Source organism: Camellia sinensis, chromosome 10, assembly GCF_055761805.1.
Source record: "Camellia sinensis isolate YWXY chromosome 10, ASM5576180v1, whole genome shotgun sequence".
NCBI lineage: Eukaryota > Viridiplantae > Streptophyta > Magnoliopsida > Ericales > Theaceae > Camellia > Camellia sinensis.
In genome coordinates this window covers 89,960,699-90,032,787 of record NC_138970.1, presented here as the reverse complement: position 1 = coordinate 90,032,787, position 72,089 = coordinate 89,960,699, and the positions used below count along the sequence as shown (strand labels likewise).

General features: G+C 34.6%; 3 protein-coding genes and 2 long non-coding RNA genes across 7 annotated transcripts; 2 read left to right on the top strand and 3 right to left on the bottom strand.

Annotated features, from left to right (window-relative positions):
• Nucleotides 1–6,438: 6,438 nt before the first annotated feature.
• LOC114263439 (uncharacterized) lies at nucleotides 6,439–12,081 on the bottom strand. The gene is made up of 4 exons (XM_082890235.1): nucleotides 11,988–12,081; nucleotides 9,965–10,327; nucleotides 9,614–9,830; nucleotides 6,439–6,907 (listed from the first exon to the last, which is right to left on the bottom strand). The coding sequence occupies exons 1-4, from the start codon at nucleotides 12,079–12,081 to the stop codon at nucleotides 6,439–6,441; spliced, it is 1,143 nt and encodes a 380-aa protein (XP_082746361.1).
• Nucleotides 12,082–13,992: 1,911 nt separating this feature from the next.
• On the top strand, nucleotides 13,993–14,638 carry LOC145800543 (uncharacterized). Its single transcript, XM_082890234.1, has 2 exons — nucleotides 13,993–14,372; nucleotides 14,437–14,638. Exons 1-2 carry the CDS (start codon nucleotides 13,993–13,995, stop codon nucleotides 14,636–14,638), a joined length of 582 nt encoding a protein of 193 aa, XP_082746360.1.
• Nucleotides 14,639–40,503: 25,865 nt separating this feature from the next.
• Nucleotides 40,504–47,077, bottom strand: LOC114257151 (UPF0481 protein At3g47200-like). Its single transcript, XM_082891784.1, has 2 exons — nucleotides 47,001–47,077; nucleotides 40,504–42,191 (listed from the first exon to the last, which is right to left on the bottom strand). The coding sequence occupies exon 2, from the start codon at nucleotides 42,168–42,170 to the stop codon at nucleotides 40,728–40,730; it is 1,443 nt and encodes a 480-aa protein (XP_082747910.1). The 5' UTR covers nucleotides 42,171–42,191; nucleotides 47,001–47,077; the 3' UTR covers nucleotides 40,504–40,727.
• Nucleotides 47,078–47,258: 181 nt separating this feature from the next.
• Nucleotides 47,259–49,512, top strand: LOC114259247 (uncharacterized). The gene is made up of 2 exons (XR_014342295.1): nucleotides 47,259–47,526; nucleotides 49,179–49,512. It is a non-coding gene; the product is annotated as an uncharacterized LOC114259247 (long non-coding RNA).
• Nucleotides 49,513–49,960: 448 nt separating this feature from the next.
• LOC114280267 (uncharacterized) lies at nucleotides 49,961–52,458 on the bottom strand. 3 transcript variants are annotated; one of them, XR_014342292.1, is made up of 3 exons: nucleotides 52,176–52,458; nucleotides 51,732–51,864; nucleotides 49,961–50,453 (listed from the first exon to the last, which is right to left on the bottom strand). It is a non-coding gene; the product is annotated as an uncharacterized LOC114280267 (long non-coding RNA). The 3 variants fall into 3 exon arrangements; XR_014342293.1 differs by having other exon boundaries at nucleotides 52,233–52,374; XR_014342294.1 differs by having other exon boundaries at nucleotides 52,217–52,343.
• Nucleotides 52,459–72,089: the final 19,631 nt, after the last annotated feature.

Sequence of the window (72,089 nt, the reverse complement as noted above, 5' to 3'; positions counted from 1 at the left end):
ATTGGTTTCTTTTTCAATTATTTTTCATTTAATATAGGTAATTTTAATAATTTTAATAATTTTTTTTTTAATTTTTTTTTTGAGACGGCACCACATTGCCGTCTCAAATAATCTTTTAGGGACGGCGCATCATGCTGTCTCAAATATTTTTTTAGTGACGGTATTATCCCGTCGCAATAAAAGTTCTTTGGCGATAGTATTTTTTGCCGTCGCAAATAACACCTTTAGCGACGGCAACATGGTGTCGTCTCAAAAAATTTCAGATTTTTTCATATTAATGGCGACGGAAAAATGCCGTCGCAAAAAGGCAACTTTGCCGTCGCAAAAAAAAGGCGACAGCAACGTGCCGTTGCTAAAACCTTTTTGTGACCCCCTTTGTTGCGACTCCCCACTTGTCGTCGCTAAAAGTCATCTGCTGTCGCAAAAAACCTTTTGAGACGGCATTTTGAGTATTCGCGACGGTATTTTACCGTCGCAAAAAGTCAAATTTTTTGTAGTGAAAAAAAATTAAGGAATGCCCAAACTAACTTAAAATAAATTGACCCATTAAAAAATTGAAAGGCCCATTTAAAATAATTAGCATTGTTATCCATTAAAAATGCTTTTGCAAAAAACTAGATTATGCAAGTATAATCGATTTATTTGTTTCTAAAAGTACAAGAAGAGTGAGGATCAAACGACACTTATTAGTTGTTGTAATATAATATTAAGTATTTTTTGTGATTTTGAGACAAATCTTTTGTCTTTTACCTTCATTTTTTTTTCATTTTTTTTTCATTCAATGAAAAAAAAAATGTGAAGGGTCCCGAAAATTTATTAATTGATTATCGACTTTGGACCCCGGAAATCTCAGCCCCGGGCCTGCTTGTCAACTTGCTTTAGTTGAGATATGCATAAATTGTCTCGAATATCTGATTTTACTAAAAGTAAAAAAATAAAAAATAAAACCTTGCTACATTGTACACAGCAATTTCAACTTCATTGAAGACTTTTCCGAGGTGCTGGTGTTGGGAACACATACATACCCACCACAGAAATTGGAACGAAAGGTGCTGATGTGAACACGTACATGCTGGTGTGAACACGTACATACCCATCATTAGGAACACATACATACATATCACAAAAATTGGATAGAAAATGTATATGATAAGTTTTTTTCAAAGTGAATTCCACCGACGGATTCTATAGGATTTTGTCAATCCATGTATCTATCTTCTGTGTTTATTATTTTTTTATTGTAAGAATGGTTTGGGAAAAAATAGATTTTTTTAAAATTTTGATCTAATTTTTAGGTGAGACTCATGCATTAAAGTTGGCGGGTCCATGTGGCAACACGTTCTTTGTCGCGTAATGATTCATGTCGTATATTTGGTTGCTCAAAACCATAATCGGGTGAATGAAAAATTGATGCCAAATTGAGCTCCATGAAAATGGTGTGTTTTGTGAAGTTTCCACAAAGAATGGGTTAAGGTTTGTTGTAGATCATTTCATCATGGGAGATAGACGTCCATAATCTGTTAGCACCCAAGAGAGGATGAATCTGTCTTAAGGAAATAGTGTTTAACACTGGACTTGATCTAAATATCTGACAAAATAATACTGTAAGTAATTCGATTACTTTTCTGTTTTTTATTATTTTTCCTTTTCAGATTTTGGTTTTGTTTTTGTAACAAAATACGAATATGTTTTTCTTAATTTATATATATATATACTGTTTTGATTTTTGTAACCAAATAGTCTCTCTACATTCTTTAATCCATTCTTCAAATACAGTAAAGATTGTCCAACAATCTTAAGATAGAAGATTTTTTTTTTTTTTTTTTTTTGTGTCTTCATTGTATTAATAAAATTCGTTTTATAATTTTTTTTATTTGAATCCAATAAAATAATTTTCTAATTTTTGTAACAAAAAAATTATTGTGTTGTGTTTTAATTTTTTGGTTTTGATAACTAGAAAAAATAAAATTATTTTGTGTTATAATTTATTTTCTGGTTTTTATAACTAGAAAATTAATTTGTGTTTTGGTTTTAGTTTTTTTGATTTTTATAATCAGATATTATGGCTACTGCAACTGAAGTGGTACTCCAATTCCGATTGTTACAACAACTTCGGTCTTTATCCAAAACCATGTTCAAGTTCCAATAAAACATGGAGAAAAAGGAAAAAAATTTAATGGCACCGAGTTTAAGAGATGGCAGCAGAAAATGCTGCTCTATCTTACAACTCTTAATCTTGCTTGGTTTTTCCGTTCAGAGGCCCCAGTGCTTAAAAAGAATGAAAGTGATCGGCAAGTTGTTGTCGCTGTAGACGCTTGGAAACATTCTAATTTTCTGTGCAGAAACTACATCCTCAATGGCCTAGACAACATGTTGTATAATGTTTACAGCCCTCTGAAAATAGCAAAAGAATTGTGGGATTCTTTGGAGAAAAAAATACAAAACAAAGGATGTCGATACAAAGAAATTTGTTGTTGGTAAAGTTCTGGACTTTATTATCGCAAACTCCCAAACGGTAATTTCTCAAGTTTAAAGTTTTCAATTAATTTTGCATGATATTCTCTGAGCGAGTCTTTCCAAGTCGCTGCGTTAGTCAAAAAATTACCACCGGCTAGGAAAGATATCAAAAATTATTTAAAACATAAACGCAAAGAGATGACCATGGATGAACTTATTGTAAGACTAAGAATTGAGGAAGATAACCGTAAGGCCGAAAAGAGGAATGGTAAAAATCCCATTGAGTCCAAGGCTAATGTAGTGAAACAAGTGTCCAAACCACATAACAAAACGTTTGCTGGAGATGGTCCTAAATAAGACGACAGCAATGGCAATAAAAAATTCAAAGGAAAATGCTATAATTGTGGCAAGACGGGACATCATGCCTTTGATTGCTACCGCCCTAAGAAGGATTGCGGAAGTACAAGCAAAAAGATCACCAATCAAACCAATGTGACAAAATTAGATTACATTTCTGATGGGGTAAATGACATCAATCTTTCTGCTGCAGTGTCTGAGGCTAACTTGGTTGGAAATCGCAAAGAGTGGTGGGTTGACACTAGAGCAACTCGACACATTTAAGTTTACAAAAGGATGTTCACTACTTAAAATGAGATTGCAAATAGTGAACAACTATTCATGAGAAATTCATCTACTTCTGTTGTGGCTGGACAAGGAAAAGTAACCTTGAAGATGACATCAGGAAAAGAACTAACGCTCAACAACGTATGAACAGTAAGCACCATGACAAGTACAAAAAACTTCTGAATTTAATTCCTTTTTCCAATTTGTATTAATTCCTCTTTCCAATTTGAATTTAACCTAAAGGTCATGGAATTAATTTTAATGTATCAGCAGTAAACACCATGACAAGTACAACAAACTTCTGGTTGCCCTTGTACTACCATCCAGATCTCTGTTAAGAGAAATTCAGAAGTCTATTTGATGACTTAGAATAAGTGAAGGCTGGAGAAATTTGAACTCAAAGGCTAGAAAAATTCTGATCCTTAGGCAGTTTTAAGGTTTAAAATTGGTTTCTCAAACTATATGTTTCAACTACATTTGTTAGGCATTCTGATAACTCAACCTTAGATTCCTTCTAGTTTTCTGCAAAAGTTAAAAAATTTGGTGTCAGATATTATACAAAGAATATATAGTGCATTAAAGGCATGGAGTGTATCAATTGGTTCCAGATTATGCTGCAGTAGTAAAATATATTCTGTTTTGATTCCATGTTCTAATAAATTTTTGTTCCATGCCTTCCTTAGGGCTTAGTCCCAAGAAGGTCATAGGTTCAATTCCCCTTAGAGAGGTTGAATTAAGGGAGTGCAAGCACTTAGGTGCTTTGCCAGGGGTGGGAAGATTTTCTCCCACAGGTGCTAATCTAACAACTAACATTTGCCGATAAAAAAAAAAATGTTCCAAATTTTCTATGATAGTACAATTATGGTGGAATCCAAGCTAGAATCAATAGTGAAACATTAGAAGATATTTCTGAATCAGAAAATGGAGTTGTGTATGATGAATCTCAAGTGGATATTGTTTCAAGTTGGAATATTGCTGAAAACTTACCTAAGGCAACTTAGGTAGTCACCTAACTATTTTTTTTTTCTATATTGAAAAATCTAGAAATCCGCTAGATATTGATTTGTGATTATGTATCAATTTAAAGCAATAAAACAATCCCAATCAAACAATCAAGACAAATCGACACAACGATTTTAACATGGAAAAATCACAATTGGACACCTCCAATTGTGATAAAAAAAACCATGGGCAACAGCCACAAAATAATCCACTAAGAAGATATAAAGGAATTACACAGGTATACTCTCAATTACCTAGAGAATCCACGCCCAAATTGAACCAACCTCTATGTGCCTCTTCCAACCCCGTCTTCACCTCGGAATTGTCTTGACGATGAGCCACTCCGAAATCCACCAAAGTTTCAGGCTCGAATTCTTCAGAATCCACCGAAGAACAACTCTCTCTTTTGTGTAAAACAAGCAAATAATCCTTTGACGTATACTCTTTAATCCATGAGTTGAATATTCAATCAAAACATCAAAGAAAACTAGTAAAATATCCCCAATTATAAACCCTAGAACCTAAGAAGAAGATCTGGAGAAGTTATTCTAGATTTGGACTGAAACACGTATTTATAGAAAACTGTCCCGCAATCTCCGCTCGAGCGTCGGATTGGCCGCTCGAGCGTGAAAAGTTCTGCTCGAGCGGGAAAAAACAACATCCAGTATTTTTGCAACTCGATCCCCGTCATAATCAGCGAAGTGGCAATTTTGAAAGCATTAACATCACAAACTTCTTTGGAAGGCACAATTCGGGTTGGATTCGCATCTAAACACTCATAGCCTCACTGAAATAAAAAAGTGCGAAAATAAGTACAACTAAAAGGAGTTTTGACAAACAGGGTTGCCAAGAATAAAAACCTAACATATATTACTAGTACTTCTAAGATAAAAGTGATATTGAAACATTAGTTTATGCAATTTAATATGACATAGTTAAATTGATTCATTTAATCACAAGCTTCATTAGCTACTATGTATTATTTTATAGGATCTTCTTTCTTCATATTCTGATTGATATCACTATCTTTTGGGTTGTTATACAGGATCACTTCATTTTGATTATCTCTGAATTTATGTATATTCATGGAAATATGCACGAGAACAAGCTGCAATTAGAGCATCTTTGAGGGATGGCAACTTATGCACTCCATCAATAACTGCTGTAGCTATAGAAACTTTCGAGCCACACTAGAATATCTCAGGAAGCAAGTATGATAGGATTTAGTCGCCAAGGCTTGTATAAGTTCTTGATTCCTCATGATGCTTATATTTTGTTAATTGTAAATTGTATTTTGCAAATCAGTTCTTTCTTTGCAGATAAATTTCTAAGGATTGTTCGTGATACCATTCTTCATATGACAAGACATTAAATTAAATCAAAATTCATGGGGTTTGTCTTGATGTTTTTACCTATTATTTTTGGCGAATGTTAAAATATAATTTGTGAATATGTTATTTTGTGGTTAATGGTGATTGGGTATTAAATTGAATGGGAAAGTGAATTAATGTTGTATTTGTTACTTGACAGCTTTTCATATAATCGACTTACCTTTTGACCAATGTTCATTTGAATGGGAATGGGAGTTATTGTTGCATATTAGTGTTATTTTTCCACTTTATTACAATTATTGTTTTAGTTCAACCAAATAGAATTAGCACAATTTCAAAAAAATAATTAAAAAAATAAAGATATAATGGCGTTTTTCAAAACGCCACAATATGCCAATGGTTGGATTTTTTTTCTTTTTTTTTTAAAAAAAAAGAAAAAGAAAGAAGCTACGACGATGTTTTTGAAACGTCGCTAAAAATTATCGTGACGTCACTTTATCGTTATGTACCACATTTAGCGGCGCTTTTTAAAGCATCACATTACACTTTTTAAACACCTATAATAATTTAACAACGTTTCTAAAGTGCCATAATGCTACCATGGCTGTCGCGTCTTTGGCGTTTGATGCTAAGCGTCACAAAAATAATTGGCGGCGTTTTGGGCACCAATAACGGCATTTTTTAAATGCTGCTAAAAGTGAAATTTCTTGCCGTGTAGGTACCATACTCATTGCGACGAGCTACAAAGATATAACTACATGCAAACTCTAGAATAGAGATAGCAAAAATAAAAAATAAAAATTATAAAAGAAGGACCAAATACATAGTGACTATTTCTTGCAATTTGCTAAAACAAACACAGAACTACATAGAAAAATAAACGAAAAGCATCATGAAGCTTTTCTCTTCTAAGCAAATGCATAAATTGCATGGCCTAGCTCATTGTGCATAAAAAGAAATTGGCTGAGGTAAACATTCATCTTTGACACAGTTAAATTTGACCAAGTTTGATGGTTTAGAAGTATTAATAACGATGGACCTCATAGCTCAAAATGTTCATAATCGCTTGTATCTCCACCAGCAACAGTAGAACAGAGGCTGTGACAACTGAGATAGATCTCCACAGATTGCTAAAATATTTACGCCTCAAAGATGCCCAATGGCTTCTATAGTAGGCCTCCGCATCTCTGAATTTCTTAGAGAGGTAAAGATCTCTAATATTGAACTCAACATTTTCTCCTAATTTTTTGAAAAGATGAGCAACACGTAGATCATTGTAGGAGGAAATGGCGCTAATTCCATCATCACAAAGAAGTGTAACGTCTCCAGCTGAGTTGATGAGACAACTCATGAAGGCAATATATGCAGAAAAGCATGTATGGGTATGTTGGAGGCATTGTTTTAAGGCGGCACAATTGATGAAGGCAGTACTAGTGATGTGACAACCCTCACCACAATTTACTGATAAACCACTGATTACTGTTAAACTGAGACTGATTATGATAATTGATTGAATTAACTGAAATCACTAAACTGATCGATTGATTGTGCTAGTTTGAATGCATATCTATCTGTTGATTGTTAAATTATCTGTTTATGTTTTATGCTTTAAACTACAAATTGAAGGCCTTATCGGCGGCTGAATCTGAAATTGAATAGTGATATGTGTTAATCATAATTTATGTGATTTTATGATGTATTTAATTGAAATGTGATTTGGTATGATTTAATTAGATTAAATAAGGATAAATTGCAATTGTTAGCTTTATTACCAACATGCCATCCTAGTGGGCCACTACACCAAACATATTGAGACTTGATTACACTTAGACACACATTTGCTCAGCCATTTGTTTTCCTTGCTATAGCTGACTAGAGAGAGTGATAGGAGAGAGAGCTTGATTTCATCTCATATTTGCTTGGAGACTTGGAGAAATTGTAGGAAGATTGCAAGAATAGAACTTCCATACCTTAAATTGAAGACTTAGGTAAGGAATTCAACCTCTTAATTGTGTCTTTAAGTTGGTTCTTGCATGGTTCATGTCATATTGAAGAGCTAAGTCATGAATTGGTTCTAGCATGTTGAATTGTAGCTCAAATCATGCATGCATGTCTAAATTGTTGCATTTTGAGGTTGATTACATGGAATTTGGTACATGCATGTTCATATTATTGTTATAGTCCATGTTTTCATCTTGTTTTTGGAAGTTGAGACTCATTTGAGCAAGTAATTGAAGCTTTGAATTGGTTTAAACTCATGCATGTCATGTTTGAACTATGTTCATAAAAATTGGTTTGAAATTGGATTTAATTGAACTACCTTTGGGCTTTGATTTCTCAAATTGATCTTTGAAACATGTTATATTATGAGTTTTGAAGTGTTTTCCAGAAAATTAGCCCGAAAGGATCGAATTTGGTACATTAAAAGTTGATTTTGAGCTTGAGGTTCAAATATGGGAATTCCAGATTTTGGACTCACGCTCGAGCTGGGTGACTGGCGCTCGAGCATGAAATTCGTGCATCCAGCACTTAGTTGTGTTTGCAATCCGCTCGAGCGGGGTATTGGACGCTCGAGCGGGATCTTGTGTCTCACGTTCGAGCGGGTATAGAGCGCCTATCGAGCATGTTTTTCACACATCCAGCACTTTTGACTGTTTACAGTCTGCTCGAGCGGGGAAGTATACGCTCGAGCGGAACCCTTTTGTTGCATGTCCGCTCGAGCGGAGATAATCACGCTCGAGCGGGACCTCTGTTTTTTGAAAATTCCGAAAATGTTTTTAAAGCGCATCTTTTCATCCTCATTTCATTTTAGGCATTCCTAGGCCTAGTTTAAGGCATCTTAATGAGGATATTGATGTAGAACCACACCGAGGCAAATTAGGGATTAAGTTATTATTTTTCCCAATTGTGTAGCTTAGTGTGTGTTCAATCTGTAACTGTGTAGGGTTGGCATTCCGGAGACGCTCTAGCTTATCTGTAGCCCAGAACTCTGTGAGTAACAATGTTGTAAAGATATGTTCAATAATGATTATCTTCTGAACAACTGAACTGTACTGTTTTCTGAAATGATACTGTTACTGAATGAATGATGTCTTATTTGTGAACTATATTCGTGGCATCCATAGCAACCTACTGTTACTGTATTATACTGCTATTGTCACAGAGATCTCTATCGGTTTCCATGTTGGAACCACTACTGTTTACCGATATGATGGCCATCAACTGACTGTTTGGTCTATAAGGCCTACTGTACTGTTTTGCTATTGGATATACCACATATGACTATTATGGTTTCTGAATGACTGTTGGCATGAAATATGAGCCATAAACTGAATGACTGATATATTATTTAATTGACTGTTTCAAATATTGAAAGGACATTCATTCTTAACCTCTTTACACATATGTTATTCACTGGGCTTTAGCTCACTGCTCATATATCTATGTAGGTGTTCAGGCACCGGACCGTTGCTAGGGGCGTCAGGCAGGCTCTTGTTTTGTCAGCCAACCATTGTGCCTCACTGCGAGGTTCCAAGTGTGATCAAGCTTAGGTTGCATTAGGGGTGTCTTAGTTTCACCCAACTGTCACTGTTTTGTAATACTGTATAGACTGAATGTTACTGTACTGTACTGTTCTAATAGGGATTAAGTCCCTATCTTGAATGATTGTATATATTGTACATACTGTTTTGTTTCTGAATGTGAATCTATATGGAAAGTCTTTTTGTATACAGACTGTCACAGCTCAGTGGACATTGTCTATTTACTGTATTGGCTTTCGCCAGCCCCTGTACTCTGTATTACTGCATTACTGTGAAGCAGGGCTTCGGTAATCTCGGATTACTGGCCGGTTACAGTACTAAACCCATAGGGGCGGGTTTGGGTCGTGACAGGTGAAATCATTGATGGTTATAGGTTTGATTTCTAGCATCCCTTGGTTGAAATTTATCTCCAAGAAGCTATCAGTAGTGCTTTTGGCAGGGCTGAACTTGATCCCAGTAAGTCGGAGTTGTGTCACACATGGCATTGACCGATTACACAATGGGCTACTATATTCTTGTGATCCATGTGATGTGGAAGGAGAGTAAATAGATCCCAACATTGCTTTAAAATATCTTGAGGGTTGGTAGCTTTCATGAAACAAGTCGAGTAGATGATAGCGTTTCAAAATTTTTGCTCTTTCGAGTGAACTAAGAGACATTGGGAGGGCAACACGAAAGAATTTTAAAGCAAGCAAAGTAATATTGGTGGGGTTCTCATCTGAACGAAATTTTCTATGGGGGTCTTGATCACCATTGCCAATGGAGAAATCATATAGCTTCTGAAGAACGAATAAAGAAAGTTGGTTTTCAAGCTTAAGGAGGTCTCTCTTGAAGATTGGGATGTTGTCATTTTCACAACCTTGACTCTCGCAAACTTGATGTAAGAGCTCAACAATAAAGCAACCATCAAGTACCATCATATCAATGAAATCTTTGCTTGACATTGGAATGGGCTCTGAGTAACAACTTCTTGCCTCGCTCTCTAATCCTTTCATGGCCTTCATTAACTGGCGTAAATCGACCTCCATTGCCTCCGTTCGAGAAAGCAGGGAACAAAGATACTGGCATTTGAACTTTCAAATCTTTGGACTTGATTTTTGCCATGGTGATAAGGGCCTATTGACACCATTTCTGGGTCAATAGCAGCCTTGCTATTGATTTCTCTAAAGCTTTGAGGGGCTCTGAATATGCAAACAGAGCTCCTAGTTTCCGAGATTTGGATTCTGCTTCCACCAAAATCTTCCAGGCGCTTTTGCATGAGAGCAACAAATGCATCATTAATGGATTCCTCTGTTTCATTACTAGATCGAATTGACGATTCATTGTCCCTATCTAATTCTTGTATTGGAATGCAATGATGTTCTCCTCTTACTATAACACTAATCAAAAACAATAAAGTAAAATAAAATTGTTAATTTCATACGGTATCTTCAACTTGCGTGTAGCAAAAATAATAATAATAATAAAACATGTCACTGATGTGAAGGCTATAATTTTTGTTTAGAAAAAGGGATTGGATTGTCTCCAATTGGGCAGTCCAATTAGACCATCCACTCTGGCCCATTTAGGGCCCATTTTGGGTTCATATCGATAATCTAAACCATTCAATGTGTAGAACTCGTCGAGTATTTCATCCTTGCAAAAAATCACATTGATCGGATATCGATAGCCACTTGATCAGATTACACTTCTATCAACAAAATTTTTTTTTTTTTAAATCCTATATACCATTCATAGAAATGTGAACTGATCAAGTGGCTGTGGATATCTGATCAACGTGATTTTTTGATGGATGAAATACTTGACAAGTTCTACACATTAAACAGTTCGAATCGTCGATTTGGGCTCCGTGGTGGACCCATGAAGGTCCAATAGTACGGTTTAGTCTAATTAGGACCGGAGGCAAGCCTAGGCTCACAAAAAAATATAACTTTTATTACAAAGTGACATAACTTCGTTATTTGTAACTTTAAGACACCTTAACTTCATCATCCATTATTTTTACAACAAAATGACATAACATACTATAAATTCATAATTTTCATAATAAAATCATTACTTTTCTTACGATGTACACTTTTAAAATGCACACAAAGTTGGCTCTGAGTTATTCGGGACTCAAGGTGAAGTCTTGAAACTGGGCAATAAGTTAAGGTGCACACCTTGACTTCGTCACTCATAATTTTTACAACAAAATGAGATAATACACTACAAATATTTAAAACTTTTCTTATGATGTACGCTTTTAAAGTGCACATAAGGCTCGCCTTGAGTTATTCAGGACCGAAGGTGAAATCTTGAAATTTGACCCTTTGTACATAATTATAAATAAAATAAAAAGTGTTTAGACAAAATGATAACTATTTATGATTTTTTTTATATTTGTTAATATCCACACAAATTTTGCTTGCATATATATATGATCACCATAATTATATGAAAAAAGATTGGGAGTTCTAGAGGAAGAGCTCCAGAGAGTTCTAATGCTGTGTGGGTCTCACAATGATGTGATGTTTGTGGGGTAATGCTAGGGATATCAAATTTTTTACCAAATAAAAGACCAAATGTCTCACATGGGTGTGGGGTCCGCAATTTTGTAGACCCGACACCCATATGAGATATTTGATCATTTATTTGGTAAAAAATTTGGGGCCTAAATCATTTTCCGATGTTTGTATCTTGTTTTCTTTTTTTTTTTCATTGTCATGTCATTAGAGCTCTGTTCAAAGCTTCAAAATTAGGGAACGTATCATTTTTTATATACTAAATTTAGTTACGTTGATCAATGCATGAATAAATCATTACAATAACTAAAAAATATGGTTTTGTTTGAGGTAGGGGAAAAATATTGTCTTCTTGATATTGAATATTATAATTAAATATATCAAATAAAATTTGAACAACCACAACAAATTATTAATTAAATATTATTCATATCGTATTTTTAGATGCAAACTAATTAAGCATTCATAATTTTTAAAGGCCTCTTAGCTATCATATTTTCTTGCCCGGTGCAAGTTCTCTCTCTTGCCCTGTGCAAGTTTCTTTGCTCTTCTCGAGTAGAAGTCGGTGAGTTGTATGCGGTATGCAGAATCTTTCTCTGTGTCGCACCGATATGGAGGCATCGCTGGATGATCTGATTACCAAGATGGCTTTGACTGAAGATAAGGAGGAAGCGGTCGTGGTGGGCGATGACCATCTTAAACTAGTCGAAGAGAAATCCTGGCTCTGTTTGGTGGGAAAAGTCCTTACTACGAGACCGTTTAATTCAGATGCTTTGCGTACAACTATGGAATCCGTCGAAAGGGATGCGGACGAAGGTTATTAATAAGAACTTGTTCCTTTTTCAATTTAATCATATTATTGATAAACAGAGGGTGCTGCACAATGGTCCTTGGAGTTTTGACAAACATCTTATTCTACTCAAAGAAGTTATAGACTCGTGGCAACCGTCGCATATTGCTTTTTCAACAGCGGCATTTTGGGTGCAAGTGTATGATCTACCGCTTATTAGTATGACGAGAGAAGTTGGACAACTTATGGGGAATAGACTTGGGCAGTTCGTAGACATGGATTTTGAAGAGGGGGGAGTGGCATGGGTTCAAGCGCTTCGTATTCGTGTTGAAATCGATATCACAAAACCCTTCCGTCGAGGGATGACGGTGGCATTCCATGATCGGGACCCCGTGTGGGTGACGTTCAAATACAAGTCTCTCTAATTTCTGTTATTTTTGTGGCCGCTTGGGACATGGAGATAGGGAGTGTCCTGCTCGGATGCTTGGATGTGCAGGGGTTGAGGGGCTTGGAGATCAATACGGCGCGTGGCTATGAGCCAGCCCTCTTCACATGCATGCTAAACCCATGAAGGGCACTGGGGGTAGCACTGTGACTATTCCATTGGTAAAAAAAATTGGGGGTAGTTCATATTCTCTGGTGATGGGAGGGACGGCGCCGCGAAATGCTACTGTTGAGGCTCAATCGGAGTCTGAGCCAATGAGACCATTTGGAGAGATTTTGGGCAACATTCACGCCGATTTTAGAGAGGATACCTCTCCCAGTATGGATATTGTAACCCCTCCGGATTTAATGTCTTTCAAATGACCATTTACGTGGGAGATATCAGTGGTGAATGAAGCACGTGAGGGTGGTGTGTTGGGAGCGGTTTTGCACGATATGTGGGGTCCCAGTGCTCTCGAGGTGGCCTATCATCCAGTTGCAATGGATTGCTCTGTATTGGGTCTTTCTGGTGGCCCTATTCAGGAGACGTTGAACCAAACACAGAGTGGGCCTACACTAATATTGGGCCAAGATGGACTGAGGGTAGATAGGCCGGCCCAGGCTCTAATAAAGGCAACGAGTTCAGGCAATAAGGAGGGAAAAAAATGAAAGAAGATGGCTAGGGCTCTTGATCTAGTTCCTTTGAGCCCAGTTCTGCATTGGGGGGAGAAACGGCAGAGGGAGGAGACCAGAACGTGTGATGTTCATAACGGAAAACGTGTTGCGCTCACGGTTGATGACGATGACACTCCAACGGCGGTGGCTGCTGTGCAGCCCCGCAGAGCATCATGAGTTGCTTAGTGTGGAACTGCCGTGGGCTTGGGAACCCTCGGATAGTTCAAAATCTTCAGCTGTTGTTGAAGAATGAAGCTCCCAATTTGGTTTTTTTGATTGAGACCAAGTGTGTTAAGAGTCAGTTGGAAAAGCTTCGATGTCGGTTTGGTTTTGCTAGGGGGTTTTATGTGGATCGTAGGGGTTTTGCGGGTGGTCTGGCGTTATTTTGGCCCAAGGAACTTACGGTTACTATTCAGAGTTTTTCTCCTGGGCATATCGATTCGTTGGTATCTGGTATGGGATTGTTGGATTGGAGGTTCACGGGGTTCTATGGTAATCTGGTGTCGTCGTAGCGTACTGATTCATGGACCTTATTACGGCATCTATCGGCTCTTGGTCATGGTCCCTGGATGATCGCAGGGGATTTTAATAAGATTTTGTTTCAGCATGAGAAAGATGGGGTGAGCGCGCGTTGTCGTGTGTAAATGGAAGCTTTTAGATCGGCGGTGCAGGATTGTGAGTTGGTGGATTTGGGATTTTCGGGTCCCCAGTTTACATGGAGCAATAATCAAGCTTCTGGGCTCATACGGGAAAGGTTAGATAGGGCTTTCGGCAATTGTGATTGGGTCAATGGTTTTCCTACTGCAAGAGTGTTTTACTTGGTTGGGGCAAGTTCTGATCATGCTCCCATTTTGGTTGATGTTTTGGGCCAGCGAGCTCGGCAACGGTTCCAAGGGGGCCGGTCTCACATCTATCAGTTTGAAGCTATGTGGCTTTGGGATAGTCAGTGTGAAGCTAATATTTCGGAATGGTGGAGCCGATCTGGTAGGGATACGGTGGAGGCCTTGCGATCTTCCATTGATGGGTTAGGCTCACAGCTTATGAGCTAGAGTAAATCAGCTTTCAACAAAATTCCCAAACTAATACAGGATAAGGAGAAAGCTACAGAGGCTAGCTAATTTACCACACATGGATGCTTCAGAGGTATTGGAGAATGTAATGTTACGTCGAGATATTAATGAGCTCCTTGAGCGGGAGGAAATTTTCTGGTTCCAAAGAGCTCGTATAAATTGGATCAAGGATGGCGACCGCAATACTTCATTTTTCCATGCGAAAGCATCTCAGCGGTAGTCTAAAAAGCGAATAGATGGGATGGAAAACCCGGATGGGGTTTGGTGTTCAGAGCCTGCACAGGTGGAACAAATTGTGGTGGATTACTTTGAACAGTTGTTTACGGCGTCACAGCCTCGGGAGATGGACACTGTTTTAAACTCTCTTGACAGCCGGGTGTTGCCGGCCCATAATGAAGTTCTTTCCCAAATGTTTATGGCGGCGAAGGTTACTATGGCACTCAATCAGATGCATCCGACTAAAGCTCCGAGGCCTGATGGCAAACCGACTTTATTTTTTCAGCGTTTCTGGGATGTCGTAGGATCTCAAGTTACTCGCACAGTCCTTGCTATTCTGAATGGGGCTTAATCGGTAGGTGGTTTCAATGACACTTTTACTGTTCTTATTCCGAAGGTCAAGAGTCCTAAGAATATGACGGAATTTAGGCCTATTAGTTTGTGCAATGTGGTGTATAAGATTGTGAGTAATGTTTTGGCGAATAGATTAAAAAGGTTATTACCACTGATCATCTCTCCAACCCAAAGTGCTTTTGTGGGCAGACGCCTAATCACAGATAATGTATTGACTGCCTTTGAGTTATTCCATTATATGAAGAATAAACGACAAGGAAACAGGGGGCATTTTGCGCTGAAACTTGATATGAGTAAGGCTTACGACCGTTTTGAGTGTGACTTCTTAGCATGGATTCTGCAAACTATGGGTTTTGCTCCACATTTTCGGAGATTGATTATGGACTGTGTGCAGACGGTGTCATTTTTGGTTCTTCTGAATGGGAAGCCCACAAGATCTTTTCGTCCAAGTAGAGGTTTGCGACAAGGGTGCCCGTTGTCACCATATTTATTTGTGCTTTGTGCAGAGGGACTGTCATCACTTATAAGGCGGATGGAATTGAATGGGGCTCTCACTGGTATTTCGGTGTGTCGTGGTAGCCCGGTGGTCTCTCATTTGTTTTTTGCTGATGATAGCCTGCTTTTTGGCTCAGCCACTCATGCCGACGCAAACGTGGTGAAGAATATTCTTCAAGTTTATGAGCAGGCATCGGGCTAGAAAATTAATCTCATAAAATCGGCTATTACATTTAGTTCAAACGTTTCGGACGAGTTGTGGGATGAAATTCGTGGCATCTTGGGAGTTGGCATATTGGCCACATCTGGAAGTATTTGGGGTTGCCTTTTCTAGTCGGTAAATCTAAAAGAGATGTTTTCAATTTTGTGAAGGATCGGGTTTGGAAGCGAATTAATGGCTGGAAGGAGAAATTCCTTTTAGCAGCTGGGAGAGAGGTGTTGATTAAAGCAGTTGCCCAGGCTATCCCAACATATGTTATGGGTTGTTTTCAATTACCCGTTGGTTTGTGTATTGAACTTAATTCAATGATTAGTAATTTTTTGTGGGGTCAACGGGAGGACTCCCATAAGATCCATTGGAAGAACTGGAAATTTATGTGTGGGTCTAAGGGCCAAGGGGGAATGGGCTTCAGTAGTTTGCAAGCGTTTAATAAGGCTTTACTCGCCAAACAAGGATGGCGCATTGTGAAATATCCAGAGTCTATCATTGCGAGAATTTATAAGGCGAAGTAGTTTCCCAGGTCAAGTTTCTTGGGGGCTGCTCTTGGGACTAATCCTTCGTTTACATAGCGAAGTATTTGGCAGTCAAGGGAGTTGCTTAATACTGGGCTGAGATGACGGATAGGGGATGGTAGGAGGGTCAAAATCTGGGGGGATCAATGGCTTCCTCGGCTATATTCTTTTCGAGTGGTTTCTCCTCCGCCAACTGCAAAGCCATCCTTGACGATCAATACCTTGATTAATTGTGATCTGAAATGTTGGGATTTGGCTGGTGTAGGTCAGAGTTTGCTTCCATTGGATGCTGAGGTTATAGCAAGCATACCTATTTGTCCAAGTTTGCCGCCAGATGTGCAGGTCTGGCATTTTACTAAATTGGGAAATTTTTCGGTCAAATCTGCGTATCACCTTCAGATGGAGCTGGATTCAATACGAATTCAAGTGGGGAGTTCGGATAGTGGAGCATCAGGAGGGGGTGTGTGGTAGGGTATATGGAAGTTGAGGTTACCGAATAAAATTAAGATCTTTGCTTGGAAAGCTTGCAATAACATTTTGCCTGTTTGTGTGGTATTGAAAAATCGTAAGCTTTCTATTTCTAAGATCTGCAATTTGTGTGGACACACCGCAGAAGCTTTGATGCATTGTCTATGTTATTGTGAGGTCACAATAGAAGTGTGGCGAACAAGTTCGTTGGGATTTATTACTCAGCTGGGCAGATTTTCTTCTTTTCTGGATTGGCTGGTTGCGGTTAGGGTCCATGGTGATGAGGAAGTGTTTTGTTTGTTTGTTGCACTCTGTTGGGGTATCTGGACATCTCGGAATCAAGCAATATTTGCCGAAAAGGTTTCTAATGCAATGGCTATAGTTGGTTTTGTCTCGGAGCTAGTGGCAGAGTTTGGTACGTCACAAGGCTTGGTTCATGGTGCTAGACAGAGGCCTGCCGCAGGTTTATGGAAGGCTCCTTGCTCGGGATGGTGTAAAGTTAATTTCGATGGGGCGCGGTTTCGAGAGCTCCAATGTCTTGGGGTTGGGGTGATCGTCCGGGATGACCAAGGGAAGGTTATTGCTGCATGTTCGAAGCGTGTTCCAAGCTGGGCAAATGCTGATGCCGCGGAGGCATACGCCGCTTTATCGGCAGTGCAATTTGTGCGGGAGTTGGGTCTGATAGCTATTCATTTCGAAAAGGACTCTAGTTTGATTATCAAGGAGCTACAATCGGGGGTTGCTCCTTTATCACCTTTTGGGCACTTGATTTCAGAAATAACTAATGAGTTAAGCTCCTTTTCTCAGTATAAGCTTTCCCATGTTCGACGTGAGGGTAATTCCGCAGCGCACCGTCTTGCTCGCATGGCTATGCACTCTGCTGTTGCTCGAATTTTGATAGAGGCTTGTCTTCCTGCTATTGCTATGTTAGTTGCCAAGGAGGCCGCTGGCCCTTCTTAGTTTGTTTGGAGTTTTACTCCCTTCTAAAAAAATAAAATAAAATAAAAAAAAGGCCTCTTAGCTTAGATTGTGAATTTAACTTAGTTAAATGAAAGCCTTATTTTTTGGCCCACAAATACTATAAAAGGTAAATTATACTTTGCCCCCTTTATGCTTGGTTATTTTTTCACTTTAACCCTTCAAGTTTATTTTTTCTCACTTTAGCTCTTCATTTTTCAAATCTTCCAATTTATTTCAAAAGCTAATTTGTGTCCAAAGTTAAATAGAAAATGACAAGTTGACAACCACGTGACATATGAATATTCTATATAACTTACACCTCTGACACAAACTCAAATTCTAATATAATAATATATTTTTTAAGTTATGTGATAGTTAACATGGCATTTTCTGTCTAATTTTGAACAAAAATTAATTTTAGGAGTAAATTAAAAAAAATTAAAACATGAAGGACTAAAGTGGAAAAAAAAATTCAAGGGTTAAAGTGGGAAAATAACCAAACATAAAAGAGGTAAAGTATAATTTACCCATACTGTGTTAAAATTAGTTGGGGTTAAGGGTTACTCGAACCATACACGAAATTAGCAGATTAATATTGATCATTTTTCGACATGAATTCAATAATATGAATAATTAATTATACATTTTAATTTTATTTCTATTAAAAGGTGCTATGATATTTTTAGAATTTTTTATGTAACTCTATCTAACTAAATAAAAAAGTAGATAAAATATGAATTTTAGGGTAATAATTTTTTCATTTCAGATACATATTTTTTCTGGCAAAATCCACTTTACCCCTTGTGGCTTAGGCCATTTACACTTTACATTCCTATTATTTGGAAATAGTCACTTACCCTCCTTGTGGTTTTGAACTAAAGTACAACACTAATACTGTTAACGAAAAATGTAAAATGACCTTAATACCCTTCTACTTTTTTTTTCAATTTCCTTTCTATTTTCTCATTCCATCTCTTCTATTATTCAATTAATTTAATTTGATCAAATAATTTTTCTAATTTCTTAACTCCATTTCTAATTTAATCTCATATTACATTATAACAAAAATATAATGCATAAAATCATATAATAAAAAATATATACTATAAATATAAATATATTTTATATAGGGCAAACTTCATTTTAGCCCCTTGTGGTTTGGGCCATGTGCAGTTTACCCCCTAACTTTTGAAAATGAACACATAACCCCCACGTGGTTTGTGGACCAAAGTGCACCATCCACTTTTCCATCCAAATTAACTGACTGTGTAGTTCAAACACCCATGAAGAGAGTAAGCTACATTTTAAGACCAAAACACCCCTTGGACATCTTTAAATTTGCAAAGGCATGCCATGCTTCTTTCTCCTTCTCTCTCTACTATTTCTCTTTCTATTTCTTAACTCCAACTCACTGTACCACAACAACTTCTTCTCCCCTCACCAATCTTCCCTCTCTGCACCACCACGTACCTCATTTCCCTTCCAGTCACATGGCTATACCCACATCCCTCTTTATAACTCCATGGCCACTTCAAGGTAATAAGAAAAACAATAAAGCTTGGAAGAAAATGTTGGGTTTGCATCAATCAAAATTTTTAAAAGCTAAAAATTAATTTCCACGAACGAACGAGATCTATCTTTAGAAGAGACCTTAGGTTCTGTGTATATATTTACATTATATATGCATATATGAATGAAATTTGGTTTGTTGAGTGGTGATGGAAGGGAGAAAAAGTCTTCTACGTTGAAAAAGAATATATTCATATTCTGAGTTATTACATAGTCAATTTTCAATTAATGGATAAGCAAATTGTGCCAATATAATTTGATGCCCAGTGACGAAGTTTCTCTGTATTTTTTTTTTTTTTTGAGGAATAGTGACAGACCTCAGCTTACTGTGAATGATTTGAGGAATTTAGTATTTGGATTTAATTTGATTTGTAAAATATCGAATGATGGGATAATATATATGCATTTGCAGATTATACACATACATATATAGACAGATTATATATATATATATATATGCATTTACTGTTGATGAGTTGTGAGATAAGTGATTGCTTTTTGGTGTGGAGATGTGTGTGCCGCTTGGATTTCTTGTACAAGTTGGAATGAAATTTGTTAGAGTTGGTAGCATGGAAGGAAGAAGAAAGAAAATAGGTGTGTGTGTATGTATGTGTGTGTGTGTGTATTTGTAGGTTTAATTAAAAGAGAGAAGAAAGAAGATGGGGGCATAAAGGTCAATTTACACATTCTGTTAACAGAAGTTAGCGTGCATTTCGGTCCATAAACCACATTGGAGTGATGTGCTCATTTCTAAAGGTGAGGAAGGTAAACTGCATATAGCCCAAACCATAGGAGGCTAAAGTGAAGTTTGCTTTTTTATATACGTATATATATTTTGAAGCAAGTAAATAGTATATATATATATATAATAGCAATTTGGATTGGTCATGAGAAGAGGATTTGGAGAGGATAAGAAGGATGCGATTGTAAATGAAGGAGTTGTGGTAGAATTTAGGGATAGATGAGGGGCAAAATTGGAAGAATTCAAGGGCAAAGGTCGAGGAATTAAAGGATTTGAGGATTTCAGAGGCTTCAGAGAGGGATAGGGTTAGGGTTTGGAGGTAGTTGGAGAGTTCAAAGAAGGAGTCGAAGGTAGTGGTGGTGGTGATGGTGCTAGTGAAGGAGAGGATTTTGGTGATTTGCAGATGAGGTCGCGGCAGGGGAGAGTGTAGCATCTAGTGTCGATTTAGAGGTTGGGGAAGTCAACTTTGACGACGAAGGAGTGGCCGTTGTCTGCTTCGACGACGACGACGACTCTGCTACTGTATTTGGTGGCGAAGTGGCAATGGCGGCAGTGGCGATGGTGGTAGTGGCAACAGCAGTGGAGAGAAAGACGAAGGAGGTAGTGATGGTGGAGCTTAATTGTTGGTTTCTTCTGTGGTCTGGTGTATTTAAGTTGTAGGGGAGGTGACTGGTGGCAACGGGTAGTGGTACAGAGGTGGCTGGAGGTGGGAGAAGGTGGTTAGGGTTAGGATTTTCAGAGTTAGGGTTAGATTTTAGGAGAGAAGATGAAATTTTGGACAAATGTATCTTTTTACATTATATTTAAACTTCTAAATTAATTTTTGTCAATACTTACTCTATGTTAATTTAGATGACATAAATAATGACAGGGAGGTAAATTACAAAATAACTAAAATCACAAGGGGTAAGTAGTTATTTCCAAATAATAGGGGATAAAATGCAAATGGCCTAAACCACAGGAAAGTGAAGTAGATTTTGCTCCTTTTTTTTTTTTTTTTTTTGGTTACCTATTTTAGAGTCAATCTAGTTAAAAAGTATAATAATATGCTATAATTTTTTTTTTAAATTAAGACAATGCAATTGAATGAAATCAAATATTTTATGAATAATTTTGACATGAATCTGAATTAACATGACACAATTCCCAACCTTGGCCTCTAAATTTTGTTAAAATTTAAAGGTTCAAGGTGACCACGTTAATCGCCTCAACTCAGGACCGACTCTAAGTGCACATTATAGCATTAATCTTCTATGCATAACAAATTACATCAATTCTAATTAAATAACAAACGGGCGCTCATAGGCCACCAAATTTTTCTTAAGGGAAGGTTTTGAGTTACATTCTTAAGAATGAAATGGGAGACACTAGTTAAATAATTACAAGGATATGATAGAAATTCAACTCTACATATGTTAATCTAACGACTGAACATTGATTTTTCCTCACAAAAAAATATAAAAAAATAATATTAAATAATAATGAAAAAGGTGCCGATTAGAGAGAAGCAAATATTACCTCAATTTTCTTTTCCCTCTCCACTATCACTTCATGCATGAAACTCAAAGGTAGAGATGAGTGAGACCCCTCTTTCATGTTCATTGTTCAACTAGAAAAGCTTGTTATATAAAGGTTTTTTTTTTTTTCCCCTTCGCGTGCAAGTTGCCCCGATATTCACATAGAAGCTGAAAAGAAGTCATCGAGAAATCTCTTCATCACTCTTTGGAAATTATTTGATGAAATAAAGTATTTGAACCACTACAAGAAATGTCACTTTTGGCTACCAAAATATTAGTCGCCAAAAGTCAGAAATTTGGTCGCTGAAACAATTTAGCGACTAAAAGGTTTTGTTGCCAAGTTCGTCGCCTATACCCTGTCGGCGATAGTATTGGCAACTAAACTTTATTTGGTCGCCGAAAGTGTAACATTTGCCTACTAAACTTCTTTTGGTTGGAAAATGTTAGCTTTTCGCCCCTAAAACCAGTAGTCGCCGAATGTGACTTTTGGCTAACATTCGTGTGGTCGGGGAAGGTGTTACTTTTTGCTACGAAAGAATTAGTCACCGAAAGTTAACATTTGGCTACAAATCCGTACTTAGTCGGCAAACGTGACATTTCGGCCACTAATTTTTTAGTCACTAAAAGTTCTACATGAAAATTTTAACCAACTATTAGAGACTAAATATTTTGGTCACCAATAGAATACATTACTTTTTGCCACCAAATGTTTTAGTTGCCAAATGATACCCTTTTTTGTCCGTGACTAAAAAATTTAGTAGCCAATAGTTTCTTGCTCTCATTCTCAATTGTTTTAGCTACTAACTATTTAGTCACAAAAAAAAAATTTGGTTATGTTTTTGCTACTAAATTATTAGTCGCCAAAACATTTGATTACGTATTTGGCTACCAAAATATTTGGTGGCCAAATACTTTTTGTTTTGTTTTTTTTTTTAAAAAAAATTCTAAACAACCTGTATCTATTTTTAGTATAACCCGTATCCTGTATAACTAATATAATCCATCAACGCTAAATATATTATCAACCATTCAAACATTCAACAATGTGCACACATTTTAGCTCCAACCATCCAAAACATTAATATTGAATGTCCAATTCAATATATAATACAAATTCCATACGAACCACGTCTAATCCAACGTTAATAATTTCATTTCATACATAATACAGGACTAACCAAATTAATTAAGAAAAAGGACATATGTACCACAACCTAAATTAGCATATATGCTAATTTCTACCATGCCAAATTAGCTTATATTTACCACACCAAAAAAAGTAATTTGTACAAACCACTATATATACGGGCAAACGTATAAAAACAATGCCCTTCCGTACTTGTCAAAAAAAATCATATCCACATTTGTATGTCTAAAACCATCTACAAATAAAAAAAAAAAGTCAAAAGTTATGTTTATGGCAATTAAAGGGGCCACAGTCAACAAAAGCAGTAAACAATTTTCCCAAAATATAACCGTGCATAAACTAATAAGGAAAGAGTTAAATAAACTATAGTTTAAGATGGTAGTACCAAAATAGTTGCCCACGACATGGGCATTTCATGTTCTACCACATATAGATGAGAATTCTTTCCTGGATTTGATTGAAAAAAAATTCAAAAATATATAGATGATAATATAAAAAATTTCAAAAATATAAAAATTTCAAAGGTAATATTAGGGCATATACAATGTACTTATATATATATATATATGTATTTATATATAGATGATAATATTTTAATTTCAAAAATGCTTAATATCTCTCAAGTTGAACATAAGCAAATTTTGCTGCTATTTGTAACAAATCATTGCCAAAGAGATTGATGGCATGAACCATTAGCATAAAATTTAAAGGACTTTTTTCTTAATAAATCAAAGGAGTGATTTCTTAAGATTAATTACATACCATAGTGGAGCAAATGTAGCTGACAAATCAAGAAAAGGGTATGGCCACCTGTTGCAAATAGTTACAATTATAGGAAATTACAAGTGAGATTTTTGTAATAAAAAGAAAAGAGTGTTAAAAGGGAGACGAGTTTACAAAAGCGAAACGCAGGCATGGACGATCCATTTTAAAATGTACATAAACAGCAGTCCACAGGAAAAAGTATGCAATTTGAAACCAAGGAAACCGCTGGAAGAGAAAGACAAGTCTAAAAGATTAAATTGTGAAGCAAAATAGGAATTGAAATCCAGATAAAAGAACTGCAACATACCAAGCAATTCAAAGCAGTGTCACCGAGCAGAACAACAGCATTGATGGTATGCATATTTATAATCAACTGCCACATCAAAGATTAAGCACACTGTTTAGAAGACAAACAGAAGTTTTGATGATGAATCTTATGGATTTGCATGATATCAACTTTGCACCATATGGGTTTTACTCAAGGAAGCTAAATAATTTAGAAATTAACACATAAGAGGTTGATTTCATGTAGTTATATATATATATATATCTAATGATATTAAAAGTTTTATGTTATTGAAACAGAAAATACCCTGCATCTATGTGCAACAAGGCTATTATGTTCCTTATTTTGTGCTTAATTAATTAATTTATTATTTTTCTCTTTCAATACTGAGCCCAATGGAACCTTATCCAACCACTTGGGATTATCTAGATGAATCATATTTTTCCATTTCATGCAATTCTGAATTAAATCACTAGCTGATGCATCTTTTTCTTTTTAACACATTATAATCTCAGTAAATCAATATCTTCATTCTGAAATAGGAAAAAACTATGATACAAGCTTCATTAATACCAAACAGTATCTTTGGGCAACAAAAAGGCTAAAGGATTAAGAAGGGATATTAAATCGTGATTCACAACTCTTCAATTGCAATTACTGGCTTTTAGGGGTTTACCTAGAAAACAATTTGAAAGATATAACCCCAAAATCCTGCAGTATGTTCTTGATTGGATTCCAAGTGCTTTTCCCCATTGGATTCATTTGAATTAGTGCCTTGCTCGACATCAAAATCCTCGGTTCTATCGCCACCAACTTTATTATGATATTGGTAGCATCCATACATGGAAAGCAATGATCCAAGCTACAAGTGCAGTTATGCAAGTGAAGTCCATGAGCAATGACATATAAAAAGAAATCGATTCAAGCATAAATCTAGAGTGATATGTGTCGTATAAATTTAGGGGGGGGGGGGGGAAGAATCACATAGAAGGATGTATAACATACCCCAAAATAAATGGCTATCAGTGAAAAAGTCCACCTGTCCAGTATCCAATTTCACCAATTAAATCCTATGATAAACAATGATGAAATTGAACCACATGTAATAAACTTAATACTGGCATTAAAAATAAATAAATAAAAACTACCTTGATGTGATGGATATTCTAATATTTAACCTATTTTATGCTATCATTCTACTCAAGTATTCTTTCGACTCTTTCTTAGTAAAGAAAAAGAAAAGAGATAGAAAAAGAGAGAAATCTCCTTTTAACCTTTTTTTTTTTCCTTTTCTTTTCTTTAATTCGCTGAAACAAACTCATAGTGAATCCATAGCACAATTTTGTAGTATATCAAAATTGTTCTATAAATTCTTTAATTAGCAAAAGCTGTCATCTCTGTTATGTGAAAATCTGCATGTTGATTTCATTTCCAATGATGCTAAAATAAAAATACCCTTTAGAAGAAATGCTATTGGTTAAATGTATATGTCACGACCCCAAACCGCCCCAAGTAGGATGGTGCCGTGATGGCCAGTAATCCGAGATTACCGAAGGCCAACTTTCAAAATTCACACACAATCAGAGTATAAATATATGGGGCTCACAAGTGCGGAAGCAATATATACAAATCTAATTAGTCCATAAGAGCTGTGCATAAGTCAAATGGAATGGCATACAACTTTACATAGCTTTACAACTTAAATACAAATAAAATGAAGTACAAAAATACATATTACATCTTGATAAAAGGCTTCTCGAGCCGACGTGTTCAAAATACATAAGCTTCAAGATTGCCGACATCCTCACTGCCGACATAACATGCATACAAAACACACATCTCGGCGTAGCCGGCTTCTTGCTTGTTACCTACATATATACATAGGGAGGGTGAGTTTGGATACTCAGTGAATGGTACAAGTAATAAAGGGGTTAAATGAATGATACCCGAGATCTTTTCAAAACAATACATAGTATATCTTTATCAAAACCATACATAACATAGCTTAGCTTGGCTTGAAATAAAACATCAATCAAACCTCAGTCTCTCAAAACTTACTTACTTAACATACGTCAACTTAAAACATGGGGTGATGACATTCCGGGCAAAACAAAAGCATAACCTCGGCATCGAGCATACCCGTTCATAGCCCGTCGGTGGCCGATATCTTAACAAGGGTGCTACTTAGGCTTAACGTCCCCTAGCACGAAAGGACGGTGCTACCTAGGCTTAAAGTCCCCTAGCATGGGAGGACTATGCTACTTAGGCTTAAAGTCCCCTAGTACGGAAGGACTTGTGCCACAAATGCTTAAAGTCCCCTGGCACGTACGGACTTGTGCCACAAATGCTTAGAGTCCCCTGGCACGTACGGACTATGTTACCTAGGCTTAACGTCCCCTAACACAAAAGAACGGTGTTACTTAGGCTTAACGTCCCCTAACACGAAAGGACGGTTCCAAAAATGTCATCCAAACAAAGCTTATACTTGATACATAAAATAGGGATATCATTCATGCTTAACAAATACTTTTATCAAAACAAGGCAAAGCTTTATCAAAACCTTATAACATAGCTTTATTAAAAATACCACTCACATAGTTCTTGGGACGTCGGGATCAAGGCAAAGGTCCAAGTCCTGCAAACACATGGCAAAGTATACTGAATGCACTTCACAAAACAAGTCTTACATGCATGCAAATGATCTCGGGAAAACATACTGGAAGTCAAAACACTGTTTTACATGTCAGGAAGACATGCTGGGTACCAACCAGGTCTTTGCCGAGGTCCCACACCTCCTGGCCGAGGTGTGGTTACCTAGGCTTCAGCGTGCAGTTGCATGCCGAGGTGCGCACAAGACAAACTAAAGGTGTAAGTGATCATGCAAGGTAGGCCAAGGTGAGATACTGTAACAACCCTCGTCACTGTTTACCGATTAACCACTGATTACTGCTAAACTGAGACTGATTATGATTGGTAACTGAATTGATTAAAGTACTGAACTGACTGATTAAAATCTAGAACTAAATTGATTAAGTATATCTGTTTAATTGTATGTCTATCTGTTGACTGTTTGCTTATCTGTTCATGCCTTTGTGTTTAACTACAAATTGAAGGCCTTATCGGCGGCCGAACTAGAAATTGATTACTGTTTCATGATCAGTAGAATTTATGTGATTTAATGGTGTAATTATCTGAAAATCGATTCGGTATGATTAAGTTAGGCTAAATGAGTTAAATTACATATATTGGCTTAATTACCAACATACCACTTAGTGGGCCAAGTCTTAAGCCTTTAGTTGATTCACATATGTGAGCCTTAACACAATTCATTAGCCATTGAGAGACACAAAACCGACTGAGAGAGAGAGGTAGAGGAACTTAGCTTCATCTTGAATTTTTGCTTGGAAATCGAAGGATTGAGTGCATATTTGAGCTTGTATATCTTGCATCTTAGACCTAAGGTAAGAACTCATCTTCTTGATTGCTAAATTAAGTCTTATGTTGCATGGATCATGGTAGTTTAAAGAGCTAAGTCAAGAATTGGTTCATTAATGTTGAATTGGAGCTCATTCCATGCATGCATGTTTGAATTGTTGAATTTTGAGTTGATTCCATGGAGAATTGTTACATGCATGCTCATAGTTATGTTAAGTCCATGTTTTCATCTTGTCCTTGGAAGAATTGGCTCATTAGAGCATGAAATTGAAGCTTTGAAATGGTTTCAATTCATGCATGTTTGCATGTTCTTCATATTCATGAAAATTGGTTTGAATTGAGTTGTTTGAAACACCCTTGGGCTTTGATTTTACAATTGAGCTTTGGAATCATGTTAAAGTATGAGTTTTGGGATGTTTTCTGGAAAATTGGCCCAAGAGGATCGAAATTTTTGTTTTAAAACTTGGTTTTGAGCTTGAGGTTCAAATCTAGAATTTCTAGAATTTGGACTCACGCTCGAGCGGGGTGACTGGCGCTCGAGCGTGAAAATCGTGCTCCTAGCATTTTGTTCTGTTTTGAAGTCCGCTCGACCGGAATAATTGACGCTCGAGCGGGACATTGTGTCTTATGCTCGAGCGGGTGTCGAGCGCCCAATCGAGCATGATTTTCACCTATCCAGCACTTTTGACTGTTTTGCAGAACGCTCGAGCGGGTAATTCTACGCTCGAGCGGAAACCTTTTTCTGCATGTCCGCTCGAGCGGAGAAACCTATGCTCGAACGTGACCCCTGTTTTTTGAAAATTCTGAAAATGCTTTTAAAGTGCATCTTTGCATCCTCTTCTCATCCTAGGCATTCTTAGGCCTAGTTTAAGACATCTTAATGAGGATATAGATGTAGAACCACACCGAGGCAAATTAGGGATTAAGTTATTATCTTTCCCAACTGTGTAGCTTAGTGTGTGTTCAATCTGTAAACTGTGTAAGGTTGGCGACTGGGGACGCGCTCTAGCTTTACTGTGGCCCAGAACTCTGTGAGTAACAACTGTGTAAAGATATGTTCAAAATGATTATCTTCTGAACAATCAAACTGTACTGCTTTCTGAACTGATACTGTTAATTGAATGAATGTGTGTCCTATATTCTGAACTGTATTGTGGCATCCTTAGCAACTACTGTTTACTGTTACTGTTACAGAGATCTCTGTCGGTTCCCTTGTTGGAACCACTACTGTTACTGATTGATGGCCATCATTTACTGTTCGGTCTTTTAAGACCTACTGTTTACTGTACTGTTATGCCAATGGATGTACCACATATGACTGTACTGACTGAACGACTGGAATACTAATTTAATGAACTGTTTTCAATACTGAAAGGACATTCATTCTTAACCCCTTTACGCATTGTGTTATTCACTGGGCTTTAGCTCTCTACTCATATATATATGTAGGTGTACAGGCACCAGACCGTGGTTAGAAGCGTCGGGGTAAGCTCCAGTTTTGTCAAGCCAACCACTGTGCCTCACTGGGAGGTTCCGAGCTCGTCAAGTTATGGCTTAGGGGTGTTTTAGTTCTCCCTTCTGTCTCTGTAACTGTTTTGTTTACTGTACTGTACTGTTTAATAGGGATTAGGTCCCTGAGCTGAATGATTGTATATATGTACATACTGTTTTGTCCGACTGTATATATTTGAATGAAAAGTCTTTTTGGCATACAAACTGTCACAGCTCATTGGACATTGTTTAATTACTGTATTGGCTTTCGCCAGCCCCTGTACTCTGTATTATTGTATTACTGTTAAGCAGGCCATCGGTAATCTTGGATTACTGGCCGGTTATGGTGCTAAACCCATAGGGGCAGGTTTGGATCGTGACAGATACGATGCTTGGCCTAAGTGTGAGGTCTAGGTAAGAATGATCTCGGCAACTACACTTAGGGAAGTGAGGTCTGAAGATCTGGGTTTCCACCCGTGAAGAACATGAAGAACATAAGGAACATGAATGCTAAAATCTTAACTTCTTTATTACAAATCTGGGATGTCATGCTATGAGTTCGAAAACATGGACCTTGGTACCCATACTTGAAGATCATATGAAAACAAACACAAAAACATGGATCTTGGCATGAACTTTCGGATCAAAACATGACTGTTCTTCAAGAACACATGAATACTATTTTCTCTTTCTAAAACCGAACTTCAAAGCAATGCATGGCTTACAAATCATATTCAATCATGCAATGCAATAACATGAACATAAAGAACAACATGAGCAAGTCAAGAATCTAACCTTAAAACACGGATCTAACGGTTCGATCTCTAGGGATCAAGCTTGGAAATCTACTCTCTCTCAAGAACTCTTCTTCCTCTCCTAGAGCTTCTCTCTCCTCTTCAAAAACAAGGATATAGAAATGATAGGTTTTCTCTCTTTATCGGCTGACTTAACACTCAGCTCGGACACGTGGCAACAGCTGGTTGGTTCTCCTAAAAAAGGTGATAGATTGACAAGACAAGACTATGACAAAGTGTATCTAACAAGCTTCCCAGCAAGGCACTCCGGCAAGTGATAACATCGGCTAAGGACAAAGCTTCGGCAACTAAGGTGACAATGACCTCGGCTAGGAAGGACAACACTTGACTAAGCTATGCCACACCTTGGCCTAGATGTGCCACACCTCGGTCTAGGTCGTACCACTCCCGGACAAGATCACTTAGGTGCAAAGGTAACATCTCGGCCTAGATAATACACATCTCGGCCTTGGTGATGAACACCTCGGCCTAGATAATGACATCTCGGCCAATATGTCAGGGCGAAGGGGGAGGTCAAACAAAGTGGTTCCAAGACAATTCTAGACTGAAGATGACCTCGGCTTGGAATGCTCTAGGCTTAACATAACTTAGGCTCGAGACACCAAGGAAGGAACAAAGCATGTACACAACACTTAGGCAAATCACATAAACACAAAACAAGACATGGACCTTACTTAGGCAAAACATGTCACAAACATACAAATGCAAGCTTAACGAGTCATAACCATACAAATGCTCATGAACATGACTAAGACATAAATGTGGGTTGTTACAGTATAAGAGAGAGTTTGATAAAAGTAGGATATGTCTATACTTTTGACAATCATGTTAAACCAATCAATCAATTTCAATCTCCCCTTCAACTATTTGCAAGACTTTGTAATGAATGAGATAAAAACCAATAAAAAGGGACTACTTACTGAGTATAGAAGTAAAATATTTCACCACCATCAACAGCCACATTTGTAATCAGTAGAAACAAAAGAACGAAGAACTCGGAATGCCAGCAACCAAGCAGGATGTATTCCTTTTAGACACGGTTTCCAAACCTCATCCTCGTACAGTAGTCCTGCCGGCTCTTCCTGGGATTCTCTATTTCTGTGTCTCAATTTGCGTGGTCCTTTGTATTTTGAAATAAGAAGGGATGTAATAATCAATGACAACAACACCCAAATGATACAAAGCATGACCCTCCAGTTTAGCCAGTAACTTATCGACCTCTCAAGTCGAGTTTAAGCTGAGTTGAATAAAACAAGCATAAAAATATGGTTGAACTATTCAATAAGGGATATTTTATATCTTTTTAATTCCTATTTACCTACAATTTCTCTTACCCAATCAGATTTAAAGGGCAATTTGCTATAGTTCACAAATTCAAGAATTGAAGTTCTAGTTCACATAATTAATCTCATATAAGATCATCACAAATTCACTCGCGGTAAATAAAATGACACTATCATGAATCCAATGCACACATGAAAACAATATCTCTTGGAGAACGCAAGAGGAAGGGCTGAGTCGATCTAGAGATAATTTCAGAGAGATCAAAGAAAACTAAAGAGAAAGGAAATTGTGGAATCGCATACGCAGATCCTTGGTCATAGATGTCGATGGAATCGAAGACACGTTCGACACCGGACTAGAGCTTGGTGAGAGTGGCCTTCTTGTGGGCGATGATGAAAGGGGCGTCCGAGCTCGCCAGTGTCAAGAATAGAGCTGCTATTAGAACAGAGATGCAAATGGAAGAAGAAAACCCTAGCGGCTGAAATTAGGGGAAGAGAGACTGAAAGATAGAGAGAGGGAAAAATAGATAGAGGACATACCTAGGGCAATGCTCCAATGGTGGATTGACGGTGGTGCTCGTGTGCGATGGCAGTGATGCTCCTGTACCCGACGACGACGGAGACAAAGGCAAAAGAGAGAGCTGGAGGAGGGCAGAGGCGTGAGAGAGTGAGAAAGAGAGAGAGAGAGTCACAGAGTGAGAGACAGACAAACGTATGAGAGTCTGAGCATGTGGAATTGTATTTTTTAAACCTAGTTTATTTTCTTTCCTGACCAATTTTTGTAGTCGCCAATAATAAATAAAGATGTTTTTCCTACTAACGACTTTAGTAGCCAATTAATTTTTCCTCTAAAATCTAAAGTCCAATTTTTAAAATTTTCAATTATAATCGCTGACTAAAATTTAGTCGCTAAAAGTAAATTAAAACCAACTAAATTATTTTTAGTAGCTAAAGATTATACATTAGGGACCAAAATTTTTTTAGTCGCCTATAGGGTAATTTTTTCACGACTAAGTCATTTTTAGTTGCCGATTGAGTAACGTTTTAGCTACTAATTGTATTTTAGTTGCCTATTGTGCTATTTTTAGCGACTAACTATTTTTAAGTCGCTGATTGGGTCACTTTTTAGCTACTAATGGTATTTTAGTCGCCTATTGTGCTATTTTTAGTGACTAACTATTTTTTAGTGGCTGATTGTGTCACTTTTTAGCTACTAATTGTGTTTTAGTCGCCTATTGGGCTATTTTTAGCGACTAACTATTTTTTAGTCGCTGATTGGGTCATTTTTTAGCTACTAATTATGTTTTAGTCGCCAATAAGTAATATACGGCTACTAAAAAATTTGTGTAGCTAAAATATGAAACATTGCCGACCAATTCAAATTTTAGTCGCCAAAGGGCTGACTTTTGGAGACTAAATTAATTTTAGTAGCCAAGTTTGATCGCCAAAAGTATAATTTCTTGTAGTGAACCAATGCTGTTACATCAAAGAATTAGTGTACCATGGATCTCCACGAAACTTCTTCCCGTTAAACCATTGATAATGGATTAATTACTTAAAAGTCCTATTGATAAGGTTGGTATTTCATTAAGTCTTGCTTTATTATTTTTAACCCATAAAATCTTATTTTCAAAATATTTATGTATGTATATGACTATTTTACCCTTATTAAAAGGCGAAAGAAATTGAGAAGCGTTATTCATTGAGTACTAATAAAAAATTATTAGATATTACAAGTGCACCACATGATAACGTTATCTACCAATCACCAACCATTATGCCTCATGTCCCAATATAAAATTGTGAGTCACACCTTTTTCACCAATCACAAATATTTTGATAACCACCTAACCATACCTCAAAAGTAATACATAATTTCTCTTATTCAAGTGGGTATTGCTAAGGTGGCATTTATTTTTATTTTGTTGTTTCAAAACTTAAAAAATCCATCACTTTTATTATACATATTTTTTTTTAATAAAAAAATTATATTTTTTGAGCTTACACAATGAGATCTATCAAACAAGACCAATATTGAATATAAAATTTTATAAAAATAAAATATTTTTTTTTTAGCTATACAAAACTAAGAATTTCTTAGTTTGCAAAACTATTCAATAAAATTGAGAAATTTCTCAGTTTTTTCAATATATTAACTTCTTAGTTTTTTTCAATATTAACTAAAAATATTATCAGTATTAAAATTGGAAAAAACTCAATTTTAAAACTGAAAAAAAATTGAAAAATTTCTCAGTTAACTAGAAAAAAAGAACTCTCAATTTAAGAAATGGAAAAAATTGAGAAATTTTTCAAAAACTGATAATATTCTCAATTTCAAAACTAGAAAAAAAAAAAAACTAAAAACTTTCTCAGTTTTGCACAAAAATGTTCCATATAATTATTTCGTCAAATAAATTTTTTTTCAATTGTCTTAGTTTCGTAATTGAGATATTTCTCAATTTGTTTATATATGTTTATCTGTGAAAGAGATACTTTATTTGTTTAAAATTTTAATTTATGATTAAAAAATTAAGAAAATTGTAAATAAAAAATTAATATCATTGTGTTGATTCTATAAATATAAATTTTATCAAAAATAAATGTCGATTGTAAAAATTTTGACATTTTGAAATTTTGAAAATCAAAATAAATGTCATATTACCATACCCTTGTATAAACATTTATAAATGATGAATAATCATTATTTAAAAAGAAATTCCATCTTTTAAAAATTAATGATTTTGAAATAACAACAAATCTTATCTAAGACTTAATGTAGTACTAGTTCATAAAATGGGACTTTTGTTCCTTATGCAAGTTGTCCACTTGTCAACTTGCTTTAGTCGAGATATGCATAAATTGTCTCGAATATCCGATTTTACTAAAAATAAAAAAAAATTAAAAAAAGCTTGCTACATTGCACCCAACACTTTCAAAATTCCGAGATGTTGGTATTAGGAACACATACATACCCATCACAGAAATTGGAACGAAAGGTGCTGGTGTGAACACGTACATACCCATCATTAGGAACACATACATACCCATCACAGAAATTGGATAGAAAATGTAAATGATAAGTTTTTTTCAAAGTGAATTCCACCGACGGATTCTATAGAATTTTGTCAATCCATGTATCTATCTTCTGTGTTTATTTCTTTATTGTAAGAAATGGTTTGGGAAAAAATAGATTTTTTTTTTAAAATTTTGGTCTAATTTTTAGGTGGAACTCATGCGCTAAAGTTAGCGGGTCCATGTGGCAACACGTTCTTTGCCGTGCAATGATTCACGTCGTATATTCAGGTGCTCAAAACCATTATTGGATGAATGGGAAATTGATGTCAAAGTGAGCTCCATGAAAATGGTGTGTTTGGTGAAGTTTCCATAAAGAATGGGTTAAGGTTTGTTGTAGAACATTTCATCTTAGGAGATAGACGTCCATAATCTGTTAGCCCCCGAGAGAAGATGAATCTGTCTTAAGGAGACAGTGTTCAACACTGGACTTGATCTAAATATCTGACAAAATAATACTATAAGTAATTCGATTACTTTTTTGTTTTTTATTATTTTCCCTTTTCAGATTCTGGTTTTGTTTTTGTAACAAAATACAAATCTGTTTTTCTTAATATATATACATATATATGCTGATTTGATTTTTGTAATCAAACAGTCTCTTTCCATTCTTTAATCCATTCTTCGAATACAGTGACGATTGTCCAACTATCTTAAGAGAGAACATTTTTTTTTGTCTTCATTGTATTAATAAAATTCGTTTTATAATTTTTTTTTATTTGAATACAATAAAATAATTTTCTAGTTTTTGTAACAAGAAAATTATTGTGTTGTGTTTTATTTTTCTGGCTTTAATAACTAGGAAAAATAAAATTATTTTGTGTTATAATTTATTTTTTGGTTTTAGTAACTAAAAAATTAATTTGTGTTTTGGCTTGGTTTTTCTGATTTTTTTAATAAGGTATTATGGCTACTGCAACTGAAAGTGGTACTCCAATTCCGATTGTTACAACGACTCCAGTCCCTATCTAGAACCATGTTCAAGTTCTAATAAATCATGGAGAAAAACATGAAAAATTTAATGGGACCGAGTTTAAGAGATGGCAGCAGAAAATACTGTTCTATCATACAACTCTTAATCTTGCTTGGTTTTTCTGTGAAGAGGCTCCAGTGCTTAAAGAGGATGAAAGTGAATGGCAAGTTGTTGCCGCTGTAGATGCTTGGAAACATTCTGATTTTCTGTGCAGAAACTACATCCTCAATGACCTAGACAACATGTTGTATAATGTTTACAACCCTCTGAAAATAGTAAAAGAATTGTGGGATTCTTTGGAGAAAAAATACAAGACAGAGGATGCTGGCACAAAGAAATTTGTTGTCGGTAAATTTATGGAATTTATTATGGTAGACTCCCAAACAGTAATTTCTTAAGTTCAAAGTTTTCAATTAATTTTGGATGATATTCATGCTAAGGGTATGTCTCTGAGCGAGTCTTTCCAAGTCGCTACATTAGTGGAAAAATTACCACCGTCTTGGAAAGATTTCAAAAATTATTTAAAACATAAACACAAAGAGATGACCATGGATGAACTTATTGTAAGACTAAAAATTGAGGAAGATAACCGTAAGGCTGAAAAGAGGAATGATAAAAATCCCATTGAGTCCAAGGCTAATGTAGTGGAACAAGTGTCCAAACCACATAACAAGAAGAAGAAGTCTGCTGACAGCAATGGTAATAAAAAGTTCAAAGGAAAATGTTATAATTGTGGCAAGACGGGACATTGTGCCTCTAATTACCGCCGCCCTAAGAAGGATCGTGGAAGTACAAGCAAAAAGACCATCAATCAAGCCAATGTGAAAGAATTAGATTACATTTCTGATGGGGTAAATGACATCAGTCTCTCTGCTGTGGTGTCTGAGGCTAACTTGGTTGAAAATCCCTAAGAGTGGTGGGTTGACACTAGAGCAACTCGACACATTTGAGTCAACAAAAAGATGTTCACTACTTATAATGAAGCTATAAATGGTGAACAACTATTAATGGGAAATTCATCTACTTCTGTTGTGGCTGGACAAGGGAAAGTAATCTTGAAGATGACATCGGGGAAGGAACTGACCCTCAACAACGTATGAGCAGTAAGCACCATGACAAGTACAGCAAGCTTCTGAATTTAATTCCTCTTTCTAATTTGAATTAATTCCTTTTTCCAATTTGAATTTAACCTAAAGGTCATGGAATTAATTTTAATATATCAGCAGTAAGCACCATGACAAGTACAGCAAACTTCTGGTTGCCCTTATACTACTATCCAGATCTCTGTTAAGAGAAATTCTGAAGTCTATTTGATGACTCAGAATATAGCGATCCCGGTTTTCCCTTCATTGTTTAATTGTATTTCAGACTCGGTTCCGTGGATGTATTGTTGTCTTTTTCCTGTTTCCATCCTTTACTCTTTGTATATGAGTCTTTGGTCGTGTTGGGTAGGTTTAAAACAGGTTAGTTGTGTTTGGAAACCAAGGGTTGATGTCCATTTAATTCCAACTAGTGTCTATTAAATTTTCATAATGGTTCATTCAATTCGAATTAGTGATCCATTCATATTCCATTAGTGGGATTTTATGACAAACTTGTCCATTCATATTTCTAACTAGTGTTCATTTAATTCTAGTTAGTGTTCATTTAATGCTAGTTAGTGTTCATTTAATTCTAACTTGTCCTTTCATTTTCCAATTAATGGGCTTTAATAACAACCTTTCAATATCACTTGTTCATCTCCCTTTTGATTTCAAAACCCTAGAACCATCTTCTCTCTCTCCCTACACACCTTCTCTCTAGGTTTTCATCTCCCTCTAGTGTAAATCTATACTAAGTCCTTTGTAAGAAAGGTAGAGTGGGTTGAGGGCTTCATTTTTAATCTGAAAGTTTAGCGATTTGGAGCACTTTGGTTTTTAGCCTTCATCTTCTCCATTTGGTCTCTCCATTTGAGGTAGGGATTTCTTTGTTCCTTTTCAATACTCCGTCTATAGATAGACATGTGGTAGTTTTGTATTGCATGAAAATCATATCCGTGTTGGATTTGTTTGAAAATCATGAGGGGAACTTAGGGTTGGTTGTTTGAGAATGGTTTTGTTATCATTGACTATGGTTTGGACTAATTAGAGAGTAAAATTAGCATGTTATTGTTGAAAGAAGAGAAAGCCCTAAATTATATTTTGATTTGGTAAAATAAAAAGGATTTACGGTTGAATAATGTTGGTAAATTTCTATTGTTAATATGAGTTGTGTAGAAGGTGTTAACAGTTAAGGGATTAATTATGGTATTGGGATTATTTTGAAATGAACGTATTGAATCAAGTTGGGTTATGGCTTATTATCCATGGAATTGATTTTGTAAAATGAAGAGAATGTAATTGGTTTTGTGAAAAGGGAAAAGTGTTTTTGGAATAAGTGATGGAACATGTTGACTTAAGAAAATTATGAAGTTGATCTTGAAAATGGTAAATGAAATGTTAACTCTATGTGAGTCTCGGAAAATAAATTTGAGAATTAAACTATTGTATCACAAGTGTCGAATACACATATTTGGGGGTTTTATCCTTACCTATCGTACTAGTGTCGTTGTTGGGTTTAAGGTTTGCTTGAGAGTTGAGTCTCTTTTATTAGGTGTACTGAATACATGCATCTAGAGGTTTTGTCCTTGGTCATCGGTGGAGGATGACATTGGTGTGTTGAATTGTGATGTATGCGTTACACTTGTGTTGGTTAAACATTATTGAATAGTTTATGTGTATGTATTACACTTGTTATTGATGCTTTGTTGTATTGAGGAATTTGTATATGATAATTGTTTATATACATTGTGTTGTGTGGGAGGAGATAGGGGATGTACTCCACGGTTTAGGGGAAGATAGGGGATGGACCTCTAAACTGGAAACTGTTTGACATTGATACAGCACTACAATGTGTATCATTTGTGAAGTATAGAAGTGTTTTCGTTTGATATTGATACAACACCAAAATGTGTATCATTTGTGAAGTATGGAAGTGTTTTTGTCTGAGATTGATACAGGACTAAAATGTGTATCTATTATGAGGTATGAAATGTTTAAAATGAGTTATTATCTCGCTTATCGCTTTGGCATATCCTTAGCTACTGTGCATATAGCCGGTAGAGCAGAGTTTTAATTGTTATCGTCAGTGTATCTGAGTATGTTATGGGTTGCAATGGTTACAGTTTTGAAAGGCTGAGCTGCCTCATTTGTGGATTATATACATGTTGATGATTTGTTATTTCCCTTTTATTTAAGGCATGCATGTATTGATATGAATGTATTAGGAACAAACCAAAATGCCATTTTGAGATTTTGGAAAGTGTGAAGGAAAGTGGGGTATTTGTGAACATGTTTTCAAAAAAGGTCATTTTGTTGTAAGTACGGAAAATGGGGGAAGAGTAATAGGCTTGGTGAAATTATTAATTTTTTTAAAAAAAAAACTGTTATAGTCATGAAAGTTTGGAAAAATGGGTAATTAAAAGGAAAGAAGGTGAACCGCTTATAGCGTTGAATGAAATGGCTGTTTTCGAGAAAAGTTCATACTTATGTATATTTTGTATAAACTGCCACATTACTATTCTAGTATGAGATTGAACATTCATGATCATAGCTATCTGTAAGTTGTTATTGTTGATGATCATGTTGAGATCTCTACTAGACTAAATGTTCATCCCACGTTGTTGTATCTTTTTCAGGTGATAGCCAGGATGTGCTACAAGGTTTTGGATCTTCTTATTTGTTGGCCACGGGGCCTCTTTTGTGTTGGCGGAATGCCATTTATGTAAAAGGGTTATACCCTTCTTCTTGACTTTTAATGATGTAAGCCCAAGGGCAATTTATTTAGTGTTCTCATGTTGTATTTACTTGCATACGAATGAGAGCAATGTTATTCACTTCTACAAGTTGAATATACGAGTTTATTTCCGCATGTTATCTCTGAAATGGAATTAAGTAAATGAAATTGGTAATACTTCGAGTAATAAAAAGTGGGGCGTGACACAGAATAAGTCAAGGCTGGAGAAATTTGAACTCAAAGGCTAGAAAAATTATGATCCTTACGCAGTTTTGAGGTTTAAAATTGGTTTCTCAAACTATATGTTTAAACTACATTTGTTAGGCAATCTGATAACTCAATGTTAGATTCCTTCTAGTTTTCTGCAAAAGTTTCAAATTTGGTGTCAGATATTATACAAAGAATATATAGTGCATTAAAGGCATGGAGTGTATCAATTGGTTCCAGATTATGCTGCAGTAGTAAAATATATTCTGTTTTGATTCCGTGTTCTAATAAATTTTTGTTCCAATTTTTCTATGATACTACAATTATGGTGGAATCCAAGCAAGAATCAATAGTGAAACATAAGAAGGTATTTCTGAACTAGAAAACGGAATTGTGCATGATGAATCTCAAGTGGATATTGTTTGAAGCTGGAATATTGCTGAAAACTTACCTAAGGCAACTTAGGTAGTCTCCCAACTATTTTTTTTTCTATGTTACTAGTATTTTTAAGATATAAGTGATATTGAAACATTACTTTATGAAATTTAATATGACATAGTTAAATTGAATCATTTAATCACAAGCTTCATCTGCTACTATGTATTATTTTATATGATCTTCTTTCTTCATATTCTGACTGATATCACTGTCTTTTGGGCTGTTATACAGAATCACTTCATTTTGATTGTCTCTGAATTTATGTATATTCATGGAAATATGCATGAGAACAAACTGCAATTAAAGCATCTTTGAGGGATGGCAACTTATGCACTCCATCAATAACTGCTGCAGCTGTAGAAACTTTCGAGTCACACAGGACAGAATATCTCATGAAGCAAGTATGAAATAGGATTTAGTTGCCAAGGCTTGTATAAGTTCTTGATTCCTCCTGCTGCTTATATTCTGTTCATGTAAATTGTATTTTGCAGATCAATTCTTTCTTTGCAAATAAACTTCTAAGGATTGTTTGTGATACCGTTCTTCATATGACAAGACATTAAATTAAATCAAAATTCATGGGGTTTGTCTTGATGTTTTTACCTATTATTTTTTGGCGAATGTTAAAATATGATTTGTGGATATGTTATTTTGTGGTTAATGGTGAATGGATATTAAATTGAATGGGAAAGTGAATTAATGTTGTATTTGCTACTTGACAACTTTTCATATAATTGGCTTTCCTTTTGACAAATGTTCATTTGAATGGGAAAGGGAGTTATTCTTTCATATTAATGTTATTTTTCCACCTATTACAGGAATTGTTTTAGTTCAACGAAATAGAATTAGCACAATTTCAAAAAAACAATTAAAAAAATAAAAACATAATGGTGTTTTTCAAAACGCCACAATATGCCAACGTTTAGATTTCTTCTTTTTTTTAAAAAAAAAAAGAAGCTATGACGACGTTTTTGAAACATCACTAAAAATTATTGTGACATCACTTTACCGTTATGTATCACATTTAGCGGCACTTTTTAAAGCATCACATTACACTTTTTAAACGCCTATAATAATTTAACAACGTTTCTAAAGTGCCACAATGCTACAGTGGCTATTGCGTCTTTGGCGTTTGATGCTAAGCGTCACAAAAAGAATTAGCGACGTTTTTGGCACTTATAGCGACGTTTTTTAAATGCCGCTAAAAGCCAAATTTCCTGCCATGTAGGTACCGTACTCATTGCAACAAGCTACAAAGATGTAACTACATGCAAACTCTAGAACAGATAAAAAATAAAAATTATAAATTATAAAAAAAAGGACCGAATGCATAGTGACTATTTCTTGCAATTTGCTAAAACAAACACAGAACTACATAGAAAAATAAATGAAAAGCATCATGGAGCTTTTCTCTTCTAAGCAAATGCATAAATTGCATGGCCTAGCTCATTGTGCATAAAAAGAAATTGGCTGAGGTAAACATTCATCTTTGACACAGTTAAATTTGACCGAGTTTGATGGTTTAGAAGTATTAATTACGATGTACCTCGTAGCTCAAAATGTTCATAATTGCTTGTATCCCCGCCAGCAACAGTAGAACACAGGCTATGACGACTGAGATAGATCTCCACGGATTGCTAAAATAGTTACGCCTCAAAGATGCCCAGTGGCTTCTATAGTAGGCCTCCACATCTCTGAATTGCTTAGAGAGGTAAAGATCTCTAATATTGAACTCAACATTTTCTCCCAATTTTTTGAAAAGATGAGCAACACGTAGATCATTGTAGGAGGAATTGGTGATAATTCCATCATCACAAAGGAATGTAACGTCTCTAGCTGAGTTGATGAGACAACTCATGAAGGCAATATATGCAGAAAAGCATGTATGGGTATGTTGGAGGCATTGTTCTAAGGCGGCACAATTGATGAAGGCGGTATTGGTGAAATCATTGATGGTTATAGGTTGGATTTCTAGCACCCCTTGGTCGAAATTTATCTCCAAGAAGCTATCACTAGTGCTTTCGGCTGGCCTGAACTTGATCCCAGTAAGTCGAAGTTGTGTCACACATGGCATTGACCGATTACACAATGGGCTACTGTATTCTTGTGATCCATGTGATGTGGAAGGAGAGTAAATAGATCCCGACATTTGTTCAAAATATCTTGAGGGTTGGAAGCTTTCGTGAAACAAGTCGAGTAGATGATAGCCTTTCAAAATTTTCAATTCTTTTGCTCTTTTGAGTGAACTAAGTGACATTGGGAGGGCAAGACGAAAGAATTTTAAAGCGGGCAAAGTAATGATGGTGGGGTTCTCATCTGAAAGAAATTCTCTATGGGGGTCATGGTCACCATTGCCAATGGAGAAATCATATAGCTTCTGAAGAACGAATAAAGGAAGTTGGTTTTCAAGCTTAAGGAGGTCTCTCATGATGATTGGGATGTTGGCATTTTCAGAACCTTGACTCCCACAAACTTGATGGAAGAGCTCAACAATAAAGCAACCATCAAGTACCATCATATCAATGAAATCTTTGCTTGACATTGGAATGGGCTCTGAGTAACAACTTCTTGCCTCGCTCTCTAATCCTTTCATGGCCTTCATTAACTGGCGTAAATCGACCCCCATTGCCTCCGTTCGAGAAAGCAGGGAACAAAGATACTGGCATTTGTAACTTTCAAATCTTCGGACTTGATCTTTGCCGTGGTGATAAGGTCCTATTGACACCATTTCTGGGTCAATAGCAGCCTTGCCACTGATATCTCTGAAGCTTTGAGGTGCTCTGAATATGCAAACAGAGCTCTTAGTTTCCGAGATTTGGATTCTGCTTCCACCAAAATCTTCCAAGCGCTTTTGCATGAGAGCAACAGATGCATCATCGATGGATTCCTCTGTTTCATTAGTAGATCGAATTGACGATTCATCGTCACTCTCTAATTCTTCTATTGGGATGCAGTGATGTTCTATATTCTCCATTTTTTTTCTCTTACTCCAGCACTAATCAAAAACAATAAATTAAAATAAAATTGTTAATTTCATATATAGGTACCTTCACTAGCGGAGCTAGGAAATTAAGTTAGAAAGAGCACTTATTAATTATAATTTTTTATTTTAAAAGAAAATCATGAGCAACATTAAGATAATAATAATTTTATGAGATAAATTTAAACATAAAAAATTACATATTTATTATTAATAAGAACAAATCAAAATTCAATAATAGTGTGGAATAGCTCGATGTGAGATGATGATGTAAGTTTGCAATTTCAGTACAAAAAATTATGGGTCAAAATTTCTAATTTTAAGCACATCATTTATAACACAAATTATTATAAAATCTATTTAATTTTTATTTGACAGAAAAATATTAAAGAGATGACATTGCTTATAAATGATATATTTTGAATAAAAATTATTAAACAGTCTTAGAGTACCATATGACGTTGCATACGTGATACTCAAAGCATAGAAAATCACAAATCACACTAAGTGGTATGCCAACTACTTGAAAATAATGAGTTCATTATATTCAATCTATAATATTTTTCACTACACTATTGATTTAAACTACTACATAAACAATACCACATAATATTCCCAAAGTATCAAATAACTATTTATTGTGAACAATACAATAAACTTTTAACCAAAGAACATGTTAAGAAAAAAAAAAATACATTTTATACATGACAATAACAAAAAAAAAAAATGTTTTCAAAACTGAGGGGGCCACGTGACCCCCTAGGTACCTTCAACTTGCATGCAGCAATAATAATAATAATAATAATAAAACATGTCACTAATCTGAAAGCTATAATTTTTTATCACGAAACAGGGATTAGATTGTCTCTAATTGGGCAGCTCAACTAGTGCCCATTTTGGGTCCATATCGATAATGCAAACCGTTCAATATATAGAACTCGTCAAGTACTTCATCCCTGCAAAAAATCACATTGATCAGATATCGATAGCCACTTGATTAGGTCACATTTCTATCAACAAATTTTTTTTAAATCATATTTACCATTGATAGAAATGCGAACTGATCAAGTGACTATGGATATCTGATCAACATGATTTTTTGAGAGATGAAATACTTGACGACTTCTATACATTGAACAGTTCAGATTCTCGATTTGGGCTTCGTGGTGGGCCCATGAAGGTCTAATAGTAGGATTTAATCTGATTAGGACCGGAGGCAAGCCTAGGCTCATAAAAAAAATATGACTTCTTACAAAGCGGCATAACTTTGTTATTCGTAAATTTAAGGTGAACACGTTAACTTCGTCATCCATAAATTTTACAACAAAATGACATAACACACTATAAATATTCATAATTTTCATAATAAAATCATTACTTTTCTTACAATATACACTTTTAAAATGCACACAAGGTCGGCTCTGAGTTAAGGTGAAACCTTGAAATTGGGCAATGAGTTAAGGTGCACATTGACTTCGTCATTGATAACTTTTACAACAAAATATATTTAGAACTTTTCTTATGATGCACGCTTTTAAAGTGCACGTAAGGCTCACCTTCAGTTATTCAGGACCCGAGGCAAAATCTTGAAATTTGACCCTTTATAAATAATTATAAACAAAAATAAAAAGTGTTTAGACAAAATGATAACTATTTATGATTTTTTTTTTTATTTGTTAATATCCACACAATTTACATACACATATGATCACCATAATTATATACTAAATTTAGTTACATAGATCAATACATGAATAAATCATTACAATAACTAAAAACAAATAAAAATATGGTCTTGTTTTAGATAGGGGAAAAATATTGTCTTGTTAACATTGAATATTATAATTAAATATATCAAATAAAATTTGAACAACCACAACAAATTATTAATTAAACATTATTCATGTCGTAGTTTTAGATGCATACTAATTATGCATTCATAATTTTTAATGGCTTCTTAGCTTAGATTGTGAATTTAAGTGGAAGCCTTATTTTTGGCCCACAAATACTATAAAAGGTAAATTATACTTTGCCCCCTTGATGTTAGATTATTTTTCACTTTAACCCTTCAAATTTATTTTTTTTCACTTTAGTCCTTCATCTTTCAAATTTCCCAATTTACTCCAAAAGTTAACTTGTGTCCAAAGTTAGATAGGAAATGACAAGTCGACAACCACATGGCATAGGAATATTCTATAAAACTTACATCGCTGACACAAATTCAAATTCTAATATATATATATATATATATATATTAAGTTATGTGATAGTTAACATGGTATTTTCTGTCTAATTTTGAACAAAAATTAATTTTAAGACTAAATTGAGAAAAAAATTGAAACATAAAGGGCTAAAGTGGAGGAAAAAAAAACCTTCAAGGGCTAAAGTGCGAAAATAACCAAACATAAAAGAAATAAAGTGTAATTTATCCATACTATAAGTGTCAAAATTAGTTGGGGTTAAGGGTTACTCCAACCATACACAAAATTAGCAGATTAATGCTGATCATTTTTCAACATGAATCCAATAATATGAATAATTAGTTATACATTTTAATTTTATTTCTATTAAAAGGTGCTATTATATTTTTAAATTTTTTATGTAATTCTATCTAACTAAGGGTTGGTTTGGGAAGTGGATTGATTTTTTGACTTTTTTTGTGAGAGAAGAGTGTAATGATTATGGGTTGAATGTGATGCTTTGTTTGTTGTGACTAAAATAGCGTATTTGGTCTTTTGTGGCTAAAATGACCAAAAAAAACCCACAAAACCACTTCCCAAACGGTGCCTAAATAAAAAAGTTGATAAAATATGAATTTTAGGGTAATAATTTTTTCATTTCAAATACATATTTTTTTGGGCAAAATCCGCTTTATCCCCCGTGGTTTAGAACTAAAGTATAACACTAATACTGTTAACGAAAAATGTAAAATGACCTTAATATCCTTCTACTTTTTTCCTTTTCCTTTCTCTGTCTCTTCTATTATACAATTAATTTAATTTAATTTAATCAATTAATTTTTCTAATTTCTTAACTCTTTTTCCACTTTAATCTCATATTACATTATAACAAAAATATAATGTGTAATATCATATAATATATATATATATATATTATAAATATAAGTATATTTTATATATGTATATATATCTGGTGGAGGAGAGGATTTTGGTGATTTGCAGATGAGGTCGCGGCGGGGTAGAGTGTAGCATCTGCTGTCGGTTTGGAGGTTGGGGAAGTCGACTTCAACGGCGAAGGAGTGGCCGTTGTCTGCTTTGATGACGACTCTACTGCTGTATTTGATGGTGAAGTGGCAGCGGCGGTGGAGAGAAAGACGAAGGAGGTAATGGTGGTGGAGCATCATTGTTGGCTTCTTTTGTAGTCTGGTGTATTGAAGTTGTAGGGGAGGTGACTGGTGGCAATGGGTAATGGTACAGAGGTGGCTGGAGGTAGGAGAAGGTGGTTAGGGTTAGGGTTTGGGTTTTTAGAGTTAGGGTTAGATTTTAGGAAAGAAGATGATAGTGGAGAAGATGAAATTTTGGACAAATGTATCTTTTTACGTTATATTTGAACTTCTAAATTAATTTTTTGTCAATATTACTCTGTGATGTTTTGGGAAGTTGGTAGAAAGTTAATTTTTTTTGTTTTTTTGGGCTATTTTGTCTTTTTATGAATAAAAAATGTGAGAAGTGATGAGATCTAAAATTGATAAAAAGCTAAAAACTGAACTTCTCAAAAGACCCCTCTATCTTTCTGTTTGGTAGTGCTGTGGGAAAGTGCTTATAGCTTATGCCTAAACAGCTTATACCTTATAACTTTTAGCTTAAGCTGATTTCCAGCTTATTCTTAAAGCATCTCCTGCCCCACTTAAAGAATAAGCTGATTTCTGACTTCCATAAAGCTATAAGCTATAAGTTATAAGCTAAACCAAACACATCAAAATAGCTTAAATTAAGTTGAAAGCTGAAATAAGCTGTAAATAATTTCTGCCAAACAGGCACATGTATGACAAATTTTGTTAATTTAGACGAAATAAATAATGACAAGGAGGTAAATTATAAAACAATTAAAATCACAAGGGATAAGTGGCTATTTTCAAATAATAGGGGATAAAGTGCAAATGGCCTAAACTACCAGGAAGTAAAGTAGATTTTACTCCCTTTTTTTTGGTTACCTATTTTAGAGTCAATTTAGTTAAAAAGTTTAATAATATGCTATAATTTTTTTTTTTAATTAAGAAGATGCAATTGATTGAAATCAAATATTTTATGAATAATTTTAACATGAATCTGAATTAACAAAATACAATTCCTAACCTTGGCTCCTAAATGTCCGAGGTTTTATCACCTCAACTCATGACCAACTCCAATATGGCTTAGTTTGGCATAATACAAAAAAGTCAAAAAGTCACTATCCTATTTAAGTCACATCATCTCATTTAAATCACATCATCTCTCTACCATATCACTTCAAATCCAACCCATATTTCGCGTTTTTTCGTAAAAAATCAAAAAGTGCACTTATTTAAATCATCCCAAACAATCCCATAACATTACTCTTCTATGCATAACAAATTACATCAATTCTAATTAAATAACAAACTAAAGGTCATGGGCCACCAAATTTTTCTTAAGTGAAGGTTTTGAGTTACATTCTTATAAATTGAATGGGAGACGGGAGTTAAATAATTACAAGGATATGGTGGAAATTCAACTCTCCATAGGTTAATCTAACAAATGAACATTGATTTTTTCTCATAAAAAAATAAGTAAGTAATATTAAATAATAATGAAAAAGGTGCTGATAGAGAGAAGCAAATATTACCTCAATATTCTTTTCCCTCTCCACTATCACTTCACGCACGAAACTGAAAGGTAGAGAGAAGTGAGACCCCTCTTTCGTGTTCAGTGCTCAACTAGAAAGCTTGTTAAATAAAGGTTTTTTTTTTTTCTTTTTTTCTTTTTCGTACAACATACCTCGATATTCACATAGAAGCTGAGAGGAAGTTAACAGGACATCTCTTCATCACTCTGGAAATTATCAGCTGTCATAGGACCCTCAGGACCCCACAAACCCCCCCCCGAGTCCAGATCCTCTGCCATACATTCCTGCCATACATTCCTGCAGTGCTATACAAAACGACGTCGTTTTGGCGTTAAATTCAAATTATTTTTTTTTTTCATTTCTCTCTCAATCGTTGAGACAGCCCCTAACCCTTCAAGAGTGAGCCGACTCGAACGGTTCCTCTGACGCAGAGGAGGGTGAGCAACGACGACTCCGGAGGCGACAGCGGCTGCAGCTGGGCGAGGTGAGGCGGCTGTGAGGTCTCCTCTTCCATCTTCATTCTCAGGTGGTGTTTAAATATGTATGTATATATTTGATTTCTTGATTTGAATTTCTTGTTGATTTCTTAAATGGGTTTTGTTAAGTGGTTTGATTTCTAGGGTTTTATGGGCTTGATTTCTAAGGTTTGATCTCTTCTTGATTTCGTAAATGGGTTTGATTTTTAGAGGTTTTCCCTTCTCTCTCATCAGTTTCAAAGCCCTAATCAATTTACAAGAACAGAGGAATGGTCTGAACTGAACCCCATTACTAGTGCTCTCATTAGTTCGGGAGCACCATCATCATGCTTAGTTGATAAAAAGAGTAGTAGTTTTTGTTATAATATTGCAACAATCAATTTAAAGTAGCCAATTTTAAGCACTGAACTGTAACATAGGTATGAAATTGTTTGGAAAAAGGAATATTCATGACTTTTAAGATTGGTATTTCAAGCCTATGAATCATCAAGTGTATGAATGGTACCCACTCTGAATCATCAAGTGTATGAATCATCTAGTTCATGGGTAATCAGAGCACTGATTGTTCCAATGGTACCCACTCTGATAGCTTCAAGTGTATGAACCATGATGCTTTGTATTAACAGTCTAATCAGATTTTGCTCATAGAAAAGAAGCTCTGAAATGCCCTGTTCAAAGAAGAGTTATCAACAATCAAAAAACAAACTCTTAATGGGGTCGATCTTGTCTCTCACCCAAAAATGGGTTATGTCAACTCCGCTCAAGGAAGCTTCAAACCCATTTGTGTATATGTTGGTTTTTTTTATTTGTGCCACTCGTTGACTTGTGGGTATTGTTTAATTGCTTGTTTTGATTTGTGTTATTTTAAAGGGTTTGATCCTCTTGGATCACTGGTATTCTTTTTTATTTATTTATTTATTTATTTTTTTGTGTATCTTCATCTGATTGAATTTGTTGAGATAAATATAGAAGATGTGGAATATGAATTGAAATTGGGTTTGGGTGGAAGCTTTGAGAAATGGAATCAATACATGGGGGATATATATACGAAATAGATTGTATATACAAAATATTAGTGAGATTTCTTTTTGGCTACAACTTCTTGTTCTCATTCCACTCTATGAAAATAGATTGTATATACAAAATTTATAGTCTTGTCCTGAAAATTGTCTTTGGCTACAACTTCTTGTTCTCATTCCACTCTATGAAGGGGCCCAACATATCTCATAGCACCTTCAGCTGAATTAATTTCTCCATACATGGGCAACAAATTTGGTCTTCTATGCAGCTTGCATAAAACTCTTGTACCAACTGATGCTTTTTTTTACCTTCTTATCTATTTATTTTTTGTAATTATTTCTTTTCTTGTCTATTCACTCATCAATCTCTAGGTCCATTTTAGTGATGGCTGAACCTATGAATTTTCTGTTTCTTAACTACCTTGCATAAAACATGATAAAGCTTGTGTGTTCACATTATTGCTTTGTGAACCTACAGATCTGGGAATTCATTGCCAATTACATTAACAAATCTGTATTTTGAGATTGAAACTTTACCTAGAACTTGCAGCATATTGATTCTGTTTTCGGAAGACATTTAACTTTTCCAGAAAGAAAGGGGAGATTACTTGACAATACTGATGACTTTGCTCTGATGTGTAAATTTGAGCTCTTTTTTTTTTTTTCTTCTTTTTTTTTTGCAGGGTTGCAGCCCAACAAAGTGTACTATTTATCAATGTGGAGTTCTATACCAGCAATGAGTAATGTGTCCTACAAATGCAACACAAAGAAGTGATGGAATTATAGGAGAAAGAGTTGTGCTATTGCAAAGTGAACTTGTAAGAAACTGAGAGTGTTAGTGGACAACTTTGATTTTTGACCACGAAGATGCAACAAGCAATAAACCTTTGAATGTGTAATTGGTGTTACTTGTAATTGCTATTATTTTAATTATGAAGTAACTATGTTTCAATGTTGTAATTGACTAGTTTGATTTTTGGAATGGTTGGGAATATAGAACTTTTGAAATTTGTGAAATTTGAAATGCTGTTGCTATTATTGAAATAGTTGGGAATTTAGAGATTTCGAAAAATGTTAATTTTGAAATGCTGTTGTTGCTATTATTGAAATGGTTGAGAATGTATGTCAGTGTTGTTCTTGCCATCTTGACAAATATTAAGTCTTTTTTATGATTGTCCAATACATAGATGAAATGCCATAGAAACAACCAAGCTCACTCCAAGTGAGAATTTTAATGGAAAAAACAAACAGTCCAGTTTAATGTTGGAAAACTTGAGCACTCTACATCCTTAGTTTATCATTCAGTCAATTAACACAATGTTGAAATCAATTAACATCAAGGCAATTAAACCGAAACATTCTGTCAATTAACATAATAAAGCTGAAATCAATTAACATTCAATCAATTAATTGTTCATATCAAGGCAAAGATGAAGATAGAAAGATAAAGCAAAGGCCAAAGATATGTGACAGACTAAATTTTTTAATAAAACAATGATATATAACAAACCTGTTCTACAAATCTCATTCAGTCATAATCAAAATTGCATAAAAATATATGACAGACTAAATTTTTTTTTATTAAACAATTTCCTATGACTCATTCAAATTTGCAATTCCATTAATACAATAGAAGTAGAAAAATAAGAAAAATAAAAACTATGAAAATGATATTTTCCAAAATTGCTTCGTTTCACATGAATATCATCAGAAGATTGTTTCAACCAGTTAGCATCAGTAACTTGAACAAAACATGCTTGGAGATCAACGACGACGACGCTTGATCATGAAATGAATTGATGACGATGAATCGTAGTTGATATGAGAAGCAGCAATCCATATGCAGATGCTCTATTTTGTCGCTATCACGGAGTCGTCAAGACCGTAGAGAGAAAAGAAACAGGGTTTTCATGGCCGCATAGAGTATGTTCCACTGTCAAATTACCTTGGTTGGGCACCTGTATTCAATGATAGAAGTGAGGACGAGTCAAAAAATGAAAATTTTCAGCGGGTTTATATCGAATCATACCCGTCTCTTAGTCAATCAATTAATATAAACACATCTTTCTCATCTACCTAATTTATCATGTTCATTCATTAATTCATCTAACCCAGCTTGATAAACACGTAACATTTTAACAAAATAAAACATAAAAATAAAATAAATGATAACTCGTACACGTGAGGTTCACCTAATGTTAACAATGTAATTAAAGTTGGCTAGATTTTTATCGAATTTCTCTGTGTGTATGTCTTATTTTACATATATTTTTCCATAAAATCTCTCTATTTGTGTATGGCTTATTATTTCACTTGCATATTTACTAAGAGTTTAGTTTAGTTTAGTTTTTTTTTGTGTGACAAATAGAACCAAATAGAAAACTTATGGCTTATAAATATATTTGTGTATGGCTTATTATTTCACATGCTTAGAGCCAATTGTGTGACAAATAGAAAACTTACAAAAAAAAAAAAAAAAAAATCCCTTTCCTTTGAGTTAGTCTAAGAATTTCGTGGCTTTGCATAAAAAATATTCTTAAAATCAGCACGGGATCTTTCCTCCCAAAATTTTAACCAATAAATCATATATCAATAATTTTTAACATAATTTAACAATCATTAGTGTTTTAGGATAGGGGCATGAAAATTTAGGGACAAAATCTTTCACCCTAAACAACTAGGAAGATGTCCATGGCTTCCTAGTTTACACATCTTTCGCAAAAAGAACAAGCTCAAATTTAACAAAATGTCCATGAAAATTTAACAAAATGTCCTAGAAAGATGTCCATGAAAATTTAACAAAATCTTTCGCAAAAAGAAAAAAAAAAAAAAAAGCTCAAATTTACACATCACGGTAAACTCATCAACATTGTGTCTATGGCTTCAACCCAAATGTCCAGGATTATAGATTTAACAAAATTAATTTCCAATGACACACACACACACTCATATGAAGTGGAAAAAATTGAACTGCTCTGTTTTGAGACATATAACAATTTCATTCATTAAAAACAACAATTGTGAATCAGCTCAATCAAATAGTGAACTAAGAAATGAACATTATACTAACACAATTCATTGAGGCCTAACTACATACACATCATATATATGTGCCATTTTGACAACACAAACCATATCTTGTTTAAGTAATGCACAACAAACCAAAATTATCTAACCAACAACTTCGGTTTATGTAGTGGGATTGAAAAATTAGAAAAGTAGAAATACTTTCCTACCTTAGAATTTGACTTAGATTTGCTATTGCTGTGATTTGAGACTGATGACTTCTCCTTCACTTGTTTCTTGGCCGTCCCTGTCACAACTTCAAATATTGTTGGAAGATCATTTATCATGTTAAAAAGGTGTTTCCTGCAATGAAAATATACCAGCAAAATGTAATTAGGAAGATGCTCAAATGAAAAATCATACATACAATTTGATTTTTGGATTCCTATTTTTTGGAAGGAGAAACTGTAAAGGGGAAAATAGGGGGAAAAACCCCTAGAAAACAAACCCATTTACGAAATCAACAAGAACTCAAACCCTAAAAATCAAACCCATAAAATCTTAGAAATCAAACCACTTAAACAAAACCCATTTAAGAAATCAAAAAGAAATTCAAATAAAGAAATCATATACATATATATACATATAAACCATATATATATATATATACATACATATTTAAGCACCACATGAGAATGAAGATAGAAGAGGAGACCTCACAGCCGCCTCACCTCGCCCAGCTGCAGCCGCTGTCGCCTCCGGAGTCGTCGTTGCTCACCCTCCTCTGCGTCAGAGGAACCGTTCGAGTCGGCTCACTCTTGAAGGGTTAGGGCTGTCTCAACGATTGAGAGAGAAATGGAAAAAAAAAAAAAATTTGAATTTAACGCCAAAACGACGTCGTTTTGTATAGCACTGCAGGAATGTATGGCAGGAATGTATGGCAGAAGATCCGGACTCCCCCCCCCCCCATTTGAGAGAGAGGAGAGAGGAAAACCAAAATAAATAAATAAATAAATAATGAGCTATAGGAGCCATCAATTTTTTGTGGTCCAAGTATTATTCTGGAATTATTTGGTGAGATAAAGTATTTGAACCAATGTTGTTATGCTAAAGAATTATTGTACCATGGATCTCCCTGAAACTTAAACAAGGAATAATGAATTAATTATCTAACAATCCTATTGGTAAAGTTGGTGTTCTATTAAGTCTTACTTTATTATTTTTAACCTATGAAGTTTATTTTCAAAATATTTATGTATATATATGACTATTTTACCCTTATTAAAAGGCGGAAGAAATTGAGAAACGTTAATTTATTGAGTGCTAATAGAAAATTATTAAGTATTACAAGTGCACTACATAACAATTTACCAATCACCAACCATTATGCCTTACGTCATAATATAAAATTGTGAGTCGCACATTTTTTCACCAATCACAATTATTTTGGTAACCACATAACCATGCCTCAAAAGTAATACATAATTTCTCTAATTCAAGTGGTATTCGTAAGGTGGCATTTATTTTTATTTTGTTATTTCAAAACTTAAAAACTTCATCACTTTTATTATACATATTTATTTTTAATAAAAATTATATTTTTAGAGCCTACACAATGAGATCTATCAAATAAGACCAATATTGAATATAAAATTTTATAAAAATAAAATATTATTTTTTTAACTATACAAAACTAACAATTTCTTTGCAAAACTATCCAATAAAATTGAGCAATTTCTCAATTTTTTTCAGTATTAACTTCTTGGTTTTTTTGAATATTAACTAAAAATATTATCAGTTTTTAAATTGGAAAAAACTCAGTTTTAAAACTGAAAAAAGTTGAGAAATTTCTTAGTTAACTAGAATAAACTCTCAATTTTAAAAATTGAAAAAATTGACAAATTTCTCAAAAATTGATAATATTTTCAATTTCAAAATTAGAAAAAACTGAGAACTTTCTCAGTTTTGCACAAAAATGTTCCATATAATTATTTCGTTAAATAAAATGTTTTTCAATTTTCTTAGTTTCGTAATTGAGATATTTCTCAATTTGTTTATGTATGTTTATGTGCGAAAGAGATACTTTATTTCTTTAAAATTTTAATTTATGATTAGAAATTATGAAAATTGTAAATAAAAAATTAATATCATTGTGTTGATTCTATAAATATGAATTTTATCAAAAATAAATGTACATTGTAAGAATTTGATGTTTTGAAATTTTAAAAATCAAAATAAATGTTATATCACGATACCCTTCTATAAACATTTATAAATGATGAACAATCATTACTTGAAGGGAAATTTCGTTTATTAAAAATTAATGATTTTGAAAGAATGGAGTATAAGTTTATAAAATGAGACTCATGGCTCTTATACAAGTTGTTCATTTGTCAACTTACTTTAGTTGAGATAGGCCTAAACTATCTTGAATACTTAATTTTACTATTAAAAAAAAAAAGGGGGAGGGTTAGTCAAGATATATCAACTTCAATGAAGACTTTTCCAAGGTGCTGGTGTTAGGAACACGTACATAACCATCACAGAAATTGTATAGAAAGGTGCTGGTGTGAACACATACAAACCCATCACAGAAATTGAATAAAAAATGTATATGGATAGATAAGGTTTTTTAAAAGATCCACCGACGGATTTTATAGGATTTTTTCAATCCATGTATGTATCTATCTTCTATGTTTATATTTGCAACAGCAAATTCACGAAAGTCATTGGTCCTGTTTGGTAAGGCTTATTTCTAACTTATTTAAGCTATTTTGATGTGTTTGGTTCAGCTTAACAATACAGCTTATACCTTTTTGTAAGTCAAAAATCAACTTATTCTTTGAGTGGGGGAGGAGAAGCTTAATTTATAAGTCAAAAATCAGCTTATGTTCACAGCTATAAGCTAGAAGCTGTTAAGTTATAAGTTATAATCACTTTCCCACAGTGCTACCAAACAGGACTATTATTGAAAAATAAGGGTTCAACCATTTTTTATTTATTTTTTTGTGCGCACGCCTGCTAGTCAAAATTAAAAATTATGTATATTATACCAACAATTAGTAAAATAATTTTAAAGTGAAATTCTTCGCATCTTCAAATTTTTAATAGTTCGTACACTATAAATTATTTACATTACAAAATTTTAAAAATAATTTCTAAATTAAGTTTAATCAAATATTGATCTATTCTATTTGTTGTATGTATTATTTGTTATATTTCTATATTGTTTAAAGTTACTTATATTCTTTCATTTATTACTATTCTTGTTTTATGCTCATATGTCATTTATGTTTTTTTTTTCTTCTTATACAAATCGCACTTTAATTTGCTTAGGAATCTTATTTTGCATTCATTCTTATTTGTTCATTATCTAAAAATAGAAATATTGCCTGGAAATGAAAATATTATCTATTTCAAGATGACATTCTTAAAATAAGTTCATAAAATTTAATACCGCTTATTAAAACGGATTATCATTATACTGATAAAATGATAGATTTTCAATTATAATTCTTTTTTAAAAATTAAACTGCGTAATAAAATGAAAAATGATTATATAACAAGTTACTTGATCATATTTATTAATAAAGCTATTAATTAAGGTTTTGATATCGAACTTGTCATAGATATTTTAGATATACTATAAAAAGCGGTGATTATAACATTTTTAAATAGTTAACTTTAGTGGATAGAGACATAAAAGTAGTTAATATTTTGTTAAGTTAATGCACACAGGCAAAAAAAAATGGTAAATTATATTTGTGTTCCCAATTAAGTTGACAAATAAAGTCTGATTAGTAATATTATTTATTTTTTTATGCGGATATAAATCAAAATTTATAATTTTATTATATTTTTTTCGATGAAAAGTTACATGTGTTTTTGCTGCCCAAGCCTCAAATACTAGATCCATCCCTGCCTATTAGGAGAAGCAAAGTCAAACTATACTCTTCTCAGGAGCCTTCCTCTTCCAGCAAGCCACCAATACACAATGAGAATACAAACCCAGCTAAGCAACTTCCTTCTCCCATTCCTCTGTAAATCTATACACTTCACCAATACATACATATATATAGATGTTGAAGAGAAGTCTACGGCTGTGGACTAATCAGCAACTCTGATAGTGCCTCAATGGACACTGAAAATAAGGAATTAAAACCGACTTGGTGGATGAGAATTATGCTATAATGTGTTTCAATCCAACCGTGCACCTAAAGAGACTACTAAAATGGATGGGGCTGTGCGGACTATGTATCTGAGAAAGAATTGGTCTTCTATGGTGTTGTACAATTGTGGGCATCCGAAGAATCGAGTGTGGTTGACGCTGGGGGTTGTGAATTCAAAGTCATGTTTCGCTTGTTTAAAACTTTCTTGTGGGTCACAAAAATAAGGTTGCTGAGGGTGATCCGAGTACATTCCTAAAAGCAGTACGCCTATAATACTCTCAAAGGGCCATGATTCGATTTGTCGGACTTGTTGATCGAGGAAGTAGAAGAGTACCAGAAGGCAATGAAGAAAATTGTTCGCTCACAAAGATCAGTATTTTGAATTCTTCTTCTGTATAACTTTAGGATAAGTCTAGATCTATATGGCAATGAAAAAAATAAAATAAAATAAAATAAAAATAAAAATAAAACGGAGTTTGGTTTTTCCTCACGCACCCATCCACCCACACACTCACCCAAAAGAAAAAGGTTCAAAATGAGTTCCTACATTGATCAAGAATTTCGATTTTTGACAAGTATCATGATCATCCAATAAGAAGACTTTTCATTTTTTCAAATGAACAATTTGAAGATTTAATGATTCTAGCAACTGATTGCAGAGTTAATCTTTTAGACCTTTCGATTCATTGATGTAGATCTCGGACCTATGAATGGGGATGTTCTCAAAACTCAAAGAAAAAAAGGAAAGCAAGTGAGACAAAAAGAAAATATGCATGACAAAAAATAGCAGAGACTTGGACAAAAAGTCGTTCTGAGGCACAGCACGCATCAGGGATAGCAGGCAACAAGGGACAACTGTGACCACCGTTCTCATTTTATCCCATTCTCCCTTGGCTAACTACATTTGGAGGACTATTCTCATTATGATCTTTTATTGGCCAATAACACCACTAAAAACTCTATCCATCGTACCAATTTAAACCATATTCAAATGAAAAAGAAAGAAAGAAAAAAAGTGAAGCACGTGAAAATAAAAATGCTATTTTTTGGTATAAATGTGACAGTTTTATATTTGTAATTTAATCAGAATGTTCTGAGCATCTCGACATATGTTTAATGATGTAGAAAAACACAATCACCTTATTTTGATTGATTTTCTAAAAATTGATTGTTTTATTTTATTTTGTTTTAAGTAAATTTTATTAATATTTTAAGTAAATTTTTTACTTCTAAATACACATAACTTAGATCCATTTAAAAATTAAAATATTTGGAAACAAATATTTAAAAAATTCAATAAATACAAAAAAAATACGAAAATGTATTATATATATATATATATATTTTTTGTATTTGATCAATTTTATTTATTTTTTAAAAAAAAAAAGCAATTCATAAATATTATACTTTTTAGGGTATAGTATTAATAAATCTCAAAATAAGATCTTATGAACTATTTAGTTTCTTTTTTTCTTATAAATCCAAAAGTCCTATTAAAATGGAAATTATACAAAACGTAGTCACTTACACATTTGGATTTAATTTTTTACAGATAAAAGTGAGTTTTTTCAAATGTGAAATTACACATTTAGGCAATCTGCAGTATAGAGGTTTTGGATTTCCTTCCTTTTGGAACTAATTCCACATTATGAATAAGATCGTAACACAATAACATAACACTCCAATGCAACACACTAAAAATTCCTTAATATATTTTTTCCAAATGCAACAACATATCACTCTAAATTTTTCCTAAACTTAAGACTCCAATGTAACACAAAAAAACTTCTAATATACTTTTTCTAAACAAAATACTCCAATCAATATAATTTCAAACGTAATACTCCAATGTAACACTCCAATGTAACACACATAAAACACTAAAAAACTACTTAATGTATTTTTTTTTTCCCTAAACGTAACACTTACAGTTTGAAATTATACATTACTCAAAGTTTACTAAGAAGTTTTTGTACTCATTTTAGAATGGTTTGAAGATTTCTACCCTTTTTTAGAATGATTTGAAGAATCCCATATTATTTTTTTAGAGTGCTATATTGGAATATTATATTTAAAAAAAGTACGCTAAGGAATTTTTTTATGTGTTACATTGTAGTGTTACGCTAAGGAATTTTTTTAGAGTGTTACGTTTGATTATTACAAATTAAAATGATACATTTGTTCAAAACTTACTAAGGAGTTTTTGTACTCTTGAAATATTTGAAGAATCTCACATCCTTTTAGAATGTTTGAAAAATCTCATATTTTAAATCATTTCAGATAAAAAAGATTCTCATAAAAATTCATCTCAAATTTGACTTTTATAAGTTATATATCTTACCTTTCTAGCGTGCGCACGCACAAAAAAAAAAAAAAAAGAAAAAAAAAAAAAAAAAGAAAAAAAAAGGGAAGAAGAAGAAGAAGAAGAAGAAATAAAGGTATAACGGTAAATCTAATTTTCAAATATTATGGTAAATACATCTTTCCAAAATTAATGGAACTAACTGGTCTATAAGAAAACTCTTAAGACTAATCAGATTATCTTTTCTCGAGATAGGATTTATAAGTTAGGTATATCTAAAAAATAAAAAATAAAAATCTTAAATATTAAAAAAAACTTACTAAAAACTATATAAATAAATAAATATTTCAATTTTCTAAGGAATGAACTTAGTTTTCTAAAGACAAACCAGATGAATAATGTTATCGTTATAATTCTCATTTCTTTTTAGGATACGTTGCACCCAAAAGAATTTCATTCTTTTTATCATATTTTTCATAGTAACTCATATAAGTTTAACTCTTTTTTTTTTTTTTTTAATTAAATTTGAGTAAAAATTCTTTTTAATATCAAGTGCTCTAATAAAAAATTTTGGACTTTCATCAAAATACCGTTCGGCCGGACGGACAACCAGGCGAATGTCCGACCGGCCGTAGTGTACTTTTTTCATTAATTTTTGCTTATAGGTGGTCATCAAGGAGTGTTGTGAAGTAATCTTGATTGGAGGCTGCATTCAATGTGTTGGTTGCTACATTCAATGTGGTGGTTGATAGCCGTATACGCATTAAATGCATTCACACTGATAGCTGTATCTGCAATAAATATGTTCACACTGCTAGTTTATCTATATATATAGCTGTGTGTGGTGTACCAGAGATAGATGAGAGTGTGGGAGAAAGAAGAGCAAGATTGCTTTGTTTGTTTTTCAGAATTTATTTTGAATAAATTGAATTTCAGTTTGGTTCTGTTTTTTAAACCTCTCATTGTGAATCATCAACAGTGGTTTGCACCCCACTCCCACCAACAGTGGTATTAGAGCCGGTTTCGTGCATTTTCAGAAAAAATAGAGTGTTTTTCAAAAATCGCCTAGAAATTAAAATGGTCAAAATCGATTTTTGTTCACATCAGAGTGAAGCTCCTGACAAGACGAGCACAACTGTGAAAACCGCGTCGAAAAATCAGATCAGACGGCCCCGCATGCGCTCCATGTGCCTCTCGACGCCGTTCTCACGCGCTACCACACGCCCACGCGCCACACATGCTGCTAGAGGAAGACGACGCATGATCCCACGCGCAAGCACGCGCCACACGCGCGCACACCAGAGCCTGACGTCATCCACTGACGTCATTTGTGCCGTTGACCAGCTTAGACCAAGTCGAGCCACGCCGTCGATGACCTGAGCTACTGACCGAGCTGAGCCGAGCCGCCGTTGACCTGAGCGGCTGACCGAGCTGAGCCTAAGTCGCGCCGCTAACCAAGCTGCGTTGACTGAGCCGTTGTGACGCCCCAATTTTTCTTTTGGAACATCATAAAATTTAAATAACAAAAAAAAAATCTTGCTAAATAAAAATTTTAACAACTAATTAGGGAAATTTAGATTCTTACATAGTCAAAGTTTAACAACTAAATTACAAGTCCACATACAATATTACAACAAGTTTATAACATACGTAATTACTAATACCAAGGATAATAAAATTTTATTTTGATTGAGTCTTCACTTTAAGTTAGCCAGGGTTCAATATTAGTAATAGCTCCAAATTCAACCTCAGTCCCTTCTTCGACATAATCTGGCATGAAACGCTAGGGCAACAAAATATATGCCATGAGTTTTGCAATACAGTAAGAAAACGTAACCAACCTACCATTCTTTTTAAGAGAAAATAATTAAATCATGACAATTAAAATAATAGTAAAATTCAATAGCATGATAAATTTAACAATTATTGTAATAATTTCGACAATTTTAATAGTTTAGGTGACACTCAAAATCTCACCAAAGAGATTTTCTTACTAACCACTAAGTCATGGCCATGGTTAATTTGGAAGCCCCCCTTAGTCAAATATTAATGAACTACCAAAGATGCCCACACCCGGAGTTATATACCCAAGCTGTGGCATCCATGGTCTGGCCAAAGGGAATGGTCTGCCAGGGGTATGTAATCTCCCTGCGTGCTACTTGCACATCCACCCTTATTCCAAAACCATATACCGATAAGGGTTCAAATAGGTCCCGTGCCATCTTAGAGTTTCGCGACACAATTTACATAAAAATTATTAAAAACCAGGGCTCACCCTGAACAACCGGTGTTAACCCTCAATTGTTAACTTTGTATATGCCGTTAATCACTTTAGTTAGTTTTGATATTAATCACAAATAATTCTAATTTTTAATTACAAGTAATGTTATACCAACTCATCAAAATTCCTAACAAAAAATATTACATATGTCACACAATAATAAATAATTGTACAAAATTTAAATAAACAATTTATTTAAACCATGGTATGAAATAATAATTTAGATACCAATAAATCATAATTACACACATGCATGGATTTTTAATCTAAAAGATTAGACCAGCACAATAATAAATTTTTAGTCCAAATAAACAATTGAAAAGATAATTTTTGATTCCTCCTTAATCTGCCAAAATTTTCAGCATATATATCTCGCAAATAAAATTATAAATAAATTACTTATACAACTCTAAAATTCATAAATATCTACAGAATAGTCAATAAACATGTTATGGTCATTTTTCAGAAAGAATTTTCCAAAAATAAATTATAAATAATTCTCAAAAATTCCAAGCAAGTTTATGACACAGATTTGTCACATTTTCTTAAATTAATTCCATAATTAAATTTATAAATCAATTCCATAATCTATAAATTTATTATGAAACAAGACTTCTCAAACTTCATTTTGTGCTCAGAAATTAACAGATTTGGTTTAATATAAAATTTTTAATGATTTTTCAAACACATAGTAAAATCTGCCTATAGATCTAGATTTGGTTAAAAATCTGTATAAATTCGTACAAAACTCCATAATTGTTGCAAAAATTCATGGATGAAGTAGACATAATTCTAGACAACTTTGTAGAATAAATCATCTTATTTTAGTCCAATTAAACAATTGAAGAGGTAATTTTTTTTTTCCTCCTGAATCTGCCAAAATTCTCAGAGTATATATCTCGCAAATAAAATTATAAATAAATTAATTATACAACTCTAAAATTCATACAAATATACAGAATACTCAATAAACATGTTATGGTCAATTTTAAGAAATAATTTTTCAAAAATAAATTATAAATAATTCTTAAAAATTCCAAGAAAGTTTATGACACAGATTTATCACATTTTCTTAAATTAGTTCCATACTTAAATTTATAAATAAATTCCATAATCTAAAAATTTATTATGAAACTAAACTTCTCAAATTTCATATTTTAGTTAGAAATTACCAGATTTGGCTTAATATATAATTTTTAATAAATTTTCAAACATATAGTAAATATGTCTTACAGTTTCAGATTTAATTAAAAATTTGTATAAATTCTTACAAAACTCAATAATTGTTTCCAAAATTCCTGGATGAACTAGACATAATTATAAACAACTTTGTAGAAGAAATCATCTTCAAATTGTGAGTGTAAAATTGTCTAAAAATTAGTACACATTTTCTGGCATATTCAAGGACCAAAGAAAATCTTCAATCATCTCTTTAATGGTATAAACTACACATGCAAGCCTATTTCCGCAATAATACCATGACTTTAAGACTATCAATATCTTCACTATTTGATATATACATCACAAAATTTATATACATATATATAAAAATTTCTATCTATAAATTAGTCATTTTATCACATAAGTATAATCTGAAAATTTCAACAATTAAAAAAAATGAGAGGGTTGAGAGGGTTTTCTTTCTTAGTTGTAGGATTGAAATGGAATAGTGAAATGGTAGGAAAATATGCAATCTTAATCTCCTCCTCTTCCTCTACTAAGCTTGCTCACAGGAATTCCCTCTTCTTCTTCTTTTTCTTTTTTTTTTTTACTCTATCTCTCTCCGATTAGTTTCTTTGTTTTGATCAAACCTGCCTGTATGGACATATGCATACATTGAGAGATTCCCCTGAGGCTCTCTCTCTCTCTTCTAATCATTCCCTTTAGTCTCATCAATTCTTCTAGTTTCAAGGAGCATATTTGAGTTAGTATACATGCAATCCAAGTGTTGTTCTCTGCCGAAATATTCTCTCTTCTTCTTCTTTTTTTTTTTAAAAAAAAAAAATTTGTGTGGGTTTCTTAAATTTGATACACTAAGATTTTTTTAACTAAGCTATTTAGTAAGAATAATTATCATGTTGAATCCTTATTAAAATAATTTATAAACAACAAATATTGAACACCCACAAAATTATTATTCTTAATATTGTCTTTGTTAGTGACTGAATTAGGTTAATTTAAAACTAACTTTTACACTAGCATATATTTCAAATAAACTCTGGATAAAATTAATTAATTAATTAATTAATTCATTTTCTTTTAAGAATAATTAAATGTGGGTTTTCACAGCTGTTGATTGAGCCACTGACATTAGCACACAAAGGATTAATCCAGTGTAACGCGGCTAAGGTGCAACCGTAGGTCTGAACCGTTCAACTTGTTTTGGCTTGATTTGAGCCATTCAGAGTCTATTTCTGGTGATTCAATAGTGCTTTCCAACTATTTGGAGTATTTTGGATACATTTGTATGGTCAGAATTTGCAAATTCCATTCTGAAAATTTACAGATTTTTTTAGACAACCAATGGCCAACACAAACAACTTCTTTCAGCTCTAGTTTCCAAAACTTAGCAAGGAGAACTATGAAAATTGGAGTATTCAAATGCAAGTCCTACTAGCCTCACAAGATTTGTGGGAGTTAGTGGATCGAGGATATAACGAACCGGCTACTCTCGCAGATGAAGGAAATTTAAATGTTGTTCAGAAGATGGCGTTAAAAGATTCAAGGAAAAGAGATAAAAAGGCCTTGTATCTACTCTGTCAAGGCATTGATGAGCCAAGTTTTGAGAAGATTTCAGCAGCAACAACCTCTAAAGAGGCATGGAGTATTCTTCGTAATTCACATCGTGAAATTGATAAGATGATCAGAGTTTGACTCCAGGTGTTACGTGGCGAATTCAAAATGTTGTACATGAATGACAATGAGTCAATTTCTGAGTACTTTAACAGAACATTGACCATTGTTAATCAGATGAGAAGATATGGAGAGAAGATGGAATCTTTTCAAGTGGTAGAGAAGATTCTCCGATCACTCAGTCCCAAGGTCGAGCATGTAGTTGTAACAATAGAAGAGTCCAAGGATCTCAGTGCCATGACCACTGATGAGTTGATGGGCACACTTGAGATTCATGAACAAAGGATCAACAAGAAGACTCCCTTAAGTTCTCCTTGCTGAGTTTTGGAAACTCAGCAAGAGGAGGAAGAAGTTAACTACACTTTGCTCCAAGAAGAAGAGCAAGAGGTAGAGGAGGTGGTTACGACAACCGACCAGGAGTTGACAAAAGCAATGTTCAGTGCTACCAGTGCCACAAGTTTGGGCATTACAGCAATGAATGCCGAAGTAGAACAACAACAGAAGCTGGAGAGCAAGCAAATTTTGCCGAGGAGGAAACAAACAAAGTTGGACCTACAGTCCTATTTGTCCACCATGGAGACCCTGAAAACCAAAACAATGTTTGGTATCTAGATTCGGGAGCCAGTAATCACATGTGTGGTAAAAGAGAGTTGTTCGTTGAGCTTGACAAGACTGTACAAGCACAAGTCTCATTTGATGATTCTTCAAAGACTCCAGTGAAAGGAAGAGGTAATATTCTGATCAAGTTCAAGAATAGAGATCATGATTACATCTCTAATGTTTATTATGTTCCTGCCATGAAGAATAATATTTTGTGTATGAGACAACTCCTAGAGAAAGGATATGACATCAGCATGAAAGATTGTCATCTTACCATCAAAGACAATCATGGTAATTTGATCGCTCGAGTAAGAATGTCCAAGAATCGGATGTTTGCATTGAACATCTAACATGATGCTGCGAAGTGTTTAAGTGCCATCGTCAAAGACAAAGACTGGCTATGGCATTTGAGGTTTGGACATCTCAACTTTGGAAGCTTGAAGCTGTTGTCAAGTAAGAATATGGTGAAAGGGCTTCCTCATACTGCTCATACTAATGAGGTCTGTGAAAGCTGCATTCTTGGCAAGCATCACAGAACTAGCTTTGCTAAAGAAGTGAAGCGGAGAGCAACAAAGCCGCTGGAGTTAGTACACACTGATGTGCGTGGTCCATTGAAGCCGATGTCAAATGGACATAATAGATATTTTCTCACCTTCATTGATGATTATAGTTGGAAGACATAGGTGTATTTTCTTAAAAGAAAGTCGGAGGTGTTAAGTATCTTCAAAGAATTCAAAGCTTTTGTAGAGAAGCAAAGCGGCTACTACATCAAGACATTGCGATCAGATCAAGGTGAAGAATATACATCAGATGCTTTTGAGAATTATTGCAAAGAGCATAGAATTAAGCATCAAACAACACCATCCTATACGCCACAACTGAATGGTGTTACTGAAAGGAAAAATCGCACAATCTTAGATATGGCAAGAAGCATGTTGAAAGGAAAGGGACTGCCCAAGCAATTTTGGGCTGAAGCTGTATCATGTGCTGTGTATCTACTAAATAGATGCCCAACCAGGAGCCTTAACTCTATGACTCCAGAAGAAGCTTGGAGTTCACATAAGCCAAGTGTTAACCATCTCATAATATTTGGGTGTGTTGTGTACACCAAGATTCCAGAAGCAAGAAGAACCAAGCTCGATGATAAGGGAGAAAAATGTATCATTGTCGGATATGGAGATAGAACAACAAGATACGAGTTGTATAATCTCATTACCAGAAAAGTGATCATGAGTAGAGATGTGATATTTGAAGAAGAAAAAGCTTGGAACTGGAATCAAGATGAAGTTGTCAAAGATGTAGAACTCATTCTTGAAGATGAAACATCAAAAGCTCCAGTTGAAATTACAATAGAAGTTCAAGATGAGCCACAAACTCCTCTATATAGAATACCGGTACCTAGATTGCCAATTTCTCATAGAAGTGCTACATCATCATCATCATCATTATCAGCATCATCAGATGATAGTTTTTTAAAACAACCAAGACCAATGAGAAATTTGCAGGAGATATATGAAGCTACAGAAGAAGCAGAATTGAATTTGTTCTGCCTACTTGCAGATAGTGATCCACTTACCTTCTCAGAAGCCATCCAAGACGATAAATGAAAGAAAGCAATGGATGAAGAAATTCATGCCATTGAGAAAAATGACACATGGAAGCTTACCAGTCTACCTGAGGGGCACAAACCCATTAGAGTGAAATAGGTATACAAGACAAAGAGGAATGCACAAGGCGAATTGCAACGCTACAAGGCAAGGTTAGTAGGAAAAGGTTACAAGCAGAGAGCTGGAATTGACTATGGAGAGGTGTTTGCTCCAGTTGCCCGATTGGAGACTATCAGGCTAATGATTTCTTTGGCTGCCCAGCACAAGTGGTAGATTTATCAACTTGATGTGAAATTTGCATTTCTTAATGGTTTCCTTGAAGAAGAAATTTATATTAACAACCTTCGAGGTATGTTCAGAATGGGCATGGAGACAAAGTGTACAAATTGAAGAAAGCACTTTATGGATTGAAGCAAGCTCCGCGTGCATGGAATACTAGAATTGATCAGTATTTTCATGACAATGGTTTTGAAAAATGTCCACGCACTATATTTGAAGAAGGAAGCTGATGGAAGCATGTTGCTTGCTTGTCTTTATGTTGATCTAATCTTCACCGAAAACAATCCAGCCATGTTCAAAGACTTTAAAAAAAGCATGGTCCAAGAATTTGAAATGACAGATATTGGATTGATGGCTCATTTTCTCGGCATTGAAGTGGCACAAAGAAAAGATGGAATTTTTATTTCCCAAAGTGGCTATGCCAACGAAATTCTCAAGAGATATGGAATAGAGAATTGCAATCCAGTGAACACTCCTGTAGATAGTGGAGTAGAGCTCAGAAAAGGTACGAAGGCAGGTGATGTGGATCCAACTTATTTCAAGAGCCTAGTTGGAAGTCTTCGCTATCTTACTTGCATCAGGCCAGACATACTCTATGGAGTAGGACTGATTAGCAGATATATGGAAACACTGGATCAGTCACACCTTTATGTAGCAAAGAGGATTCTTCACTACATCAAAGGTACAGTCGATGATGGTTTATTCTATAAATCAGCTGATAATTTTAGTCTTGTTGGCTACTCAGATAGCGACTGGGGACGTGACTTAGATGAACGGAAAATTACTACGGGATTTCCTTTCTTTATAGGAGATACAGCCTTCACATGGTCGTCCAAAAAGCAAGCCATTGTGACATTATCAACTTGCGAAGCTAAGTATATCGCAGCCAACTCAGCTGTGTGCCATGCAATATGGTTACTGAACATGCTGAAGCATTTGGGATTTCCACAAGAAAAACCCACTGAGATCTATGTTGATAATCGCTTAGCAATTGCATTGGCAAAGAACCCAATTTATCATGAAAGAAGTAAGCATATTGACACCCGCTATCATTTCATCCGAGAGCACGTGAAAAATAAAGAGGTAGAGTTATTTCCTTGCAAATCTCAAGATCAACTTGCAGATATTTTCACGAAGCCATTGAAAAATGATCTGTTCAATAGAATGAAGATAATGCTCGGGATGAAGCAGCATGGAAAATCAAGATTAAGGGGAAACGTTGTGAAGTAATCTTGATTGGAGGCTGCGTTCAATGTGTTGGTTGCTGCATTCAATGCGATGGTTGATAGCCGGATACGCATTAAATGCATTCACACTGATAGCTGTATTTGCAATAAATATGTTCACACTGCTTGTTTATCTATATATATAGCTGTGTGTGGTATATCAGAGATAGATGAAAGTGTGGGAGAAAGAAGAGCAAGAGTGCTGTGTTTGTTTTTCAGAATTTATTTTAAGTGAATTGAATTTCAGTTTGGTTCAGTTTTTTAAACCTCTCATTGTGAATCATCAACAGTGGTTTGCACCCCACTCCCACCAACAAGGAGGACATTTGGAAAGATATTCGGTGGTGAAAATCTAACAACTATAAACAATAATTTGTTGAAAGCTCCATGCATCCTCAATTTGGTAAATTTTTTTTAATATTCTTAATTTGATACTAATTTGATAAAACCATTAGAGCAAAATATTAAGTTATTCTTTCATCAAATTTAAATTTGATGAAAGAATTAATGAACCGTTAGAGATGGGCTAAGTCATGCTTGGTGTAATTTATTATAAGTTAAAAATTGATAATTAAAATATATAAACTAAACCACCGTTTCTCTAGTTTTCAAATAATCAATTTTTTAAACTTATTTAAATTATTTTTGGCTGATAAATTATAAACAAAAATTGCACTAAATAATATGATACAAACTCTTAAATTAAAATAAACTGTTTTGTAGCAAACAAGACCCTACGTTGTTGGATTAGTGATAAAACATAATATCCACTATCAACCATTAATTTGCAAACTATGCCACATCGTGCGAAAAAATATTATTATAATATATATACATATATATAGACGAACTTAGGATTTTAATTTAAAACCAGTAAAAATATATGCTACCATAAATTTTGATACATATATATATATATATATGTAGATTATAAATCCTTAAGATTTGAACCTTATAATAAAATAAATATTAAATTTTTAATTTTATTAATTTAAATGCTAATTTATTGATTTGTTTTAAATCTAAAACCTTGCAACAAGTAAAAATTCCTACCCTAACCTGATTCATAGATTGATTTTTTCTAAAATCAAGAGCAATGCATACAGTAGTAAATCTGCAAGAAAGACTGCTGTTAGAAGCCTGCATGACAGCCGAAGCACATACCCCTATATAATTGGAATACTAATACCAAAATCACACCAACAAAACCAATAATTTATCAAAAACATTAAAGAGGAACTACATGTAGGTGGGAGTTGGGAAAAAAATTACAAACACATGGGGGTGCAAGTGTATATGTAGTAGGGTGCAAATAAAAGACTGTGGGGGTGCAAGTGTCACTCGCACCCCTCCATGTGTTAATAATTTTGTTCCCCAAATCTCACATGCATGTAATTCCCCAAACATTAAATTAGACACATTTGGAATAGAGCACAAAATTCACTAGTTTAATAAAAACAAACAAGAGTATGACAAGTAGAGTTGCAGTATTTTTTTAATTTGCCAAGCTTTTTTCTACCAAATAAAAAACCAAAAACTACAGTCGCTCTGCATAGCAAAAAGTTCAAAAACTGCAGTCACTCTGCATAACAAAAAGTTCAAGCATACATATTTTTTTTTTTTATCAACAATGAAGAACCCTTTATTGATGATAGAGAACCTTACACGAAGGAAGAAAACAACAACAAAAAAGGGAGGGATGATGCAAAAGCCATCATAGCGAGACAACCCAATCCCAACTAGGTTGGCACTAAGCAGCTCGCACAATCACATGGCAGCACCAAACCAAGAACTTGTTGGTGAGAGACCAACAGATACCTACAATACAGCAACAGAGGCTGCAATATAGCAATAGATACACACAAGACAGCAGCAACAAAGAAACAAGACAGCAGAAACTCCTTATACTAACAGTAACCCAGGTCACTTTTAATCCACCCAAAATACCAAAACCAGCATCCACTACATACTAGACCCCATCAGATACAAAAACAGCAGCAATAGAGAAAACCTTATGCTAACAGAGGCTGCAATACATCAACAGATATACAAAAGACAATAGTAACAGAGAAACAAATTAGCAGACACCTTATGGTAACAGCAGCCCAGGTCACCTTTAGACCACCCAAATACCAGACCAGCACCCACTACATACCGGACCCCATCAAATACAAACCAAATAGCAGCCCTCTAATTCTAACAGACCCAGAAGCAACCTTCAGATTATATCAGCCCTCAGATTCTAGCAAAACCATTCATCAGTATAAACAGTAGCCCAGATTCTAACAGACTCAGTAGTAGCCCTCAGATTATATCAAACCATACACACCAGATAAACCAGTCCAGAATTCAACTTAGCAGGCAAAATGTTGATTAAATCCATGGTAATCCTTAACTGCATTCCTTAATGTGAGCCAAATTGTTAAGATAGAGTACGTGTTCCCTTTTAAAAAAGATTTAACCCATAAAGCAAATCTAATCTTAATAAGCTCACCTAACTCAGATCCACAAGGTTGTCCTTAACTTCCAAATGGACCAAAGCACAATAGAGGGCAAGGCTCTTCACAATCTCCTAACTAGTTTCTTATGATATCAATCTAACCACCAATGAAATAAGCCATCAATAGTCCTTGGCACCACCCATAAATACCCCCATTAAAGCATTAAATCAGACCACACCTGCCATGAAAATGGACAATGTAATAAGATAGCAGATTCATTTTCAATTTTGCAAAAAGCACATAATACAGAAGCATTATTGTTCAGAGAACCTATATGTTGTAAGAAAACCCCTATTTTCACTCTATTCCTCCATGCCAACCACCTAAAAAATTGGACTTTGGGGGGGAATGCCATTATTCCACACAAACTTACAAATTTGGAGAGAAGGGCCCAAGAGGGAATCACTAAACCGATATATATCTGAGACCTTAAACTTGTCACCATTAGACCCATTCCAAACAGGGCAGTCTTCTTCATCCAGTCTTTGAGGAGGGGTCACTAGTAGCACTGCATCCAACCTATTAACCTCTGCCTTTTCCCAAACATATAATGACCTACGGAAACAGAAGTTCCACTCCCCGGAGCTAGATTTCCTCTCAAAAAAATAAGACAGTGTGCCTTCCTTTGCAATTGGCAAACTAAATAATCTAGGGAATTCATCTTTAAGGCACCTGTCTCCAACCCACTTATCATACCAAAACTTGATTCTACTCCCATTGCCGGCCTTTATCTGATACTTCTCCACAAAGAACTTCATAAGAGGTTGATTATGACTAGAAATTGCAAGAACATCTCCCTAGATTCTAGAAAATCTAGCTGATGAGTTTATAGGTGAGAGCCAATGAACCTCCTCAATCATATACTTGCTACACAACATTCTTCTCCAAAGAGCATTTACGTCACTTCTAAATTTTCACCACCATTTAAGAAGTATGCTTTCATTGACATCCTTAAGTCTTCTAATTCCCAGTCCACCTTGATTCAGACTTTTAGAAACTTCAGTCGATTTCACCAAATGAACCTTCCTCTTCAAACCGTTCCCACCCCAAAGAAAAGAAGCTTCAAGCCTTTCAATCTCTCTAACCACTCCACAAGGCATTCTGAACAAAGATAGATAATAAATAGGAAGGTTATATAAAACAAACTTAATCAAAGTTAATCTACCTGCAAAGGAAAGAAGCCTTCTCTTCCACCTAGTCAACCTAGACTTTACTGTATCCAGAACTGGCTTCCAAGTAGATTTCCTTCTTGGATTAGCTTCCAAGGGCAAACCCAAAAATTTAAGTGGCAGACCATGGATCTTGCAATTCAAAATATCAACATAAGACACCAATGTTTCCTCCCCCACTCCAACTCCACATATCACACTCTTATGGAAATTAATCCTCATGCTAGAAAGGATTTCAAAACATCTTAGTATCTGCTTTGTGAACACTATTTGATCCAAATCTACCTCACAAAAAATTATGGAATCATCCACAAATTCGAGACGTGAAATCACTACCTCATTTACTCCAACTTTTACCCCCTTGATAATACCTTTCTTATAAGCTTTGTTCATTAAAATATTCAAACCTTCAACCACTATATTGCATAGGAAAGGGGATAAGGAATCACCTTGTTTGAGATCTCACTGTAGTGAAAATTCCTCTGTAGGTGAGCCATTCACTAAAACAGACAACCTTGTTGTAGCGATAGATTCCTTCATCCAGGAAACCCACTTAGATCCAAACCCAAAATTATGAAGTATAGATACCAAGAATTCCCAATTAATAAAATCGTAAGCTTTCTCAAAATCAAGTTTGATAATAACACCTTTTCTCCTGGATTTTTTCCATCCATCTACTATTTCATTAGCAATAAACACTCCATCCAAAACACTTCTCCCCCCCCTCCCTAAGAAAGTAGATTGTGTTTCATCAATAACTGAAGGAAGAACTCTCTTAAGTATAAGAGCTAGAACTTTAGAGAGAATCTTGTGCAAACTACCCACCAAGCTAATGGGCCTAAAATCTGACAACCCAATGGGATTATCGGTCTTAGGAATAAGAGTGATAAAGGAGTTGTTAATCCCATAAGAAAGCTTGCTACTAGAATGGAAATCCCTAAAAAATAGCAAGACTTCCTGATGAACTAACTTCTAACATTTCTTGAAAAATAGAAGATTAAAACCATCAGGGCCTGGAGCCTTATCGCCATTACACTCCTTAACAGCTGCCCTTACTTCAGCTTCAGAGAAAATAGCTTCAAGATCATGGTATGCAGAACTATCTTGAACTGATTTAAAAAAACCTTCCAGAACTGGTCTTCTTGCCCAACTTTTAGAATACAGCCTCTTAAAGTGTTGTAACACCTCATATCTTAACTTAGCTGGCTCCTCAATCACCTCTCCTTCAACAATGATGGAATTAATTGAATTTCTACTCCTTCTACTGCTAGCCATAATATGAAAGAACTTTGTATTCTTATCCTCATTAATGGTCCAGTTTACTTTAGATTTCTGTTGCCATAACCATTCTACCATTTTACTAAGCTTCCAAACTTCACCCCTTATTTCTCTTCTTCTAGCCTTCTCAGTCACAACTAGAACTCTATTTTCAACCAAGATGTCTAGCTCTACCAACTCCTCCCCAGCCTTCTCGAGTTTTGTTGCTAAATTTCCAAAAACTTCAAAATTCCACTTTTTTCAGCTCTACCTTCATCATTTTCAGCTTCTGGAACAACACATACCCTGCTTTCCCAATAATCCTAGATTCATGCCAAACCTTT

What these genes read in the sequence shown, in the direction of transcription:
- LOC114263439 (XM_082890235.1), bottom strand. Translation starts at nt 12,081, where the DNA reads ATGCCTCCATATCGGTGCGACACAGAGAAAGATTCTGCATACCGCATA. An exon ending in AGCAAAGAAACTTGCACAGG is followed by an intron (nt 10,328 to 11,987) that starts GCAAGAGAGAGA and finishes TTAGTGTTATAG; the next exon opens with TAAGAGGAGAACATCATTGC. An exon ending in TTTCGTGTTGCCCTCCCAAT is followed by an intron (nt 6,908 to 9,613) that starts GTCTCTTAGTTC and finishes TATCATAATCAG; the next exon opens with TCTCAGTTTAACAGTAATCA.
- LOC145800543 (XM_082890234.1), top strand. Translation starts at nt 13,993, where the DNA reads ATGGAAGCTTTTAGATCGGCGGTGCAGGATTGTGAGTTGGTGGATTTG. An exon ending in TTGCGATCTTCCATTGATGG is followed by an intron (nt 14,373 to 14,436) that starts GTTAGGCTCACA and finishes AAACTAATACAG; the next exon opens with GATAAGGAGAAAGCTACAGA.
- LOC114257151 (XM_082891784.1), bottom strand. Translation starts at nt 42,170, where the DNA reads ATGGAGAATATAGAACATCACTGCATCCCAATAGAAGAATTAGAGAGT.